The sequence below is a fragment of the Trichosurus vulpecula genome, chromosome 6 (genome assembly GCF_011100635.1).
Source record: "Trichosurus vulpecula isolate mTriVul1 chromosome 6, mTriVul1.pri, whole genome shotgun sequence".
Classification (NCBI taxonomy): Eukaryota; Metazoa; Chordata; class Mammalia; order Diprotodontia; family Phalangeridae; genus Trichosurus; species Trichosurus vulpecula.
Genome location: NC_050578.1, coordinates 162,713 through 217,194, shown reverse-complemented (window position 1 = coordinate 217,194; position 54,482 = coordinate 162,713). Strand labels below are relative to the sequence as shown.

At 48.6% G+C, this 54,482-nt stretch overlaps 1 protein-coding gene across 1 annotated transcript; it reads right to left on the bottom strand.

The window, feature by feature from the left end:
• Positions 1–5,249: 5,249 nt before the first annotated feature.
• On the bottom strand, positions 5,250–23,297 carry TRMT9B (tRNA methyltransferase 9B (putative)). The gene is made up of 3 exons (XM_036763252.1): positions 23,141–23,297; positions 15,421–15,594; positions 5,250–6,277 (listed from the first exon to the last, which is right to left on the bottom strand). Exons 1-3 carry the CDS (start codon positions 23,295–23,297, stop codon positions 5,250–5,252), a joined length of 1,359 nt encoding a protein of 452 aa, XP_036619147.1.
• Positions 23,298–54,482: the final 31,185 nt, after the last annotated feature.

Sequence of the window (54,482 nt, the reverse complement as noted above, 5' to 3'; positions counted from 1 at the left end):
AGAGACCACCTTTGAGCTAAGCCTTGAAGACACCTAGGGACTTTACAGTAAGTTAGAGGTGAGAAAGTGGTGCATTCCTGGCATGGGGGGCTGCCTGTGCAAAGGCAGGGAGAGAGGAGATGGAGTGTCATGTCTGAGGAATAGCAGGGAAGCCTGCTTAGAGGAGGGTAGCCTGGGGACAGAAGCTGAAGCCAGACTGAAAGGCAGGGATGGTGGGGGTGGGGATGGGACCCACAGGAGAGCTGGTGGAGGAAGAGAGACTGGGGTGGGGTTAAGCTCCCCTATTCTCCCACCTTCATAGAAGACCTGAGTTCTAGCCTTGGCTCACTGAGACCCTGACTCACTGAGACCTTGGACAAGTCCCTTCCTTTCTCTGGGCCTCAGTTTCCACTGCTGTAAAATGAGAGAATGTAGATTCAATTCCCTCTAAGAACCCTTTCAGCTTTGGTTTATAATTCTGTAATCTAGGATTATCTCCTCTACCCCACCTCACCTAAAATATACATGATGACTTATTCAACCACTCTACTACCCAGTCAGGTTGCAGATTCAAACCCGGGGTAGACCAGTTTCTGTTTCTGGATCTCTGCTTCCTCCTGAGGGAGTGGACTGGAATCAAATGCTCAAGGATTTCTGGGAGGGACCTGCAGGTCATCTAGCCCAACCTCTTCATTTTTCCAAAGAGGGCAACCGAGGTAGTAAGTCCTGCCCTCCACTAGCAATGTGTTAAATCATATTCAGCTGACAGTCCACTGGAACCTGCAGATCTCTTTTCAAGTGAATGCCCCACCCCATCTTATACTTGTGAAGGAAACATGGGGCACCCAAGTATAAGAATTTGTTTACCCCTAGTAAATTTCATGACATTAGATTTAGCCCAGAGCTCTGCATTCTGACCCTCCATCCAACATTTCATTTATTCCTCTTGGCATGTCAGGTGCGAGTGTGATAAATGTGTCATTTCCATCAGTTTGTAAGCCCTGATAAAGTCAGACTCCACAGGACCAAGGACCGTCCACTAGGGGTTGCCGTCAAAAGTCCCATCAAGCCCTGGGCAGCTGACTATTCTTTTGGTTCAGAAATCCAACCATTCCCATGTCCATCTAATTTTTCTCTTTCCAGCCCATTTCTCTCCATCTTTACCACAAAAATCACACGAGACTGTCAGACCCTTTGCTAAAATCTCATTAAATTATCTACAGTCTACATTGGTCTACCAATTTAGCAATTGACTATATCCCTCTAAGAAAAGGAAGCAGGTGAGTCTGGCTTGACCTGTTCTTGTTGAAGCCATGCTAGCTCTTAATGTCTGTGTCAACAGTTTGCTACAGCAGTCCAAAAAAGCTACTTTGAACTTTGGCTGCATTACCAGGGTTCACAGTCAGGGCCAGGGAGGTGGTAGCTTCTGATATACCCATCTCTGTTCAGACCATACATGCAATATCATGCTCAGGTCTGAGCATCCCCTTTGAGCTACAGAGAAGGTAGAGACCATGGGGATGGGAGCAGCCTGTATGGAGAGAATATAGAAGAACATGCCAGAGAAGGGTCAAATGGGAGAAATGGGCATATTTGGCCAGAAAACATAAAGATGGGCATGTGACAACCTCAGGGACTAGAAGGGCTGTCATGGAGAGGTGACTTTGTGCTTCATCTGGGCAGAATTAGGGACAGTGGATAGAAGGTGCAGAGTGGTCAGATTTCAGCTGGGTGGAAGGAGAAACTTCCCAGTAAGGAGAACTACAGCACAGCAGAAGGGCTGCTTCAGGTGGTGTGAGTGTGGTCTTCACACAAAGGCGGGATCACCACTCACTTTTGAAGGGATTCTTGTTCGGGTGGGGATTGGTCTTGGTGACCACTGAGGCCCCTTCCAGCTCTGACACCCTTTGAATGTAAACCGTTATTAGAAGCCATGCTTACCAAGCACAAATTTTCAGCTGGGTGTGATGATGGGCTTTCCTTGGGCTCCTTGCCCACTCAAGTTGCCTCATTACCTTAGGTAACAAGGGGTCTACACTTGTTTCCCAATCCCAGAGTTTCTTGTTTTTTGTTTACAAATCTAATACTACAGGGATCATTGTCACAGAGTCCCTTCGCTTCCAGACAGACATCACATACCATACTCGCATGATCCTTGATTGCATGCGTGTCCTATGATCAGAAATGGAAGACTCCAATGCTTTTCTTCATTATGCTCCCCCTACATCCCTGTAAGGACTGATGACTCATGAGCAAAGTTACTTTTAAAAATAATTTTAACAAGCAGCAGTCCAGAAAAGTATCTGAATGAATAAGCATTTATTAAGCACTTACTGTGTGCCAAGCACAGTGTGTACACTGGCTGTACAAATAAAAAAAGCAGGACAGACAGACCCTGCCCTCGAGGAGCTTTACAGTCTAACAGGGGAAGTCTACACATGGAGAATGGTAACACATGACATTTCCTCCATGACAAGCCTCATAAACTGGCTTCCAATGGTGGGATTCTGCCCTCAGAGGCCATGGGGAAAACAGGTTTTTCCAGGAGTTTGCTGGTATGTACATGAGCACACAAAAGAAGATTCAAGGAAGACCAAGGCACAATGGATGCAGCTCAGTACCTCTCATAGCTGAGGAGGAGAACATCTTGGGAAGAAAGGTGCTATGCTGAACTACCTCCAAGATCTAACACAACGTCCTTCAGAACCTTAACCCTGCCCCTGACCTTTCCAGTATCCTTACCCCTCACTCCCCATGTACTCTTCCATCTAGTGACACGGACCTCCTGGCTGTCACAAACATTTCATTCACAGACACATTCTGAACATTCTCTCTGGCTGGTTCCCAAGCCTGGAATGCTCTTCCTCCGCTCAGCTCTGACTACTGACCTCCCTGGCTTCCTGGAAATACCAACTAAAATCCCAGCTCCTGCAGATGGCCTTCCCCAGCCCTGCTCATTTCAGTTTCCCCTCTCTAATTATTTCTTATTTATCCTGTAGAAAGCTTATTTGTACATGGCTGTTCACGTGCTGTCTTCCCTATTAGACTGAGTACTTGAAAGCAGGGACTATTTTTTAGTCTTTCTTTGTATCCTCAACACTTAGCATAGTGCCTGGCACAGAGCAGGTGCTTAATAAGCACCATTGACTGACTGACTCACTGACCATCTGGACTTTGAATCCATATTCTTGCTTTTTTCGGTCTCTGGTTGACGTCCAGTCCCCTCGAGTTTCTCTGAAGAAAAATGTCTATCCCACAGTTTATTCAGGTGAATTTATTGGACAAAAATGAGATTGGACTCTGCCTTGCCATCCAGAATAGCACCAGCCCATTTGGTAAGGATACATCGTTGACTGTCAACATCAAGAAGGGAACCTTTCAGGTCACGTTGATTGCAAAGCCTATCTCTGCCTCCCTCCGTTAAACCCAGTTCCATCTTTATTTCAAGACACAGCTTAGATTTTACTTCAGAAAGATGAACAAACTTGTTGACAAGATTCCTTCCATCAAGCTAGAAAGAGGCAGACCTCTAACGTCTTCTCAACATAAGACAAATGGTGCCCCAAATGCCAAATTCTACAGAATCAAGTATCGATGGGACTCTAACCGTGGGAGTAAGTGACTGGATGAATGAATGAAAATGCATTTGTGAAGCACTATCTCTGTACCAAGCACTGGGGGTACACATACAACACAGAGATAGTGCCTGCCCTCAGCTTCCATTCTGAGAGGAGACAAGTCCCACAGGAGCAAAAAGTGGGGGTAAAGGGGGAGTGCCTTTGGCTTGGGCAGTTTTGCTTGCTAAGTTACAGGGATAGTGAGTCAACACAGGAATGATTTGAACAAGGTTCCAGAACTTAAGGGGGGTGTGGCATAGGATACGAGCCCAGCAGAGGCCACAGGGCTGGCAATAATGTGAGGCATGACCTCACCTCTCTGACATAGAGTGGAGCCTCCCAGTACAGACTCACCAAATAGGATGGCAGGAGCACCAGGAGGCACTCTGGAGCTGAGAGCAGGAATCGCCCTTTCTGTGGTCTCTACTCAGGGCCAAGGCAGCTGGCCAAAAGGGAGCTGCATGCCCAGTGCCCAGATCCTCTCTGTAAAGTGCCACCCAATGGCACTGGTAATCCACCAACCATAGGGGGACCCCAGCCTGATTCTCACCCTCCTGTGAGCTCAGGTCCTTCTGGATTCTCACTAAGAACAAGAGCAAGGACCAAGTGCCTCTTCAGCACATGGCGCAAGTGTCCCTGGGAGCAGAGAAGAAAAACAACAAAGCTGCCAAATCAACTCCCTGATAAAAGCCTAGCATGTAAAGAGGGGCAGCCACCAGGACCATAAAGGAGTCCCCCAACCCCAACGACTGCAGACATGAAAAAGGTGAGAACCGATCCCCCAAAGTGAACCCTGTGCAATTATGATGACCAAACCAGATCCCAGAGAAGAGATGAGAAAATGCGCTTTCCTCCATCCTTCTATGTGGAGGTGGGGGGCTATTGGTGTGATAGACTTTATATTTCCAGCCTCAGCTGATTAGGTGGTTGGGTTTTTGGACTTCTTTCTTTCCTCTTTCTTTTTTATTCTTTGCTACAAAGGATGGCTCACTGAGTGGTGGAGAAGGTAGAGAGAGATTTGGAAAAAAAAGTGTAGTTTAAAAAAAGATGCAGTTTAAAATCAAAAGTAAAACCAAAAGCATGAATGCTTCACAGATTCTTTAAATAAAATCCATCTGTAACAGCAGGCAGTGGCCCTAACTACCAAGGACTCCAGTCTCCAAGAGACTGGGACAGTCTGAGCCAGAGAACTGGGTCGGTCATCCTGCTCTCCCTCCTAGCTCCTGCCAGTGTCCCTGAAGACCTTGCTGGACAACACTCCTCTCCTGCCCTGCCCCCACACTGGACCCCCTTTCCCCCCTCCCCTGCCTCTTTCCATTCACCCTCACTCACCCCCAGGCAGGGCATTGCCTCTAGTCCCATGTCCATGGGGTGTCCTGGGGTGGCTCTGCCAGGGGATTTGTAAAAGGACCTCAGCTGGACCCGGGGAGAAATCCTGATTTTAAAGAAAGATGCGGATGGTACCCAAAGGAAGATGCTGGTTTCTAAATGGAATATCTGAGAACAGGAATGAGTCACTAAAGGAGCCCCCTCCCCTGGCCCCTGCTATGGCTCCTCCTTGGACTGCTGGCCTTCACGGGCATACTCAGTCACTGAAGCAAGCACCAGGCCTTCCTTCCTTTGCCTATGAGTTATTTCTCCAAGATGGCCTGGTCAGTGGCCCATCATCCCTGGCTTCTTCTCGGCAACAACACACCAGTTGCCGTGATCATTGATTGAACTCAGGACCTGGAGCTCCGGCACGTGCTGCTCTAGCAAGTGGCAGAGTTCCCCTTCTCGAAACACGTGGTAGTAACGGGTGAAGGCTTTGGAGCCCAGTGACTCTGCCTGGGATGCCCCAGTGGACATGGCGGCTGCCAGGCTGATGAAGGGAGGGGGGAGGGAGGTCCTTTTCCAGAGCTGACTGGTAGCCTGCTTCCCTGTCCCCTGAGGGCGGGCTGACCTGCAGCTTTGCCCCACTGTAGATTGCCTGAGAAAGCAGCCCCCTTGCTGCTGGTTCTGAGTGTCTTTGTGGGGCACTCTGAGTAGGGTCCTTGGCACACCTGGTGCTGATTGACACTCTGTGGTTTGTATGAGCCTATGATCAGTGGTGCCATCTTGTTCTTTTGACAATGGCTCCTGATCACCAAGGTCTAGATGATGGAGCTTCAAAGGCTGGACAGACACAGGGTGACAAGGGGCCCACTCCTCAGTGGCATGCTCATCCTTCTCCACCTGCTCTTTTAGAGTGCATTCATCCAAGGATCGGGAGAAAAACCAGGAGCGGAATGACCTCCCTAAAATGTTGTAGAAACCATTGTCCTCGTCCCTCACCTCCACCAACTTCCCACAGCAGCCAGGAGTTCCAGAACCATCCAGACTGTGGGACCTTTGGGACTCCTGCCTCTTCTGATGGCACATAGGGTAGCCACAGACAGAGCAGGCTGGGCGTTGTAGGGGCCTGATGGGGATGACTCTGGGTTGTCCACACACGTGTTTCTGTCCTGAGGGAGCTGGTTCTGCCAGGAGCTGGGAACACAGGGCAGGGTTCCAGGGAATGAACACATCCTGCTTGTCAAAGTGTCGGTGGTTCTTTTCCATGGCCCAGACATAGATCATGATTCGTCCTCCGGGGGCCAGCACCCGAGCCATTTCCTGCACGGCTCGGGTCCTCCTTTGTGCTGTTGAAAAGTGGTGGATGACTGTAAAGGAAGAGAGAAGAGCTCAGGGTAAAGGCAGCAGTCATGAGGGAGGCCAGCTGGCCTCTTCTCTGAAGGTCTCAAACCTCAAAAATACTGGAGCACTGCTTACATCCAACCTAGGGAATATGATCAGCACCATTAAAGGGAGTCTGAGAGACAAACTCGTCCAGGTCTAGCATAGAACACAGCTTCCTAAAAAGAAGCCCTACCCATTCCACCACGGACAGACTCTGTGTGGCCTTCACTGGGGCTTTTCCCCTCTCTGGGCTTCAGGCTCTGCCTCTAGAAAACAAGGAAGCTGAGAAAACACATGCTGTTTGGGGAAGAACTTTTAATTGTCTGAAAAATGCTGGAAAAACTGAAAGGAGGTTTGGCAGAAATTAGGCTTAGGCCACCATCTTCTACCACATAACATATACGGTCAAATAAATACATGGTTTAAATAGGAAAGAGAAAACAGGCATAGTTATGACTAGGGGGCAGGGCCTGGACCTGGTGGATTAGCAAACTCTCTCTACCAATGCAGGTTTGCAATTTCTAGTCTTGGAAAGTTGCCTCAAGCCCAAGGAGGTGAAGAGATCTGCCCAAGAGCACAGAGCCAAGAACTGAACTCTAATCTGTGGACAGCTCTAGGCCCCCACAATATGTTGTTTCCTATAATACACAGTAATACACACTTGCACTAAAAGTACAAAATACTTTGTGGAATTTAATGAGAGAGAAGTCACTTCTGAGACCAATAAGCTGGGAAAACTTCATGGATGAGCACATTTGAGTTGGGCTTTAAAAGGTCTAGGAATTCAGTAGGTGCATGGGTAAGGAGGAAAATCCAGGCATAGGGAACAGTGTGAGCACAGTCACAGAGGTGGGAAATTACAACACATATTCCTGCTTCAGAGCATTCTGGTTTGTGATTTAAAAACAACAAAATAGAGAATACCAATTATATGGAATTGGGGTGCTCTAACACAAACAAAATCAATACCACTAGGATATGAAGGAAGCTATCAATAGAGAAAAAAATCTGTGTATCAAATATTTCTAGTAAAAAAATTAATATACAAGACGCATAGTGAACTAACACAAACATATAAGATCAGGAGCCATTCCCCAATGGATAAATGGTTAAAGGTATGACCAGACAGTTCTCAAAGAACTAAAGACTACTAACGACCATATGAACTAGTGCTCCAAATTACTACTAATAAAAGAAATACAAATCAAAACAATTCAGTTTTCACTTCACAGTCTGCAAATCGGTAAAGATGACAGAAGATGGAAACAGTCAATGTTAGAAGGGTTACAGAAAAAGTTGGCACACTAATGCATTGTTAGTGGAGCTGTGAGTTGGTCCAATCATTCTGGAAAGCAAAAATTGGAATTCTGCAAAGAAAATAACTAAAATGTCCATATCCTTTAGTGTAGAGATTCCACTGTTATGCATATGCCCAAAGGAAATCATTGACAAAAAAAAGAAATGCTCTGGTACATAATAGCAATATTGTATGATCATAAGCTGTGAAAGACCTGGCTACTCTGATCAAGACAATGACCCAAGACAACCCCAAAGGACCCAGGATGGAAAATGCAAGCCACATCCAGAGAGAAAAGATGGATTCTGAGGGCAGATTGAAACATGCTTTTTCACTTTATTTTTCTTGGCTTTTTTTGCAACATGACTGATATGGAAATATGTTTTGTATGACTTCAGATGTATAATTGATACCTTACTGCTTGCCTTCTCAATGGGTTGGGAGAGGGGCTGGATGAAGGAAGAGAATTTGGAACTCAAAATTTTAAAGAGAATGTTTAAAAATGCTCTCTATACCCCAAAATATTTGCAGCAGCACTTTTGGGGGTAGCAAAGAATTGGGAACAAATAGATGGTTATCACTTGGGGAATGGCTAAATGAATTATGGTGCTTGAATGTAATGGGATATTGATGTGCTGTGAGAAATGGTGTGGGATGAATACAGAGAAGCCTTTGGACATCTCCACAAACTGATGTAAATTATGATAAGCAGAACCTGGAAAACAATATAGCCAGGGACTACAACAATGTGAACTGAAAGACCAAAAATGACAACAGAAACAGAATCCTGCTAAATTGTAATGATGGAGTGAAATGTGACATCTTCTCTTCTCTGCAGAGGTGGGGGGTAGTGGGTATGGAATACTATATTTAACATCAGATCTTTCTGATGTCTTTGTTAACTTTGCTAAACTGTTTTTTCTTCATTTTAAAAGATGGTTCTCTGGGAGAGTAAGCAGAGATACAGCAGAAAATGAAGGTGATATAAAAACCAAAGTATGTCAATAATTTAAACATGTGAAAGTCTGCTCAAAGCTCTAAGAATAAAAACACAAATCAAAGTAACTCTAGAGTTTCATCTCACACCCAGTAAATGGGTGATGACAAAACATGGGGACAGTCCATGCTGGAGGAGCTATAGGAAGATGCGACATTAATACCCTGCTGGTGGAGCTGCCTCTTGGTCCACTCATTCTGGAGAGCTATGAAGAATTAAAGTAAAAATGGTTTTAAAATGTTCAACGGTGATTAGCGGGGGGTGGAGCCAAGATTGCGGCTGGAAAGCAGGGACTAGTGTGAGCTCCCTGCCGAGTCCCTCCAAAAGCCTATAAAAAATGGCTCTGAACCAATTCTAGAACTGCATAACCCACAAAAGAGCAGAGGGAAGCAGGGCTCCAGCCCAGGACAGCCTGGATGGTCTCTGGGTGAGGTCTATCCCATATGGAGCTGGGAGTGGAGCAGAGCCCAGAGTGGGCAGTGTGGGCCAACCAGACCAGGAGCCAGGCAGAGAGTGCCCTAGTGCCCTGAATCAGTGAGCTGCAGCAGTTACCAGACTTCTCAACCCACAAACACCAAAGACAGCAGAGAAGGTTAGTGGGAAAAGCTATGGGAGTAGAAGGAGTTTGTGGTTTGGCTACTGCCCAGGGGACAGCAGAGGTGGAGCAGCTACAGAACTACAGCTGCAGTTGCTTCCGTCCCCAGGCCCACCTGGTGGGAGGAATTAAGTGGCAGATCAGAGCAGCAGTGAAGAGCCTACTGAAGATCCAAGTCCAGTCCGGGTTGAGGGTTCTTGGAGAAGGAGGAGTGCTGGTGTGGCAGAGCTGGCGCATCCCCCCAAGCTTGGAACATAGTTCTCTTAACTCTACAAGCAGTCATACCCCGCTGAAAAACTCAAGGGTCAAGTTAGTTGGCTGGGAACATGGCCAGGCAGTGAAAACGCACCCAGATTCAGTCTCAGACTTTGGAATCTTTCTTTGGTGACAAAGAAGACCAAAACATACAGCCAGAAGTCAACAAAGCCAGAGAGCCTACAACAAAAGCCTCCAAGAAAAACATGAACTGGTCCCAGGCCATGGAAGAGCTCAAAAAGGAGTTGGAAAAGCAAGTTAGAGAAGTAGAGGAAAAATTGGGAAGAGAAATGAGAAGGATATGAGAAAATCATGAAAAACAAGTCAATGACTTGCTAAAGGAGACCCAAAAAAATAGTGAAAAATACACTGAAGAAAACAACATCTTAAAAAATAGACTAAATCAAGTGGCAAAACAGCTCCAAAAAGCCAATGAGGAGAAGAATGCCTCGAACGGCAGAATTAGCCAAATGGAAAAGGAGGTCTAAAACACCACTGAAGAAAATACTACCTTAAAAATGAGATTGGTGCAAGTGGAAGCTAGTGACTTGATGATAAATCAAGATATTATAAAACAGAACCAAAGGAATGAAAAAGTGGAAGACAATGTGAAATATCTCATTGGAAAAACCACTGACCTGGAAAATAGATCCAGGAGAGAAAATTTAAAAATTATTGGACTACCTGAAAGCCATGATCAAGAAAAGAGCCTAGATATCATCTTTCAAGAAATTATCAAGGAGAACTGCCCTGATATTCTAGAGCCACAGGGCAAAATAAATAGAAATTGAAAGAATCCACTGATCGCCTCCTCAAATAGATCCCAAAAAGAAATCTCCTAGGAATACTGTCGCCAAATTTCAGAGGTCCCAGATCAAGGAGAAAATATTGCAAGCAGCTGGGAAGAAACAATTTGAGCATTGTGGAAACATAATCAGAATAACCCAAGATCTAGCAGCTTCTACCTTAAGAGATCGAAGGGCTTGGAATACAATATTCTGGAGGTCAATGGAGCTAGGATTAAAATCAAGAATCACCTACTCAGCAAAACTGAGTATCATACTCCAAGGCAAAATATGGACTTTCAATAAAATAGAGGACTTTCAAGCTTTCTCAGTGAAAAGACCAGAGCTGAATAGAAAACTTGACTTTCAAACACAAGAATCAAGAGAAGCATGAAAAGGTAATCAAGAAAAAGAACAAGAAAAAGAAATTGCAAGGGACTTAGTATAGTTCAACTGTTTTGTTTACATTCCTACATGGAAAGATGATGTGTATGATTCATGAGACCTCAGTATTAGGGTAGCTAAAGGGAATATGCATATATGTATGTTTATGTATATATATGAATATGTGAGTATATATGTGTATATATGTCTATATATATATATATATATATATATATATAGAGAGAGAGAGAGAGAGAGAGAGAGAGAGAGAGAGAGCAGACACAGGGTGAGTTGAAGATGAAGTGAAGATATCTAAAAGAAATAAAATCAAATTAAGGGATGAGAGAAGAATATATTGAAAGAGGGAGACAGGGAGAGATAGAATGGGGTGGATTATCTCGCATAAAGGTGGCAAGAAAAAGCAGTTTTGTAGGAAGAGAAGAGAAGGCAGGTGAGGGGGGAATGAGTGAATCTTGCTCTCATCATATTTGACCTGAGGAGGGAACACCATACATACTCAATTGGGTATCTTACCCCACAGGAAAAAGGAGGAAGAAGATTAAAAAAATGGGGGATGATAGAAGGGAGGGCAGATGGGGGTGGAGGTAATCAAAAACAAACACTTTAGAAAGGGGACAGGGTCAAGGGAGAAAATTCAATAAAGGGGGATAGGTTAGGAAGGAGCACAATATAGTGAGTCTTTCACAACATGAGTATTGTGGAAGGGTTATATATAATGATACGCATGTGGCCTATGTTGAATTGCTTGACTTCTTAGGAAGGGTGGGTGGGAAGGGAAGAGGGGAGAGAATTTGGAACTCAAAGTTTTAAAAACAGATGTTCAAAAACAAAAAAAAAGTTTTTGCATGCAACTAGAAAACAAGATACACAGGTAATGGGGCGTAGAAATTTATCTTGCCCTACAAGAAAGGAAGGGAAAAGGGGATGGGAGGGGAGTGGGGTGACAGAAGGGAGGGCTGACTGGGGAACAGGGCAACCAGAATATATGCCATCTTGGAGTGGGGGGGAGGCTAGAAATGGGGAGAAAATTTGTAATTCAAACTCTTGTGAAAATCAATGCTGAAAACTAAATATATTAAATTAAAAAAAATGTTCAACGGTGCAAGACCTATACGCCAAGAAGATCAGAGAGAAGGGTCCTATGACCTCATATTGCTTCAGAAACATACTTTTCTGTGATTGAAGAGAAATGAAAACAAATTACATGGCCATAACTGGAGAATGGGTCAAGAAACTGTGGCATATAAGAGCAATGGGATGAGAAATCATAAGAAATGATGAGTTAGAAGAATTCCAAAAAGCATAAGAAGGCAACATAAACTGAGAAAGGAAGATGGAACCCCAAGCCGGAAATCTGCCCAGTTAGAACAACCACAGAAAGGGAAAGACGAAGAACCATCAATTACAGACACCCTAACTGGGCCCCAGAGTGGAGGGGAGAACATTCACTTTGATCCCTTTTTTGTAGAGGTGGGGAGCCAGGGCTGTGAACCACAGCACACACTGTCAGACTCTGCTAATGTGAGGTTTGGTTTTTCTAGATTGATTTTTCCTCTTCTTTTCTTGTTTTCATGAGAGACTAGTTGGGTAGAAGAGGGGGAAGGATGTTTTCAGACATGAAACTGACATCAAGACCAAAGAAAGCAATAAAAATAAAATAAGGAAATTGGACCAGGTGATCGCTAAGGTTTGTTCAGGTCCAGAATTCTAATTCTTGTCCACTTAGGGGGTGGAGGATTAGGCAAAGTGAACTAATGACATCGGAATGACTATTTCTGTTACTTTCAAACACACAATAATACTGGGGGCCAAGCTAGCTAAGTAGGCTGGTAGGATTCCTTGGGAGAACTGCCTCAGTGAAGAGGTCAGAAAGGCTTGAAATGAATAATTATATCATTTAATTCACAACTAAAAGACCATTCATTGAAAGTCCATTCAACAACCAAAGGAAGAAACTAGAGCTGGGAGAAAACCTGTTCAGCTGGGGTGACTCAAGAAGACTCCATTGAGGAGGTGGCCTCTGGACCAAGGATCCTGAAAAATGCAGAACCACCACAGACTCTCAGGGTCCTTCCCTTCCTCCCAGGCTCAGCCCAGGTACCCCCAAAGCCATTTAGGCTGCCCTGATTCCCTCCCCTGTCCCCCCATGAAAATGATGAAAATGCTTCTTCTCTCCTTCAATTTTCCTACAGTCATTCATTATCATGCCTCATCTTCTGTAATACCGAGCTGTGCATACGTGGATAACCCTAAGAAGACTAAAAACTCCTGAGGGCAGAGACTGTTTGATTTCTACTTTGTATCCCCAACCCCTGGGGTGCAGTACATGCTTCATATCCCAAACAGCTCATCAGCCACCCCCCATCACTCATCCCAACACAACCCTAACCCCTACTCTGTTCTCTGGTTCTGGTGAGGGCATCACCACACTCTCAGTCACCCAGTTTCACTCTTCACCTCTCTCTCTTTCCCCTCCCCTCCCCTCCATCTCTCTTTCCCCTCCTTTCCAATCAGTTGCTAAGTCCTATCGATTCCACCTACCCTGATGTCCCTCATGTGCTCTCACTCTCTCTCTGCCTCCCTCTGCCACCCAGACGACACACAGCTGCCAAAATGATAACTTGGGAAGCACAGTTTTAAAAACAGCTCCAGGGACTCCCTCTCACCTCAAGGGGAAACACAAACTCCTCTGTTTAGCCTGCAAAGCCCTCATCTCCAGACTCCTGTCTCCCTCTCCAGCCTCATTACTCGGGTGTCTTTCATACAGTCTACATCTCCAGCAGCCTAGAAGATCTGATGTTTCCTGTCTCTGAGCATTTGAATAGCCTGTCCCGCATGCCAAGAATGCCCTCCCTCTCCACCTCCATGAATCCCTCCCTAGGCCCCTTCAGGTCTCCACCTTCCACTGTGATCTTAAGCCTCCTGGCCAGTGAAAACTGTGTCTTTCTATTGACTTTCTTTATCTATGTGTGTACATGTGTATTAGTGAAAGTGTGTGTGTACCAGAGTGTATTTATGTGTGTGCTTATTTTTACTTCTATGTGTCACTTCCTCGGGATAGAATGTAAGCCCCCTGAGGGAAGAGGCTGTTATTCTCAGTGTCTGGCACAGGGTCTAGCACATGTATATAGTGGGTGAGTAATTAATGCTTATTGAATGAATAAATGAATGCAATGTGTGTAGGTTATTGTTTATTATTTATTAATGTGGTTTGAACCTAACTTTATGTGACTAGAGATTGTCTGCATACAGCACTTCGCCCTGGCCTCCATAACTCTACAGGAATGCCAAAGATGGCTACAAGGATCCCCAAGACCTGGAGTATTTGGGTCCTGTCACCTAGGCCTTGTTCTGGGTCCACCCAGGACTGAACTGTGGGTTCCCTTGTGGTTTGGCTTGGCCCAGACTGCATTCACTGTTGACATTGTTCACATCCACCTCCGTCTACCTTGCTTTCAAACTGCCCTCTTGGCAAGGTTGCTCAAGGTGTATGTGTGACCTCTGTGCCTTGTCTAAACCCTATATTATGTCAGCCTTTTAGAGGCTCTATGCCAGGCAGCCACATCTCCCTGGGGGGAGGGACCTGCTCTCTTCTACCAAGCAAATTAATCAATTTCTTTCTAAACATTTCAGATTTGGGGATTTGTTCTTGCCAAAAGCAGAATGAACAGAGAGGGCACAGTGAGATGGGCACGGCTCATGCAAGCATCAGACAAAAGGCAGAATCCTGAGGATAAGGGTGAGCAGCATGGCTACTCTGACTGGAACATAGAACAGAAAAAAGGGAGGTGCTGGGGATCCAGGCTGGAAAGATGGGAGGGAGCCAGACTGTAGGGGAGGCTTGAATTATCAGGCTGATGAGGCTGTGTTTGATCCTGGAGGAAAGGGGGAGTTATGGACGTTTCGGGAGCAGGGGAGTCGCAGGCCATGGTAGGAAGATTATGTTGGTGGCTATGGGGAGGATGGATTGGTCGCAGGGCAGGGAAGCTGAGGAGGAGGTTACTATCCAGGTTTGAGATGGAGCGGGGCCTGCATGAGGAGCTCGCTGAGAAGGAATCATTAAGAGAAAGAACTTCGCTGGAGCTGGAGCTCTGCCAAGGCTTTGGGGACTGGAATGGCAGAGGGTGTGGTTGGGTAGAGAGATCCCCCTCCCTGGGGATCTGCAGACAAAAAAGCCCCATAGACAAGGACTTCTGGCTTCAGCTGGACTCGATGTCCCTCAAGGCCTTCCTCCTCTTTCGTTCTGGGGTCCTGAAGAGGAGTCAATGAGTTCAGCACTCCCTGCCTGACCTCTCTGGGTTTCAGTTTACCCCATTGTAAAAGGAGGCCCCTGAGATCCCTTCTGGCTCGAGATTCTGAGAAGGAAGGATGGAAGAGGAGAGAGAGGGAGGGAGGAAGTAAGAGGAGGTGCCCTCCCCAAGGAAAGTCAGGAACGGGTACTAACACAGCAGAAGGATCCCCAGATGTGGCATCGGGAGGACCTCTGCCTCTGACTACTTGGGGAACTTGGTCATTTCTCTCCATGAAACTGTGTTCTATCCTCTGCTGGGCTGGCTGCCCTCTGTCAATCTCATGCACATCTCCCTGGGGCTATTTTCAGTGTCTGCAGCTTCCCTCCTGAACCTCCAGGGCCACTTGGGGCCCGTCAGATATTTATCTTCCTTCTATTTTTAGGCACGAGGAATTCTTTCTGGGTGCCGGATGCTAAGTTAGCTCACTGACCTGGGGGGGGAGGGGGGAGGGGGTTCAGGATCCAGCAGGAGGAAGGGGGCCCGTCCCCCTTGCATCCTCACCGCCAATGGAGATGATGGCATCAAAGCTGTGGTCTCGGAAGGGCAGACGCAGGTTGTCACACACCAGGACCTCACATCCCTTGCTATGCGCGATGTCCACCAAGGGCCCACAGTAGTCACAGCCCAGCTTGTACACTTGGCTGTTGACTTGGAGATACTTTCCAGTCCCACAACCTGTGAAAGACAAGACCAGCTGAGAAGGGGGAAGGGGGAGAATAATCACTGAGGTTACACGGACACCCAGGCTGGGAGGAAATCAGGAGGCAGAAAGCTGATCCCAGGGGTCACTCCCTTCAAGGAATCAATAAGTCAGGGTACAAAATAATGTTTGGTGGCAATGCATAGGAGAGGTCTCAAAGGGACAGGGTGGCCTGGTGGAGAGAGCTGGGCTCAAGTCCAGTCTTGGACTCATCCTGGCTGGGGGCCCCAGGCAAGACACATTCTCCTTGGAGAGCTCCAGCAGCAGAGAAGGTGCCAATGTGTGCCAGCAGAAGGGCTTTCCTCACCTGGAAAAACAGTGAAGTCATAGGACCAGGCTATGGGGAGCATGAGAATAAGACAAGGGAGGCAGGGAAGGATGGTCATTGTAGAAACAGAGAAGTGTTAGGGAAGGGAGAGGGCAGGAGCCTTGAGGGCAGGAGGGGGTACAGGAGGGACAGGGGGGACTCTGGTCTAGCTGGAAGTGAAGGAGTTGTGTCAGTCAGTGAACAAGCATGGATTCAACACTGTGATCAATGCTGAGGATACAAAAAGTCCCCCTAACCACCACCAGCTCCAAATGTCCAGGGAGCCTGCCTTCAGGGAGCTGCCATTCCAAGGGATCAGACAACTTGGCACATATAGGGTATATACAGAGTAGGTGAACAGGCATCTCAAGGGGAGGGAAGACAGTGGGGGGGTACAGAAAAGGCTTCTGGCAGAAGATGGGCTTTGAGCTAAGACTTGAAGAAAGCCAGTGAGGTACCAGCAAGGGGGCAGAAGATCCAGGGTCCAGAGTCAAGAAGACGTGCCTTCAAACCCAGCCTTGGAAGCTTGTTAGTCATGTGACCATGTCAAGTCAGGCACCCCTGCCTCAGTTTCCTCATCTGTAAAGTGAAGATAATAACGGCATCTAGCTCTCTGGTTGTTGTGAGGATCAAATGCATTAATGCCCATAAAATGCTGCAAACCCTTAAATGCCATAGAAATGCTAGCTGTTGGTACTGTTGTTCAGTCGTTTCAGTCGTGCCCACTCTCCATGACCCCATCTGAGGTATTCTTGGCAGAGAGACTGGAGGGGTTTGCCATTTCCTTCTCGAGGCAAAAGGGGTTCAGTGATTTCCCCAGGGTCACACAGTTAGTAAGTGTCTAAGGCCAGATTTGAACTTGGGAAGAGGAGTCTGTCTTCCTGACTTCAGGCCTGGCACTCTGTACACTATGGTGCCCCCTAGTGGCCTATTATTATTATCATCATCATTAAAAGCTAGGGGATCCTGGAGACCCAGTTTCAATGATGTAACATGAGTAATTGGTGCTATACTCAGCCTGGTTTCCTGGTAGAAAAAGCATTTCACTTGGGGGTGGGGAAGAACTGGGTTCGAATTTCAACTCTTCCATTTAATAGCTGTGACCCCTGAACACTTTAGTCAGCCTCTCTAGACATGTGTCTGCTCCTCAGAGCTCAGGGGACCCTAGGCCTCACCAGGCAGCTGGAGAGGAGGAGGGTCTTGCACCTAAAAGTCTGGCCAGCCTTCTTCCCTTGCATGATGTGGCCACACACTCAGTGTGACCTGGAAGAGGCAAACAGCTCCCTTCACAGCAGAGGGGGGTTTTGTGAAATGCAGACCAGAAGCAGCCATGTCCCCATTATGATGATGGCTCAGTGCCCCTCTTCGAACCTCCTAAACTATGGTGGCCCAGAAGTGCCTCCCACATGTTTCAGGAAGTTCTCTGATGCTTCAGGGGGATAGGAAAGCCCCTGGGTTTTCCATGAACCCCAAATGGGAGGTTAGCCCTAGTCATAGGAGAGGCTGCTAACCATGGGGGAATTACAGAACCTCTGCCAACCACAGTGAATGGATGGATGGATGGACGGATGGATGGATGGATGGATGGATGGATGAGCATGGACAAGGGCTTCCTTGTACATGCAAAGCCCTGGCCCAGCTCCAAGTCCAGTTCCTAGGGCATTTTGGAGGCATTTCACAGAGGTTTGCCCACCCTCTCCAACACCCCCATCCCTTTTCTACATCTCAATCTCTGCATTGAGTTACAAATAGGTTGGCTGGTGACCAGATCCCTGGCCCCCAGCACAAGAAGCTTGGGTCAGCGCTCCCATGCTCCAGTAGGAGAGTTCAACTTTAAAAGCCAGGAAATAGTCAAATACAACGAGGAAAAAGCAGGAACAATGACCATAGATTCTTACTATGGGGGAAGAGAAGATCAAAACACAAATTCAGAAGAGGAAAACACTGTCAATATGCCCACATGTGAAACCTCGAAGATGAATAGGAACTGGTCTTAAGCTCAAAAAGTCTTCTTGGAAGAGATCAAGACAGATTTTAAAAGTCAAATAAGAGAGAAGAAAAATTGGGGAAAGAAATGAGAGGTATGCAAGTGTATTGGCAACCAAAAATGGGCTCCTTAGCACTTAGTCAACAAGTGCCCTTGACTAGTTTGGCTTTTTCCCCTGAACTGAATGCTGTTTGTATGTTGGACTGAAGTAAGCTTGTCGGCCCCTTCACCTTGCTTCCCTTGCTTAAGCTGATGGAAAGAACCTGTGCTTTCCCCGGCGTACCTTACACCCCCGCAGAAGCTGGATGGTTAAAAGCAGCTCCCGTTGGAGCCAGAGGCTGCTACAGCCACAGCCACAGCCACAGCCGCAGCCGCAGCCGCAGCCGCAGCCGCAGCCGCAGCCGCAGCCGCAGCCGCAGCTGCAGCCACAGCCACAGCCACAGCTGAAGCAGGAGCTGCCAGTAGCAGAGCTGACCTACGGGAAGAAGCTGAACAAAGACTTCAGGCCAGTGGGTAATCTTTTTACCATAGAGGAGGAAGCATGATTTTGCTTTACGCAATCATGCTTCTCTGTAGCCTCCTGGTTACTCTTTCAAGGCGTACTTATTGGGCCTGGAAGCTTTTGATCAATATATCAAAATGGGGTTGCTGGTTCATGGGTTGGTTACTGTGGAGCCTAAATATATGTTTTGATTCTTCTGCCTTCTACTTTGAGAGTTTCTTATATCCGGCGGTTCTGAACCTTTCAGACATGTTTATGATCCTCTTTGAGATTATAAACTCTGCCCTCCTAATACAGCAAGACAGAGTCAACAGCTTGGAAAAGGAAGGACAAAAATTGACTGCAGAAAACAAGTCCTTAAAAAATACAATTGGCCAAATTGGAAAAAAAAATAAACTGATGAAAACTTCTTAAAAAGTAGAACTGGCCAAATGGAATCTAACTTGAATGAATGAAGAAAATGAAGAATGAAGAAAACAATTCATTGAAAATTAGAATTGGGCAAATGGAAGCTAATGATTCTGAGAAATCAAGAATCAGTCAAAATAATGGAAAAAATAGAAGAAAAAAATAAAATACCTCATTGGAAAAAAGTGACCTGGGAAATAGATTCAGGAGAGATAATTTAAAAATTACTGGTCTACCTGAAAGCCATGATGGAAAAAAAGAGGCTGGACAGCATCTTTCAAGAAATCATCAAGGAAAACTTCCCTGGTGTCCTAGAACCAGAGGGTAAAATAGTCATTGAAAGAATCTACAGATCACCTCCTAAAAGAGATCCCAAATTAAAAACATTGAGGAATATTGTTGCCAAATTCCAAAATTACCAACTCAAAGAGAAAATACCATAAGCGGCCAAACATAATTTAAATATAGTGGAACAATCAGGATTACACAGGACCTTTCAGCTTCTACATTAAAACATCAGAGGGCTTGGAATATATTCTGTAAGGACGAAGGATCAAGAATAACTACCCAGCAATATTGAACATAGTGCTTCAGTGGAGGAGATGGACATTCAATGAAATAGGGGGCTTCCAAACTTTCCTGATGAAAAGACCAGAGCTCAAGAGAAAATTTGATGTTCAAATACAAGACTCAAGAGAGGCATAAGAAGGTAAATGGGAAAGAAAAAAAACAACAACAACATGATATTCAGTAAGGGTAAACTGTTTACATCCTTACAAGGGAAGATGAGACTTGTAACTCTTGAGAATTATATTTTTATTATGACATTTAGAAAAGGGTATACATAGCCAAAGGGTGTGGGTATAAGTTAACTTTGATGTAATGATCAAAAAAATGTAATTAAGTGGTGAAAAGGGATTGTATTGGGAGAATTACATCACACGAAGAAGGACAAAGACCTCTTGCAGTAGGGGGAAAGGACGGTAGAGAGATGAGGGAATAACATAATTAGGTATAGAAATCTAACTTACTCTATAGGAAGTAGAAGGGGAAAGGGGAAAGAAAAAGAAGAGGGTGGGTAGAAGGGAAGGCAGACCGTTGGAGGTGGTGGTTGAAAGCACAACCTTAGTGAAGAGGGAAAGGGAGAATTTTAGAAAAATTAGATATGGTTGACCTCCGGAGAAAATTGAATGGGGATAGAAAGGTGGTACATGGCACTTACACAAAAACACTAATAATGTATTAGGGCATAAAAACCCCACAATCCAATGCAGAAAGGCAAAATATTAAATGCATCCCTTTCAGATCATGATGCAATAAAAATTATGCATAATAAAGGGCTATGGAAAGATAGACTAAAAATTAATTGGAAACTAAACAATCTAAAGAATGAGTGGTCAATCGACAAATCGTGGAAACAATTGAAAACTTCATCCAAGAGAATGACAACAGTGAGACAACATATCAAAACTTGTGGGATGCAGTGAAAGCTGTTCTTAAGGGCAATCTGATATCTCTAAATGCTTACATGAGATCAATGAATTGGGCATCCAACTAAAAAAGCTAGAAAAAGAACAAATTAAAAATCACCAATTAAATACCAAATTAGAAATTGTGAAAACCAAAGGAGACATTAATAAAACTGAAATTAAGAAAATTACTGAACTAATAAATAAAACTAAGAACTGGTTTCATGAAAAAACCAATGAAATAAACCTTTAGTCAATTTGATTAAAAAAAAAGAAAACCATATTACCAGTATCAAAAAGGAAAAGGGTAATTAAAACAATAATTAAGACCTATTTTGCCCAACTGTATGCCAATAGATTTGGTAATCTTAGTGAAATGGATGGATATTTACAAAAATGCAAATTACCCAGATTAATAGAAGAGGAAATAAAGTTCTTAACCCCATTTCAGAGAAAGAAACTGAATAAGCCATCAACAAACTCCCTAAGAAAAAATCTCCAGGGCCAGATGTATTTACAAATGAATTCTATCAAACATTTAAAGAACAATTAATTCCAGTACTATATAGACTATTTGGGAAAATAGGTGAAGAATTCTTTTTTATGATACAAATAGATGGTGCTGATACCTAAACGAGGAAGTTAAAACATACCCTTTGATCCAGCAATACCGCTACTAGATCTATATCCCAAAGAGACCATTTTTAAAAAGGGAAAAGGATCCACATGCACATAATATTTATAGCAGCTCTTTTTTGTGGTGACCAAGAATTGGAAATTGAGGGGATGCCCATCCATTGGGGCATGACTGAACAAGTTGTGGTATATGCATGTAATGGAATATTGTTGTGCTATAAGAAAGGATGAGCAGGTGGACTTCAGAAAAATCTGCAAAGACTTATATGAACTGAGGCTGAGTGAAGTGAGCAGAATCAGGAGAACATTGTACACAGTAACACCTACATTGTTCAATGACTAACTTTGATAAATTTAGCTCTTCCCAGCAATGCAAGGACCTAAGACAACTCCAAGACTTTTGATGGAAAATGCCATCCACGTCCAGAGAAAGAACTATGGGGTCTGAATGCAGATGGAGTCAACTATTTGCACAACAACCCTGGTTCTATTATTGCTATTATCTCCATTTTACAGTTGAGGAAACTGAGGCAAACAGGATCAAGCAACCTGCCCAGAGCTCTGAGCCCTGTGGTGCCCGGCAAGGGCCTCAGGGTAGGCCTCCAGGGACTGCCCCCTCCATTTAACTGTCCCAGTGCTTCCTATCTATGCACTCCTAAGCCTCTCTTAAAGTGGAGATAACACCTAGCCTGTCTACTTTATTAAGAAATACCTACTGTGTGCCAGGCAGGGCACCAGTGTAGAATGGATCCAAAGACAAAATGAGCTCTTGCTCTCCTGGAGCTTACGCATCTACAAAGTGATTTTAATCTGTCCACAGAATTTGTTAAGCCCTTGTTATGTGCACAGCACCTCTGAGAGGAGTGAATGCTTAGTAACCCTGAGTGTGCTGGAGGGGGAGTGGAGCACTCCTACGATCTGCTTTCAGGTGACACTGGTTAGGCCTTCTTTCTGCCTCAGATGTATAAATAAGCATTTATAGAGCACCCACTGTGTGCCAAGTGTGGGCTAAGTATTGGATCCTCACAACAATTCTAGGAGGTCAGGTTTACTATTATCCCAATTTAACAGATGAGAAAGCTAAGGCAGACAGGGTTAAGACTTGGCCAGGATCACACTGCTAGTAAGTGTCTGAGGCAGAATTTGAACTCGGGTCTTCCTGACCCCAGGCCCAGTGTTCTACCCCTCTCTGTGTAGGGAAGCTCTTTGTAAGGAGGAAGGGGAGGCTGGTGCTGTCAGAATTCTCACCTATTCCATAGGCCCTTTTGGACTCGTGTTTGGCCAGATCCGGGAGGACACCATGCCAGGACTGGGGCTGAGGCACAGAAAAGCCTCTGGAGCAGGTTGTTAAATTCAAATAAATTTGTCAATGAAGGGCATGCAGCAAGGTGTCCCGTCAGCTGGAGCTCCTTCAGTGGACTGGGTGTTTCCTGAGGGCAAGGGCTGGGTTTGGGCTCATCTTTGGATGTCCAAGTCAAGGGCAAGTCCCTGCACAGGATAGATGCCTAATAAGCAGCTTAGTCCTTTCCTTGGGATGATGCCTGGTCCAAGCCCTCTGGACCTTCTGCAGGAAATAGGAAGCTTGATTTGGGCTGGAAGAACCCAGTACAAGGTGCTCTCAAGCGCTGACACCTCTGTTCCACGTCCTGAAAAAGACCCATTTCACAGGGCTGAGCTCCAAGCCTCCAGTCAAGAGTTGGCTGCTCAGGTTCTCAAAATGCCCAGTTCTGTTGTCAGGGTGAACCTTTTAGCCAGGGGAGTCCTTGGGACAGTGACATGCCAACAATAAAATTACAGGCATCCTATCAAGAAGGAACTAAAGCCAGATTTGGGAAAGGAAGGCCTGGGGTGGGGTCCAACCTGGCCTACTTGGCCTCAAAGGGCAGGACCGGGAGAAGGGGGGCCGAGCCAAGATTTCAGCTTCCCTTAGGAAAGGACTTCCCTACCTGGCCTACTTGGCCTCAAAGGGCAGGACCGGGAGAAGGGGGGCCGAGCCAAGATTTCAGCTTCCCTTAGGGAAGGACTTCCCTACCTAAGACCTCCTAAACTAAAGCAGTCTGCCTCCACCAGAGGCCTCCCCTTCCCTCGGGGTCTTCAGCAAAGACTGGCTGAGGACAGCCCAGGACAGACTTGGTGGATGGGCCAAGACAGGGAGTCCCACTCATGTCCAACTCCACCAGCCGTCGACCATCCCAGGGAGACATGCACTTACCTATGTCTGCAATGAGGCTGCCAGGTTTCTGCTCCAAGAGGAAGTGGCGGACTCGGGGCCAGACTTTGCCTTGCAGGTCCCTGAAGTAGGCGGCTGTGCTTTCGTAGACCTTGTGAACATGCTGTCTTTCCAGCTGGGCAGCAGCCTCGGGCTCCATCCTAGGGGAGAGGCGCAAGGCTTTATGGGCCGCTCTGAGAGAAGCCTCTGGGCTTCCCTGCAATGCCTCTAGACCCCATGGTTAAAGGCTCAGCGAGCTTGGCTACCTCACCAGGGCTACCAATCAGGGCTTGACTCAAGATGGTGAAAAAAAGGTCACTAATATGGATTAAATTGAAAAGTGGGCTGTGCGTACATTGCTTTTGGGACAGCCGGTTGTTAAACATTTACCAGTACACCCCTGCCTGGAATCCATCACATACCCTAAATAGGCATTTCCAAATGGGGAGTTATTCTTCCCAAGGGGCTTGGAGGGTGTGCACAGCTCATTCTGTCCTCTTAAATAAATGTCATCGATGGTAACTAGCTACAGAAATCATGGCAGGCCTGGCATCCAGAAGAGAATATACTAATCTTGCAGCCAGAATCCCGGGGTCAAGGCTGGACTTCTCCACTTCCCAAGCTGTGGGACCCAGGGCAAACCAACCACCTGCCTAGCAGCATGGCTTTGATGCTACTTAAGACAACAGGCTCCAGTAATGGGAACCAGCCTCCCTGCTGATGAGGGGTACAACTTATCATGTGGGTCCCAGGACAGCTGAGGCCTTTCACTAGAAGCAGGCACAGGAGGAGGGACGGGGAAGGGCCGTCTCTGGTTCCCAAGCCCAGCTGCCAGTGGGCTTCCTGCCCTCTCCAGCCCCCTAACTCGCTGCCCCTCCTGGGTCCACCCTTCTTGCTGCTGCCTGAGCTTCATCCTTACTCCCCAATCTTCACTGGTTCCCTAGTGCTTAAGAGAAGCACAGAGTCAGGGTTTCAGTGTTCTTCTGAGGTCATGTAGACCAACCTTCCCCCACCCAAAAGAGGACATGGGCCAAGCCCAGAAAAGGTGGGACAATGGACCAAAAGGCACATGGGGAATAAGCAGCTGGGCTGGGATTTGAACCCAGGGCCTCTGTAGCCAGAATGGACTTTGTTTTCTTTGAATGACTCAGCTCGCCTTGTTGAGCTTCCCTGGACGCTGGGGCTTGCTCTTCCGGGGCAGGACCAGAGCTTCCTGTGTGATGAGTCGTGGCGCTGGCTGAGGGGAGGTGTGTTAACGTGGTCTACGCTGGGGGAGGGGCCAAGTCAAGAACCAATCGGCCCTGGTCGTTCAGGCGGCGCTTGATGATGTCAAAAACTCTATAAGAGGGGAGAGGACAGCTTGAAGATCCTCCTTTCCTTTTCCGGTTGGAGCCAGAGACACCTACAGCCGAAGCTGAGCTGCTGGTAGCAGAGCTGACTAGAGGCTAGTGGGTAATCTTCTTACCGTAGAGGGGAAGCATGTATACGATTTTGCCTTATACCATCTCGCTTCTCTGTGGCCTCCTGGTTACCCTTATAAGGTGGACTTATTGGGCCTGAAAGCTTTTGATGAAAATATCAAAATGGGGACGCTGGTTTGTGGGCTTGTTATTGTGGAGTGTAAATACATGATTTAGTTCTCCTGCCTTCTGCCTAGAGAATTCCTTATATCCTGTGGTTCCAGACCTTTTAGGCACATATGAGATTCTCTTTGAAATCATAAATTCTGCCTTCCTAATATATTTGGCGACGAGGTGGATGGGATTGCTAGATATAAGATCTCTGTTCAGAAGCAGAAGAACTTCAGAGGAAGAGATGAATATCCCAGGGTGGGAGGATCCATTTTATTCCTCCTTAGCAAAGGAATTGGCTAAAAAAGCCGGACCCTGTGAAAACTGGGAACCAAGGCTACAGAGAGGAGATCCTAAGGATTTGGAAAGGTGTTTACAAGAGGTTGGGATTCAGTCAGGGGCATCACTATCTAGGCAAAGCTGGATAGTGTTATCAGCCTACCGGCTAGTATATGAAAGATTGAGATTAAGTGAAAGAGATGGGGGCACTACTACCCCACAGCAAGAAGGGGAATCTCAGATAGCAGGAGAACAAATTGCTGCTCAAGAACCCACTGACTCAGATGAGAACTTTTCTATTAATGTGGCTAGGAGCAACAGGAGGCCAAATAAGCCAAGAGTGCATCCCAACTCAGCCCAGACCAAGCCTGACTGCCTGCTTTGTCCTTGCCATGGTGGCAGGGGAAGCGAGTGGGGGGAAAATGAGACAGTGTTAGGGGCTGAGACAGAAAACGCTACTAGGGTTCAGGATATCCCTCGCAAAGAGAATGGGAGATGGTTAAATACTCAGACAAGCGTTCGTCCCGTAGAGAGGAGGAGGACAGAAACCAGAGGTGGCAATTTAGTTACGAGGGAATTTCAGGAAGATTTCTCACCACAAGAGGTCACAGATATTTTGAGTAGATTCAGCCAAAGAGTAGGAGAACCATTAATATCTTGGATGGTAAGGCTCAGTGATCAAGGGGCCGGTGGAATATTAGTAGATAAGAGGGACTGTATGAGATTCATAGGTATCAGCCACGATCCTCTAGTTCAGCAAGCTTTTAGGGAACATCATCAGCGAGGAGATGATGCTAGCAGGACTACTCTGTTGGCATTAGCTGCTGCGGGATGCAATAAGAGATATACTAATGATTCTATGTGGCCCACTGAGCACAGACCCTGGTATTCACTTACAGATTGTATCATGAGACTAAAGGAGGAGGTAATGAAGACTGCTATTATGACAGGAACTACAGACAAATATTACAATGATCCCATAGGAATCCCTCATAGGAATTTAATAATTAGGACAGCTCCCCCTGCTTATAAACAACTAATTTTGAATCTGTTACTTGGGGAAGTAGGGACCCATCTTACAGAGGTGATAAATAAGATTTTACAGTTACATGACTTAGGAGACTGGGGAAGGGATAGATCTCGAGAGAGAAGGGTGAATAGCCAGCAAACTTGGCGCCAAAATGGAGTGACAAGAAAAGAAATGTTCACTGCTCTATTGAGAGCAGGGGTAGGTTTCGAAATGATAGATGGCATTCCAACCAATGAACTGTACGGGATACACCGAGATAAAGGACTCGATAACAGGAGAGATAGGGAAATAAGAACTGCTCCTGCAAATGCTACAGATGGTGAACCTTCATACCCAAGTGAATCACATGCTACGGAATACTAGGAAACAGGCCAGGCCCCAGCTCAAATTAAGGAAATACGTAAGCTGGATTGCAGACCTCACATTAACTTGACCATATATGGGAAAAATGGGTCAAGTACAGTAACTAGGGCATTAATAGACACTGGGGCCGAGGCCACCCTTATCTATGGGAATCCAGACAAATTCAGCCATGGAACTCCTATTACCATCACAGGACTAGGAGGGACTGAAATATCAGCCAGACAAGTTAAATTGATGATGAAAATTGGACAGTTGCCCAAGAAAGAATATAGTGTGGTTATTGTGCCTATTCCTGAATACATCATTGGAATAGACATTTTGAAGGGTATGACCTTAAATTTACCTGAAGGGAAATACCAATTTGCTGTGAGGAAAATAGGCATTAATGCAGTCTTAGTGGGGAAAATCAAGATGGATCCAATCACTTTGCCCAAACCTTCTGAAGTAATTACTTTGAGGCAATATCGTGTGCCAGGTGGGCAAGATGAAATTGCCAACGCTATAAGAGAATGTGTTGAGGCAGGAGTGTTAGTCCCTACAACTACTCAATGGAACAACCCTGTCTGGCCAGTCTGAAAGTCAGATGGGACATGGAGGATGACAGTAGATTATAGACAGCTGAACAAAGTGACTCCTCCCTTGTATGCTGCTGTTCCAGACACAGTTACTTTAATAGAGAGAATACAAAAACATGAAGGGATTTGGTATGCAGTTATGGATTTGGCCAATGCCTTCTTTACGATCCCAATAGACCCCAAGCAATGGAACCAGTTTGCTTTTACTTGGCAAGGCTGACAGTATACATTTACATGCCTGCCACAAGGATATATTCATAGCCCAACTATTTGCCACAGGATTGTAGCTGAGCATTTGGATGAATTAAAGCTACCTGGTGTACAGCTTACACATTACATAGATGACATCATGATACAGGGAAAGAATATAAAAGAAGTGGAGGAGAGTTTAGCATTATTAATTGACCATATGAAAAGCAAAGGATGGGAAATCAACCCCGCAAAGGTTCAGGGGCCAGCTCAAACTGTAAAATTCTTGGGCATACAGTGGAATAGAGGACTGTGAGAAATTCTCCCACAAGCTCGACAAAAATTCAAGATTTTCCCACCCCTACTAATAAGAAAGAGGCCGAAAAGTTCATAGGGCTATTTGGTTATTGGAGACACCACATCCCACATTTGGGACAGATTTTAAAACCCTTGTATAAAGTCACCTGAAAGAAATATGAATTCGACTGGGGCCTTGAACAAAGTAGAGCTTTTGAGGAAGCAAAGGCTGCTATACAATTAGCTCTGGACTTATGGCCTATGCAAAATGGGCCAGTGGAGTTACAAGTGACTGTACAAGATGACTATGCAAATTGGAGTCTGTGGCAAAAACAACAGAGCCGAAGTGTACCTTTAGGCTGTTGGTCAAGGAAACTGCCCTCATCTGGAGTGCAGTATACACCTTTTGAGAAGCAGCTGTTAGCTGCATATAGGGCTTTAGTAGAAACTGAGCAACTATCCCTGGGTCATGAAGTGATATTAAGGCCTGGAATTCCAATTATGACTTGGGTAATCAGTACCCCAGCTTCTCACAGAATTGGACATGCACAAGAGGCGAGCATAATCAAATGGAAGTGGTATATTCAGAATAGGTCCAGAGCAGGCAAAAGTGGAGTTTCTGCTTTACATGAATCGGTGGCGAACATTGGCACTGAGAGAAATGAAAAACCCATTGAATCTAAGCAACAGATGGTGCCATCCTTAGTGAAATGGAATAATGGGTATGATGGACTAAGTGTAGAACAGAAGAAACACGCTTGGTTTACTGACGGGACAGCAAAATATGTAGGACAGAAGAGACATTGGAAAGCAGTAGCCTATAACCCCTGTACTAGGCGAACTCTGGAAAGTTCTGGGATAGGGGGAAGTAGCCAATATGTTGAACTGATGGCAGTACATCAGGCCATCAGAATGGAGAAGGGAGGACAGTGTCATATATTTACTGATTCATGGGCGGTAGCTAATGGATTAGCTACTTGGATGCCTATATGGAGGAATCAGAATTGGGAGATTCATGGCAAACAAGTTTGGGGTAAAGAGTTATGGGAAAATATATGGGACATGTCTTTGGTTACGGATTTGTCAGTTTTTCATGTTGATGCTCACGCGACCCTGACCACACCAGAGCATGAGTACAATGCACACGCGGATCGACTAGCAAAGATTGCTACTGAATGTATTGTCCCTACTCCAACTCCAACTGATGACTCAGCCTTAGCAAGATGGGTCCACCAGACCTCCGGCCATTTAGGGGTCCAGGCCACCCACCGATGGGCACAGGATCGGGGTATCAGTATCTCTCATGCATTGTTAAAACAAATAACAGAGGGGTGTTGTATATGTCAATTAGAAAAAGAACAAACTCTTCCTAGGATAGTAACTGGAGAAATAGCAAGGGGAAAAGTTCCAGCCCAAATTTGGCAGATAGATTATATTGGCCCACTACCCCAGGATAAAGGATGTAAATATGTATGTACGTGTGTTGACACCTATTCAGGTGTACTAGTGGCTTGTCCTTATAAGGACGCAACTCAGAAAAACACCTGTAAAACCCTAGATATTGTAAGTTTATACTATGGAACCCCAATGCAGATTCAAAGTGACAATGGGTCACATTTCAAGGGCAAAGAAGTGAAAAGATATTGTGTGTTGAACAATATAGAATGGATATATCATATTCCATATTACCCACAAGCATCTGGGCTGATTGAAAGAATGAATGGATTGTTGAAAGAACAGCTGAGAAAATTAAGCTCTAATAATTCATATCGACATTGGAAGGATAATTTGTCTATTGTTTTACGTAATTTGAATAATAGGCCCTTAGGGGGGAGTACACCTCTAGCCAGCATGATGACCCCAAATTTGCAGATGAGAGAACAGCAAACACGTGAGATCCAAAATATTGAATTTTGGACTGTGAGGGAAGATGTCCCCCTACCATGTCCAGGAACACCTGGTTCGGCAGGATATGATTTACATTGTAGAGAGAATTTTAGGTTGAATAGGAAAGAGATAAGAAAAACCCCTACTGGAGCATGTATGAGAATCCCCAAGAATCATTTTTGACAGATATTACCTAAACCAGGATTAGCAGCTCAAGGAGTACATGTATTGGCTGGAGTGATAGATTCGAATTATCAAAAAGAAATTGTTGTGACACTCCAGAATTTGGGTGAAAAACCTGTACAATTTGGTAGGAATGATAGGATAGTTCAAGTGATTATTATCCCCTGTGAAAAAATACCCTTTGTGAAAACTGACCCTCCTCCCAAAATAACTACTAGAGGGGCAAAAGGGGCTTGCTCCATTGATAGAATAAAGTTGGGAGCTAAGGTATGGGTAAAACGGAAGCCAGATGATATTCCAAAGGCTGCAGAAGTCATAGCCCATGGGAAGAACAACACTGTAACAGTTGTCTATTCAGGGGAAGATAATTACCAAATCGTGCCCCTGAACCATATATTTTACCATGAATAGGGCTATAATATTAGATTCACGGACCCCACAGGTATGGCTGATGCTGGTAATTGACACAAGCCACTCAGAGGGAAGGTGACTTTGTGTGATTAATGGATGAAAGCCTGTACATCTGGGGAAAGTCTGGGAGGACAATCCTAGTCTATCTAGGATGGGATCCTCCTGGTTTCCCTTGTACATCTGGGGAAAGTCTGGGAGGACAATCCTAGTCTATCTAGGATGGGATCCTCCTGGTTTCCCTTGTACATCTGGGGAAAGGCTGGGAGGACAATCCTGGTCTCCATCTAGGGTGGGATCTTCTTGGCTTAGTTTCCTCATTGTGTTCCGTTTAAAAAGAAACATTTCCCATATGAGTTTGGCTCTGATATTGGATCTCTGCATAACTGAAATTTCAACTAAACTGGAGATGATTTTATTTGTAGCATAATAGCCCATACTTGCCTACTCTTTTTATTCTCTGTTTTAGTTAACCTTGTCGCTAGTTCTGTCTCCTGCAGGTTTAAGCACCCTGCAGTTTCCAGTGACTGCCTAAGCATGTAGCGTTCTTGGAATTCCTGCCAGCTCGATAAAGAACTGAACTCTGGAATTGGACTCTTTGGGGCAGGGACACCTCTACATCCAATTTCAGCAAGAAGAAGCTATGGAAAATGAGACCTTCACCCCTTACCTCAAGATTTTGAGCCCCAATTGTTTGAGGGGGGGATGATGATAGTGTTCTGTGTACTTATTTTGTGTTCTCCTTGCTATATTGTTTTATTGTTATGATATTATTGATCCTATGTAATGGATACGAAGATGGAGGGGTGGCTATTCGAATTATTAATAATTATTTTGGGATGATTGATTGAAGAGATTATCTGCCTGGGATCTAGGGGTGGATCACATTTGAATCGTAAAGCAATATTTGGGAATGTCACTGAATGATATGTTTTGCTTTATTGTGAATGATATGTTTTAGTTTCCTGCATAATTGGGTCACAATGTTCTAGGATATATAATTTAATTTGAATTATGATTGGATTGTGCATCCTAGAACATTGTGAGGGGTGGAGTGTAGCCAGAATGGACTTTGTTTTCTTTGAATGACTCAGCTCGCCTCGTTGAGCTTCCCTGGACGCTGGGGCTTGCTCTTCCGGGGCAGGACCAGAGCTTCCTGTGTGATGAGTCGTGGCGCTGGCTGAGGGGAGGTGTGTTAATGTGGTCTACGCTGGGGGAGGGGCCAAGTCAAGAACCAATCGGCCCTGGTCATTCAGGCGGCGCTTGATGATGTCAAAAACTCTATAAGAGGGGAGAGGACAGCTTGAAGATCCTCCTTTCCTTTTCCGGTTGGAGCCAGAGACACCTACAGCCGAAGCTGAGCTGCCGGTAGCAGAGCTGACTAGAGGCTAGTGGGTAATCTTCTTACCGTAGAGGGGAAGCATGTATACGATTTTGCCTTATACCATCTCGCTTCTCTGTGGCCTCCTGGTTACCCTTATCAGGCGGACTTATTGGGCCTGGAAGCTTTTGATGAAAATATCAAAATGGGGACGCTGGTTTGTGGGCTTGTTATTGTGGAGTGTAAATACATGCTTTAGTTCTCCTGCCTTCTGCCTAGAGAATTCCTTATATCCTGCGGTTCCAGACCTTTTAGGCACATATGAGATTCTCTTTGAAATCATAAATTCTGCCTTCCTAATATAGCCTCTTACTCCACATCTCTCCCCTTTCTCATTGCACACTGCATACCAAGCCAAGTGTAGATACTAGAATCTTTCCAGGATCCTACCCAATGGCTCATGCCCATGCACAGGTCATGCCCATGACCCAAGCACAGGGAGCCCTCTCTGGTCCCCCAAGCCCCATGCCCTTCCTGTACCCTGGTCACCTACCTTCTGGGCTTTATGCCCAAGGCCCTTCCAATGCCTTGTGCCAGTCCAGGATCCTGGTCACACCCTTCTAACCTCTGTGCCAGCCCTGCTCTGTCCATTAACCTCCTGGATACTCCTCTCCTCTACTGCAGGAGCTCAGTGTTGGGCTCATGGTGTTCCTCCTCCCCACTTTAGGGGAACTTCAACAACCATATGGATGGTGCCTCAGCCAACCTCCTCCTAAGAGCTCCTCCTTTACCCCACCTCAGCACAGGAGGCTTTGCTGGCTTACTTGAATTAATTATAGAACGTCCCACATGAAATGTTCATAATTAGTTTTAGAGTTTTGTTTGGAGTCTTCGTAACGATAAGCAGAAGCATATATTTTATAATGCCAATGTACATTTCACTTGGGAGTTTGGGCGAGGGGCAAAAGTGATCGTTGTCATTATCGTAAGTACTTAATGAGTAAATCTAAAAGATTATTATGAGTAGTATATTAGACCACCCTGAGGGGTTCACGATACATTTTTTTCATTTTCGTTGAAAGGGATTCATGGGACAAAACAGCTGGGAACCACTCACCACTCTGCCATTTTTGGGCTTGATTAACCCTAGCCCTTAATGTGTGCTCCCTTGGATTCAATCTTCAATTCTCAAAATTCAGTTCTTAAATCCATGGATCTAGCCCTAGTGTCTTCCTGACCCACAGTCACACATCACCAACTGCCTCATGGACATCCCAAGTCTGATGTCCCACAGCCACCTCAGACTCGACACATGCAGAAGAGATCTCTGCATTTCTTGTTAAATCTTCACTTCTCCCCTACTACAGTCAAGGGTACCACCCCTTCCAGAGACACTCCCACTAGGGCCTCAAAGGTATACTCAAATCCTCATTACCTCTCACCACTTTGCCCATCCAACATGGTGCCAAGGCCTGTCAATTTCACTTCTACAACATCTCTCCAACATGGTCCCTTCTCTCCTTGGATGGGGGGGGGCAGTCTGCCTGCCTCAAGTCTCTCCCCACTCCAGTCTATTCTCCATTCACCCACCAAAGTGATTTTTCTAAAGCACAGGTCAGACCTCCCCTACTCAAGAAAACCCAGCAGCTCCCTATGGCCTCCAGAGGCAAACACAAAATGCTCTGTGTTCAAAGCCCTTCACAAGCTGGCCCTCATACAAGTTACTTCTCCTGACTCCTCCTCTGTCAGTGCCTGTGATACTTCCCTCTTCACCTTTGCCTCGGCCTCCTCCAAAGCTCAGCTCAAGTGCTACCTTCTGCAGGAGGCTTTCCCTCCTCCCCCCACAGCTCCCTGTGCTTGCCTTCTGGGATGAACATGATTTTTCCCTCTAGAATGAAAAATCCCTGAAGGCAGGCACCAGGTTTGGAACTTTATGTTGGCCCCAATTACAGCAGCACCCTGCCTGTAAGAAGAACTTCATTAACGCCTGCTGTCTGCCTGAGTCAACTGAAAAAAACTTGAAGTGTGGGCTGGGGTTGGGTTCTAAAGGACTTTAAATGCCAAATAGTTTATAGATGAATCTAGTGGTAATAGCGAGCCATAGCAGTTCACTGAGTGGGTAAATGGCACAGCAAGATCATTCTGGCAGCTGAACAGACGACGGTTCATGGGAGAGAGAGAAGGGGCAGGGATGCCCTTGTAATAGTCCAGAGGGGAGGTAACAAAGGCCTGAACGTCTGTAGTGGCAGAGTGAGTGGAGAGGAGGGGATGTGGGATATGGGATGTGGGAGAGAAGACCTGGTCACGAGGACCATGGACAGTAGCATCCAAGGAAAGCATGCCCTCCCAAAGCAATCTGGAAGGAGTCCATGCTGCCAGACCAGAAGGGCCCAGAGGCACTGTAGGAGTGAGAAGACACCTCCCCCTCCCTGTCTGGCAGGGGTAGGGGGTCCTGATGTTGCAGAGAATGTTAGATGGGGGGGGGGATGATTTGGCAGCTCAGCAGCCTCAAATACTTCCTAACTGTGGGATGCCTGCTAAGTCCCTTCACCTTCTGCCTCAGTTTCCTTCTCTGTAAAACAAGGAATTATCACCTGCCTCCCAGAGTTGGGAGGATAAAATGGAGTACTATTCGCAAAGCAGTTTGCAAGCCTTACACTGCCATGTAAATCCTAGGTATTATCATTGTGGTGTGATCTCTTTTTTCTTATTCCTTTTTCCCTTAAAAAAATTCTTTGCATCAGAAGTCCTCAATAAGAGGGGAGAAAGAGGGGCACAGAGGGAAATCTAGGAGACAGAAAACAAAATGTCAACAAACACCTGATTTTAAAAAAAGTTTGGCTTTGAAAGGGAGAAAAAATGGAGGCAAGTACCTTGGGAAGCTAATGGGCCCTTGTGCAGGGTGTTTAAGGACCACGTACCTTGGGCATGTCTGTGGGCATCAAGAAGGGGCCAGTCACTTCTCTAGTTCATCAGTCCTACACACCCCCATGGCCAAAGTGACTGCCTTTAAGTTCAGACCTGACTGCACGGCTTCCTTCTTCAAACAATTCTGTGGGTTCCCCACCACCTCTGAGAGCAAATAGAAAGTCCTCTCTTTGACTTTTAAAACCCTCATTGGACAACACTCCCTGCAGGCTAAAGAAAACCTGCCTCTTCTCTCTTCCTCATACACAACGCCATTTCTCATCACCATGCTTTTTCATGGGCTGTACCACCTACCTGGAATGCACTTCTTCCTTATGTGCACCACATAGAGTCTCTCCTTTCATGTAAGATGCAGCTCAGGGACCATATTCTGCAAGAAGTCTTTCCTGACTCAATGAACTTCCAGGGCCTTTGCTCCCAAACTATCTTGAATTTGACTTCTTTGTACAGACTTGCCATTATTCACCACCAACATACATTTATTAAGCACTCACTATGTGCCAGGCACTGTGATCAGCTCTGGGGACACAAAAAGGGCAAAAGACAGCCCCTACCCTCAAAGAGCTTACAATCTAATGGGGGAGGGGGGCAACAAGCAAACAAAGGTGTACAAACAAGCTATAGACAGGATAAATAGAAAATAATGACCAGAAGGAAGGCCCTGGAACAAAGAAGGATTAGGAAAAGGCTTCCAGTGGTAGGTGGGATTTTAGTTGGGACTTAAAGGAAGCCAGGAAGGTCAGTGGTCAGAGCACAAGAGGGAGAGCACCCCAGGCCTGGGGGACAGCCAGAGAGAAGGCTTGGAGCTGGGATGGAGCTTCTAGTCAGTGGAACAGCCAGGAGGCTGATGTCACCAGATCAAAGTGCACATATTAGGGAATCAGGTGTAAGAAGTATGTGAAGGGAGGAGGAGGCAGGTTAGGAAGGGCTCTGAATGCCAAACAGAGCATTTTGTGTGTGATCATAGAGGCAGCAGGGAGCCACTGGAGTTTGAGTACATGGAATGACATGATCAGACCTGGCCTTAGGAAGGTCACTTTGGTACCTGGATGAAGGATGGACTGGAGGGAGCAGAGACCTAAGGTCAGCAGACCTCAGAAGTCACTGCAGCCATCTAGGTGTGAGGTGATGAGGGTCTGCCCCAGAGTGGGGGCAGCAGCAGAGGAGACAAGGGGGCATGTTTGAGAGATGCTACAGAGGGTAAGTCAACTGGCCTTGGCAACAGCTTGGATATGGGGGTGGGGGACAGGGGTGAGAGAGAATGAAGAGTCCAGGGTGACTCCTAGGGAGTGAGCCGGTGGGACTGGGAGGAGAGGGTTATCCTTTACAGTGATAGGGAAAGTAAGGGGGGGATGGTTTAGGGGGAAAGATAATGAGTCCCATTTTAGACATCATGAATTTAACAAGCTTAGTGGACATCCAGTTCAAAATGTCTGAAAGGCAGCTGGAGATAAGAGACTGGAGATGAGAGATATTGGGGCAGGAAAGGTAGGTGTAAGAATCATCACCATGGAGATGGTCACTAAATTGATGGAGATTCCCCAAGTGAAGCAGCCTAGAGGGAGAAGAGGAGAGGGACCAGGACAGAGCCCTGAGGGACCCCTATGTTTAGAGGGTGTGACCTGGAGGAAGATCCAGCCAAGGAGACAGAGAAGGAGCAGTCAGAGAGGTGGGAGCAGAACCAAGAGAGAGAGGATGTCCTGAGAACCTCAAGAGGATCAAAGAGAGAGGGGTGTCCTGAACCTCGAGAGGATCAAGGAGGAGAGAGGGGTATCCTGAGAACCTCGAGAGGATCAAGGAGAGAGGGGTGTCCTGAACTTCGACAGGATTGAGGAGGAGAGAGGAGTGTCCCAAAGATGCCAAGACAGTTGAGGAGAGAGGGGTGTCCTGAACCTCGAGAGGATCGAGGAGGAGAGAGGGGTGTCCTGAGAACCTCGAGAGATGAGCTGCCTTGAGAACATGCTGTGACCAGGCACCAAGCTGTGCTTTGCCTGCCCTCTGTGCCAGCTGCTGTTGGGACTCTTTGGCCACCATTTGGCCAATTCATGACTTTTAAGGCTCAGAAGACAATCCACTGACTCTGCAGCTCTCCAAGGCAGGTCATTTCAGGTGACCTCTGACCATTCACACCAATTCCCCCATTCTAGGGTTCTTTGGAGTTACTGGACCTAGTAGGGTCCCTGACAACCATGCATCCTGTGATGCTCAGGCCATTGACCAGGGCAGAGAGCCAACTCAGTCCTGGGGGTCTGTGGTCTGCTATTCAGGCCAGGCCCAAACTTGCACTAGCCAGTCCTGCAGTCCTTGTGGGGGGGAGGGGGCGGGGCAGGCAGATTTCCAAGCCAGCTAATGCCAGGAGCTCATTCTGCTTCATTGATGAGCTGTGACAGATCTCTCGCCCACATCCCAACAGCTTGCATCTCACCCTAACGAGTCACCACACACACATATATCCGGCTTCAGCTGCCCACGCTCCACAAGCATCCAAAGCAGCTGAAGGGAGCATTTTCTATCCAGAGCTCAGGGAGGCTCAAACAGTCAACAGTGTCCACATGGACTCAGTCAGTCAGCATGTATTAAGCACCTACTACGTGCTGGGGAGACAAAGGCAATTGGCCCACAGAATGATGGTGCACATACACACACACACGTCACTGAGTCCCACTGGCCAGTGAACAGAGGACCCCTGGGCCCCAAAGACATTCCTCTACCTTTATACCCATTAAAGAGACATCTCCAGCTTCAAAGTCCTGTGGCTCTCCACAGCTTTTGAGATTGTCCCATCAAAGGAGGAGCCCTGAGCACAGAGAGAGGCAAGGGTCCCCCAGGGCTATGGCCATCAGTCTGGCATGCTCAGTACACTGGCTTTGGAGGCACGGTCACAGCTTTCCCTCTAAGTCACAGAGATGGGCAGGGAAGCCGCTGTGCCCCCTTCCTCCATTCTTGGAGAAATAGCCCCAGATTACTTCCATGGCCCAGCCCAGCAGTCCTGGAGGATAAGAGCTTAAGAGGACAGGGGAAAAAGGAGAGAAGCACCCCTCTGATCACCACTTTCAACCCTGGAGGATTCTCCTTCCTTCCCAAAGTGAAGCTCTTTGAGAGCTGCCTCAGAGAGGGCCCAGAGAGCATGGCGACCACAGTTGTACCCAAGTTTCATCGACCTTCACCAAGTTTGTTCCTTCCCTCCTCCATGGAAATTCTGAAATGTCATTGTGTGCTTCAGATGTTCCAAGTGCCTGCAGGGCACACCTACTCTCCAGGGTGTCCTCAGGGCTTCAGCAGAGCCTGATTTGTAGAGGGCCAGCATGAACATTCCAGCTTGAGGATCAAAGCACACCAGAGGAGGAATTTTATCCTTTCTCCTCTGTCTACATTGACGAAATATGTGTGTGCTAATATACATAAATAGGTTTATTGCTTCATAGAACCACGATCATCCAGAAGGAAGAGTGTGACCTTTCAGTGGCATGTTCCACAAGGACCCTGACCCTCAGACTCCTGCTCTACAGAGAGATCAATGGGAGGCAGAGACCAGAGCATCCTTCAGATGTGGCATCAGGGCCACAGACATGGGAGGTGATGAAGAGAGATAGTGAAGGCCCGTGAATGTTCATAAGGGTTGGGCCTACAACAAAAGGAAGGAGCCCCACCCCCACCCCCCCTTGCCCAGAGTCAGCCAGGACTGCTGAAGGTGGTCCCTTCCCCATTCAGGCCAGTCAGTGCTGACACGATCATGGTCACTGGGCACTTGCTAAGAGCCAAAGGGCTAGAGGGCAGGCCCAGGATGAAACACCCATGATAAACGAGAAGCCACTGTTCTGAGTAATGGGGAGCCACCATACATGTTCTGATCTACAAGCTTTCCTTGCCACCCTTGCACAGAGAGAGGAGAGAGCCCTGATTTTTAGGCAATTAAACAGGGTAAGCAGCTTCCTGAGGCTGGCACTAAGCCTGGTGCTGAAAGCTCACAAACAAACTGAGACCCAAGTCTCAAGTCTGTGGGTGAAGGCAGGGTGCAGGGTGCCACTCTTGGACAGACCACCAGAGGGCAGCACAAGCCACTCAAACCAAGCCCAAGGCCCTTGTCATTAACAAAAGAGGAAACTTTGTCCGGGAGAGGATGCCACTGGCTGGAATCACACAGGGTGCAAGAGATCCAAGGGAGACGGGAGGCAAGACTTCTGACTAAACCCTGGGCTCCTGCGGATCTCTGGAGGGAGACACATCCAGGGCTCTGCAAACCTCCAGGGGTCTCCAGGATCCCACTGCTGCGGCCCCAACTGGAGGAGCTGAGCTCCCTGAGCAGGACCCTGGCTCTCCAGGCTGCCAGAGCTAAGGCTGCTCCCTGCCCCATCAGGTGCCTAGGAGAGGGCAGGCAGGAATGACGAGGAAGTGCAGGTGAGGCGATTCAGCACTTTCAAGGCCCCAGCTGGGCTGGGGATCCGGACAACAGAAGACCCTGCTGTCCAGGAGCCAACGTTCGTAAAGAGAGACATCCGTGTGCACACAGGCAAAGCCTGGCCTCTCCTCAGCAAGAGTGGAGAAATCCTGCAGGGCGGGGAAGGGCACACCTGCCAGCCCAGGGAACAGCAGCATTCTGGGACAGCCAAGGGATGGCTGGATCTGCTCAGAGCTCAGGCTGGTCTCTCTGCTAGCTGGGAAGTAGGTATGCCTGTGTGCAGGAAGACAAGACAAGACTCCCCATGAAGGTGGTGCTGACTTTAAGGAGGGTCAGAGAAGAGCCCAGCCTCCTGCCTTCCCCACATTGACCAGCCAAGATCCAAAAGGGGCAACAAATCTCAAAGAAACAATAGGAAGCTCTGCCATCCAGCTCAGGAGGGCACAAAGCCAACCCAAAGCCAACAGGCACAGGAAGAAGGGCTGCCAAAGGGAAGCCAGCCAGTGACCTGGCCAGGGAAGCTGGAGCCCAGAATTGGGATAGAAGATGCCTGGGGGGCCCGCAAGCCCAGAGTAGGCGGAATACAGGCATGTTGGGGAGGTGGAAGCCAACGGCAGCAATCCCAGAAATCAGAAGCGAGAAGACACAGAGCATCCTGTCCAAAAGCACCAGAGAGGGGATTCTGGCCCAGGTGCAAAGGCTGGAGACGGGAGTAAAGAGAACATGATGAAGAAATCTCCTGGCATAAGCACTGGCCAAGACATAAACACTCATATAGCTACAAGCAATTTCATTGTGTCTCTCCATGAGTCCATTAGCAGAGCTTCCAACGTCCTCCCAACCGCCACCTAAAAAGTCTTGGGCATTTCCTTGAGCAGAGATCTTCAGGCTACCCAAATATGGTGTCTGGGAGTTGTGGAGGCAGGCCGGGTGCAGGCCTCGGCCAACCAGCTGCTGGTCCTTAAGACACCATCATCCAATAACACAAGAAATGACACAAAGTTATCTACCCAGAACAGGCTGCGATTTGCTTGAGGGAACGGTCCTTAGTGGCAGGGAGCACATTCACGTGGGTCTCTCCTTGAAGAAAGGCCATAGTTTTTTCTCTGCTCTCCATTAGGAGGTGGGAGGAGCAGAGCCTGGCATTTCTGGTCTGGGTCTTCCCGAAGTCCTTTGGATAGCATTCTTATCTCTTGGTGCTTTCTTTCTCCTTCAGCATTGCCCATGATAGACGTGGATGGCCAGGAACAGCCCTATAGTTATTAAAATGGTGGAGGCCCCCAGAAGACCTTGAGACATCATTGGTGCAGGGCCCCAGAGGTTCAGCACTGACCTCCCTGTCTGGTCACTGAGTAAATCAGACCCTCAGGAGAGCTTTGGACTGGCTAGGAGGTTTGGCTGGTGGACCATGAGGGGCAGACTGGAGGCACGGGAACTCTACTCAGCTGAATTGACTCCTGGCATCCCTGATGATGCCTGTCCTTGCTAAACAGAGAGACAGCGGAAAGTGCCCCGGGCCTAGTTAGGAAGACCTATGATATTTGACTGCTGCCTCAGTTTCCTCACCTGTACAATGTGGATCACACCAGCACCCGCCTCTCAGGGCTGTTGTGAGTATCCAAGGAGAACCAAGGTAAACAAAGCGCTGTTGTTAGCACTACTACAAAGCAGCCACCAAGAGAACCCGATGGGGACAAGGCCCTAACAGTGGAGAGGGTCACCTTGGGAGGCAGGTCTGCAAGCCAAGGAAAGGTGAGCATGGGGTGGCTCTAGGCCTGTGCTGAGGCGCACAGAAGCTGGCCTGGGCAGCCACTGGGTTCCTTTCTCCAGCTCTGGCCTCCCGTGAGCCTCACAAGCAGCTGCTGACCAGGCCACACTTGTGCCTATGGGTCCCATCTGGCTGGGGTTGCTGCAGAGTTACTGAATTAGGAGGTGGAGGAAGCCCCCAGGCAGGCCCAGACTGTCAGCCTCATGGAGAGATGGCAGCTGGGAAGCTCAGGACATGTGCATCTTGGGGATTCTGAGCTGAAATTTGGAGAGAGGACGCCAGTGTCAGCGTGCCCTGGTGTGGATGCCCCTCGCCCCCACCCTCCAGGGGACAGTGGTTGAGGGGCTAGTGCTGCCACATCCTCCTCTTCCACTGGCCCAGCTCTGGGGGTCTCTGGGCAGCTTCCCCACATGATGAGGATGCCCACTGTGCACCCTGCCGTTTGTTTTAATCGCTACTGTTGGATTAAGGAATGAAGATTACAGCCCACTAGGTAGCGATTGGGCAGCCAGCTGGTGCCTGGAGTCAGGAAGCCTCATTTTCCTAAATTCATGCTTACTATTTATGTGACCCCGGGCAAGTCACTTCACCCTGTTTGCCTCAGTTTCCTCATCTATAAAATGAGCTGGAGAAGGAAATGATAAACCACTCCATTATCTCTGCTAAGAAAATCCGAGAAGGGGTCATGGAGAGTTGGACATGACTGAACAAAAGAATCTAGATAAAGCTCTTCCACACAACACTGCCTTTGCCCATCTCTGGTCTTTTCCCTGGCCATTGCCCGGGCCTGGAATGCTCATCCTCCTCACCTCTTACAAGATCTTCCTTCAGGACACAGCACAGGCACCATGTCCTCCATGAAGCCCTCCCTCATCCCACCAGCTGCTCGCTCCCTCCCTCCCCACCCCCTTAAAAAAGAAGGGGAGGAGCGGTCTTTGCCCTCCAGAGCTTCTGTTCTCATAGTGGGAAGGGGAGGGAATAATGATAATTGTGGTGAGAATAAATGAATGATACCCAACATTCTTGAAGCCAATTAAGGATTACAAAGTACTTCCCAAGCACTGGCTCATTTGAGCCTCACAAGAACCCTGAAAGGTAGACGCTGCTTCTCAAGTGGAGAAACTGAGGCAAGCAGCCAGATTAAGCAACTTGCCCAGGGTCACAGAGCTAATTAGCATCCAAGGCAGTATGTGCACTCAGGTCTTCCTGACTCCGGGTCCAGTGCCCTATCCACTGCACCACCCAGCTGCCAACAGCTGAAGGACAAATTTAAGATCTGACCAGGAGTTCCTTGAGTTAGGTAGTATGGGAAGAAGAGGGGCAGGAGGGTAGGAGTCAGATTAGGAAGGGCCTCCAAGAGAAGGCCAATGATGGCAGCAGTTCACACTGGTGTAGCTGGTGAAGGCACAGGGAGTCATGGCAGACTCTCAAGCAGGTTGGAGGCCTGGGCCAAACTGTCCTTTGGGAAGCTTCTCCTGGCAGCTGTGTGCGGAACAGATTGGAGAGCAGAGAGCCAGCCTCAGAGAACTGAGGTGCCCTTGGTCCTCCACTGTCATGATTCAGGCCCCTGAAGGCTGGAGGGGCCCCTGGGGCAGGGCCCGAACAAGGAAGCTCCCAGCTCAGTGCATCTGGAATCTCTGGGGGATGCCAACCCATCCCCCCCATCTGTGCACATGATCCTTAAGAAATTCAGTGACTGAAAAAGTGCCTCCCCAGGGCCAGGATCTAGGGATGGTCCTGCCTGACCCTGGCTGGCTGCTGCCCCTGGACCCAGGCACAGAGTCCATCTAAACCCAAGCCCCCAGGCTCAGCCTTTTCTGCACAATGGGGCTGTCCTGAGCTGGAGGCCCCTGCTCTGTGCCACAAGAAAGCCTTAGATGGAGAAGACTATCTATGGGAAGGACCCAGGAAGAGTGGTCCCAGATTCCACTGGAAGGAACAGAGCAAGGCTGAATGCCCTACCATGTCTTGGGTCATCGGGTCATTGAAGAACAATTCGATTACCCATGAGGATGAAGGCAGAAACAGCACAAGGCCTTGGTGTTTCCCCAAGTAAGAAAATCCTAGTAGCTGAGACTGAGTCGAGTCTGGCCTGAGGGAGTGACATCCCTAAGGTACATCATATGTTACATGTCCATGCATGTGTGCATGTGTGTGTACGTACCTGGGATTGATCAAGGACTCCCACCCCAAAGCCACTCACCTCAGTCACTGAGAGGCAGGTGTCGAAGTGCTGCAGGCACTGCAGACTACCGGCTGGTCCTGGGTGTTGTCACACTATGGAATCTGTCTGGGAAGCCTGACCAGATGGTCTCAGGAGCCCAAGGCCTTCCCACAATGCAGCATTTGTGACACAGGGAGTCTGAAATGAAAACAAATGGAAAATATCCCTTTGTCCAGGTGCACAGCCCAAGTGTCCACAGCTCAGACTGGATGCAGTCAAACTCAGTTCCCCAAAGCCCCCCAGTAAGGGGCACCAGAGGTATCCTCACCAGCAGCCCCTCTGCACCATCATGACAGAGGTAGAGAGCAGAGCTAAGTGCCAAATCCCACTTCCCCACAAGGGAACAGAATGGAGTCAGAAAACTATAGGCCGGTGAACTTGACTTCCCTTTCCATGAGAATTCTAGAGCATCATGGCAGCCAGAAAGGAGGCAGGAATGGAGGGTCTCAGGCATGGGACGCTTTTCTCCCACTACTTCCATCCCTGTCCCATGATGCTGTGTTCTATCTCAGGTCAGGTGCTTGAGGCAGGGTGCTGAGGAGCTGAAGAGCATTGAGGAGGGAGAGCAGGGTGATAGCCCTGCTTCAGGACCATGCCATCCTAGGATCTAGTCTGGACAAAAGAGGACTCGGGAGGAAAGGGGGAAAAGTCTTGGTTGTCTGCTATGTGCCAGGCGTTTCGCTAAGTGCCTCACAGTGACCCTGGGAGGCAGGTGTTTTTATGATTCTCCTTTTACAGATGGGGAAACTGAGGCAAACGGGTGAAGTGACTTGTCAAGGGCCACACAGGCAGGTTTTGAACTTGGGTCTTCCTGACTCCAGGTCCAATCCTCTATCCTGGACAAGGCATCAGACCTAGATTATAGACCATGGACTTAGAGCAGGAAAGGGCCACAGAAGACCCTGAGTCAGACCTCTTATTTCGCAAATGAGCAAACTGAGAGATGCTACCCAGGGTAACACTGCTCTAAGTGTCTGGAGGCAGGATTTGAAACCAGATCTTGCTGATTCCAAGTGTGCCCATTTGGCCAACCAGGGACCAGACCCTGCTATTCCTACCTCCCAGCATTTCCTGCATCTGCAACCTTCTCACTACTCATCAGCCACCGGGGACCCAGGCCCTCATCACCCCTAGCCTGGGCCAACAGTAATAAGATCATGATAACCGTGAGACCCACAAGAGCCAGCATCGATAAAATATCATATTCTGCAGTTTCCCAGACAACATCTGCCCTGGGGGGTTGGGGCTGTCATCAGCCCATTTTCCAGATTTTCCAGAACAAGCACAAGTCTCCTAAGTGGCCTTCCTGCCTCCAGCCTCTCCCCTCAGCAATCAGTGCTCCACAGCTGCCAGAGGGGCTTCTCTAAGCCACAGGTCTGACAGGAGCGATGCCCTCCTCCCTCAATTCCAGGGGTTCCCTACAGCCTCTGGTTGGCATTTCAAGCCCTTCCTACTTTTCCAGGTTTATAAATTTCTCCACTTGCTCATATCCCAGTCCGGCCATACTGGTCTTCCTGCTGTTTATCCCAAGTGACACTTGATCTCCTGCCTCTGTGCCTTTGCCCTTTTCTGTCCCCCATGCCAGGAACGCTCTCCCTCCTTCTACAGAAAGACTTACCTGATATGTTCTCTCCCCTTCAGCTGCTAGTGCCTTGCTCCTCCCCTGCTCCAATTACTAATATGTATTAGCATAACAGAGAAAATCAAGAGTAGGCCTCAAAGCTAGCCAGACCTTTGAAACATCCTGGCTGGGTGACGGTGGCCAAGGTCCTGGACCTTTCTGCTCTGGCAACCCACTAAGACAGAACTCGCCTGCATCGGTGGAGGGTTCCCCCTCTGGGAGCTCTCGACGGCATTCCAATGAATCCACAGCTAAAGTCCCTGTCACAGCCCCTATAGCTACGTATATGGCATCTCCCCTGTTAGAATGGAATCACATTTCCTTTTGGTCTCTGTATCTCCAGGACCTAGTAGAGGGCTTGGCCCACAAAAGGTGCTTCACGAATGCCCTTTGGTGGACTAATTGACCTGAGACATCAGTCCCGGTCCATCCTCTCTTCACTGTGCCCACAAGGCTCCAGGGTACCTCTGTCCTGCCTCAGCCAAGCCCAAAGGCCCCAGGACTCTTTCACAATCAGTGAGCCGTCATTCCCCAACTGTCCCTCAGGCACTGCTTAGTAAATAGAGTGAAGGAGCTGGTGACAAGGCCCTCTGTCCCACCCCTCCCCCATTCAGGTCCTTCATTTGGGGGCTCAGTGCACAGAACACTGGGCCTGGAGTCCAGGAAGACTCATCTTCCTGAGTTTAAATCTCCCCTCAGACACCTATTAGCTGTGTGACCCTGGACAAGTCACTTAACCTTGTTTGCCTGTTTCCTCATCTGTGTTCATCCGTTATTCTCTGCTGGGCAACATCTCCCCAAACTTTCTCCAGGAGAGGCGCAGGGACCTAGGGATCCCGGGTACATACCTCTCTCTGGGCCTTGGTCTGCTGCTCCCTGGCCTCTGAGGTCCTTCCTAGCTCCAGCCCTAGGACTTCCGAGGATGGGGATATGGAGCTCCCTGCCACCCCCTCACCCCAAGCCGGGCTATCCCTGCCTGGCTCCCCGCACCTCCTGCCCCCAAGGCTACGGTGGGGCAGGTGAAAGGTTTCGCACACAACCCTGAGAGACCTGGAGATCAGGAATGAGGGCCGGCTGCGGACTTACCTTGAGCTGCCCGCTGCCTCCGGGCCCTGGCTGTGACCGTGACCATGGACTGGGCGGGTCCTGCAGAGATTCCACGAGCAGGAGGGAGGAGGGCAGGCGGGGTTTCCAGGCCCGGATTCGGGGGGCCGGTGAGGACGAGGACGGATGGCTGGGCCAGGAGGAGCGCAGGGACGGATGGACAGGCGGCTGGCTGGAGGGAGAGAGGCGGGGCCAGCTCCACGCAAGGGGGGAAGGGGGAAGGGGTGGGGGGGGTGGAGTGTCTTCTCGGGGATGGAGGGGTGTGGGTGTGGGTGTGTGTGTCTGTCTGTGTGTGTGTGTGTGTGTGTGTGTGTGCGCGCGTGTGTGTGTGTGTGCGCGCGTGTGTGTGTGTGTGTGCCGCGCGCGCGCGCTGGGGAGGCTCCCCCACCCCCACCCGCCCAGTGTTTGTCCAGCAGCTCCCAACCTGGTCCCTACCTGCCAACGAGCAGGGGCTGCAGCAGAGGCGATGGCCCCGCCCGGTGCAGCCCAGCCCCTCCCTTCTTCCTTCCATCTTCCTCCTCCTCCTCCCCCTCCTCCCATTCTCCTTCTCCTTCCTCCTCCTCCTTCTCTCCCCCCTTTTCCTCTTTCCCCTCCCTTTCGAAATGTGACCTTCGGACATTCCCATCTTCTCTCTGGGGCTCTGTTTTCTCCCCTGTAAAATAGGTGGGTTGGCCCATTTGCTCTCCCAGGGCTCCTGCTGGACCCTAAGGAACTTAGTGACTCGGAAAGATTCCTAATATCAAGAAACCGGAACTGAGCCTATCCACGGGGCACTAGGGATCAGGTTGTTTAAGATGAAGGAAATCAAGGCCTGATGAAAATGAAAGAGAACTAGGGGAAGACATGTAAAGTGAAGCCCAGTAAAGAAAGCTGGCCCCAAACAACACACACTGGAGATGCAGCATCACCAATAAAATGAGGACTGGGTGCCTCAGGGCAAGCCTCGGAGCTGGGGACCCAAAGGAAAGCAGAGCCCATTCCCTGCCTTGGGGAGCTCAGGCCAACGGGCACACAACAGGGCCTACTATCCTGATGGACTGACAAGCTGGAGGTGGGCCAAAGGGAGGCAGTACGGAGCCCTCGAAGAAACACAAAGTATTTCGTGCACCGGTTCTCATTGTTGTGTCACCACAGCCCCAGGAAATCTGCAGTACTGTTACTAATGCAATTCAAAGGGGTGAAATCAGCCATTCAGGGTCATGCACAGGCCTGGAACAAAGGCCTTCTAGACTCCATGTCTGTTAGGTAACAAGGCCACCTCACAAAATTACAAACCCCTCTCGGTTTGTGCGTGTGTGCAGAAAAGTAGAATGTTCAGAAAGGAAAAGGAAACAACATTTCTATCCCTATCATATTAAAGTTATTATGTGCATGTGCTTAGAATAGTGGACTGGAATCAGAAAGATGTGAATTCAAATCCTCCCTCAGACACCTCCAGCCTTGGAGGTAACCTCATGAGTTCCTGAGTGGAAGTTCCTGGGCCCCTCAGTCAGAAAGATGCCCCAGGAACAGGCACTTCCTTCCCTATACAGCCCTCTCAGAGGAGCTGATCCCTGCCTGACAGGAGGTTGGGGCCGAGCCAAGACATGTTTTGCCGGAGGAAGCTGATTTCAACCAAGAGATTCACCTCAGAGTTCAGAATGGGGAAGGTGAAATGTCTTCTGGGCAGGTCCCCAGAATGTTTCCTCTAAGCACTGAGAGAAGGTAGCAGGAGTCCCAGGCAACTCTACCCTGTTTTAGGTCACCTGCCAAGACCTCTGAGTCTTCTGTGTTCTGAGCATTATTCTCATGTGGAGGAAATAAATCATCGTCCTTTTTCTGATCCCCATTGTACAATGAATCAGCCTTTGACTCCCTTTTGGGGACTTTCTGGATTCAAACCAAGAGCATGGAGTGATTTTCCCCAGGGCTTTGTTGAGAACGGCATAAAGACCCAAAGATAAGCCAGAGAGCCCAGCCCCTCTCTGTAGAAGACAGCATCCCCCAGGAATGAAGCAAGGACCTGTCTGAGCTCAAAGTTGAGGGACCCCTTCCCGGGAGAGGGCATCCCCAAGCCCCTGAAGCTAGCAATGAATCTTTTGTTCCAGCCTGAAAAGACCAAAGGCAGAGATGAGCTGCGAAGGAGTCAGGGAAGGACCTAGTTCAGCCTTGCCTCAGGCTGGCCTCTTATTGGTTTGTTAGGCTACCTTTCCCATTAGCCAAATTAGGCTTCCTTGCTCCTTTGCTCAAGAAGCTTCAGCTGCTTCCTATGTCCTTGAGGATAAAGTATAAACACCTCCCCTCTGTATGGCTTTCAGAGACCTTCACTTGAGGCTTTCCCTCTTTCCAGGCTGATTGTGCATCAGGGCTTCAGCCAAACTGAAGGGCCTGCAGCTCCAGGGAGGGTCCTCCCATGGCCTGCCTCAGTGCCTCTGCCCAGGCTATGGCCCACACCTGGAATGGAAGCCCAAAGGCCCTTCGAGGTGCAGCTCGGGAGGCACCCCTTCCATTAGTTTGCTCTCCCTGCCCCCAGTACTTGGTATGTCCTTCTCTGTGATAGTTGTAACCTCCCTGTAGAGGGGAAGCTGCTGAGGGCAGGGACCACTTCAGTTTTATCTGTTCCTCCATGGTCCAGCCCTGCATCTGGTACAGAACAGGCACCCAATTGATGTTGAGTACACAAGCAACTTTGGGTCACTGTGCTCTGAACAATCAAGTCAGAGGTATCTGCCCAGCCACAAGAGCACAAACAAGAGTGCTGTGCTGAAGCCTGCTCACACGAGCTCAAAGGCACCCAGAGAGCTGATTGTTAAATTTTTAGGGTGATCATTTACACCTCAGAATGGACAAAACTGTAACTTGGGCTTGATTTATTGTTTTATGGATTATCTAGGCTTAAGTGACAGAGAAAATGTTAGTAATGTAAATTGAACTTAAAAGTGTGTGTGGCTACTTTTTTGAGAGCTAATTGTTAACAATTAATTTAATTAAGTGAATTGCCATTCAATGCTCCTGATGAACTCAAGCCAAAAAGACCACTAAGTAGCCGACACCAACGTACATGCCAACAGCCTACGTAGAGGATGAGACAAGGCTGCCTTCTTTCCCTGTCCTGGCCAGTCTCCTCCAGACACAATCCAGTTGGTCAACATCCTCCCTAGAATATGGTAACCAGCAGGCAATGCCACTGCCTGATGTGGTCTAAGCAGGGCAGAAGGCAGAAGCAGCATCCTGTCGCTCCTCTGGGGCAGAGGGCAGCTCAGGAGAGACAGGAAGGAATCTGCAGCCTCAGAACCTTCCTTTGCTGGGAGCCTGCCAGCCAGTCTGCCAACCCCACCATGCCACCTCAAGTTTGCACATCCTTAAAGTGATGGCCTCGCTGGGATTGGAGGCCTTCCAGGACCTCTTGGCTCCAGAGCTAAGACCTCAGTGCAGGTGGAGATTGGGCTTCCTTTCTTGGCCACTGTCACACTGTGAGCCCCTGCTGGGATGGATGAGACCTCTTCACAGAGACAGGAGTGCAGAGGAGAGGGCACTGGACTTGGCATCAAGACCACATGGATTCAAAACTCACTTCCAATGCTCACCAGTGGCATGACCCTGGACAAGTCATTTAAACATTCTGTGCCTCAGTTTCCTCATCTTTAAAATAAAGGGACTCGTCTAGATGGCCTACAAGGTGTCCCTTACAGTTCTGTTTTTGTGACTGCTAGCTAGCCATGCCTCCCCTCCTCCTGACCCTGCTGGCCTAGGCTTGGACAAACCAGGGTCACTGCCATGTGGGGAAGAGACACTGGAGTGGAAGATCCCAAGTTTGTGTGTGTGTGTGCGTGCTTTTGTGAGCAACAGAGAGTGTGTGTGTGTAGAACGTAATATAATATTCATGCTTGGTTCCTCTGACCAAGGTTTCTATTAAGTTAATAAAATAGATTAAATTAAGACAATTGAAATGATTTGAATATGTGACCCAATCATTCATTTCTAAATCTAATTACGAAGCAAACATGGCTGTACCAAGAACCTGATTCATTCCCTTTCTCTTCCAGAAGTTTGGGATTGGGACCCTGGGCCCTTAAGGGCCAAGAGAGCAGGGATTTGACTAACAAGCAGAACTCCATGAACAAAAGCAGTGCATTTACAATTTAAACAGAAGACCCAGAGTGGCTATTGCAGGGAAAGCACTGTAGGAGACCAATAAGAGAGACGATCAAGAGAGGAAGAGAAGGAGGAGGAAGAGAAAGGAAAGGTGGGGAAAGTCACAAGCTCACGGCCCGGAAGGGAGTTTAGATGCCAGCTAGCCTCATCCCCTCATTTTACAGGTGAGGAAACTGAGATCCCACAGAGAGAAAGTCACTTGCCCAGAGTCACCTAGGCAGTGTCTGAGGAGGAATTTGAACTCAGGTCTTCCTCACTCCAGGCCCAGGGCTCTCTGTATAGCACCACTGGTACCCTGACTGAAGAAGAGACCCTGGGTGGTCCTCCAGTGTAGGAGTAGATCAGAGTAGGTGGCCTGTTTGCCTAAAGCTCCTCTGTCTGCCCCCATTTATCCTGTCTGTCCAGACTTTTGTCTCCCCTCATTAAAATGTGGGCTCCTGTTTGTATCCCCAACTCTTCACCTAGTACCCGGCACACAGAAAGCACCTACATCAAGTTAATAAGCATCTAAAGTGCTTACTGTGTGCCAGGCACTATGCTGAGCACTGAGGATACAAAGGAAGGCAAAAGTCCCAGTCCTGAGAAGCTCGTAGGGAGACAACACTCGAACAGCTCTGTTGTTGTTTGTCCTTGTTTTTGGAGACCAAGGACATCACTGAATGAGCTCTCGACTTGCCTGTGAATTAGATATGAGTGAGGCAGATCTACACAGTCACCAGCCTCCCTCTCTCTTCTACAGCCATTGAAGTCCAGAGGCAGGGCAGACATCAGGAGGACTGGCGATGGCCCAGGATGCAGTGGGTGATCTTGGCGTCTTCCATGTCTAACCAAGCTCCGAGCTCTATAACGCCCGCATCAGCCATCTTCACGGCCATTGGAACAGACTGTTCTCACCTGCTCCTTCTGCTGGGGGTCACCTTCACATGCTTGGGATAGACATCCCCTAACTCACCAATAGGTCTGAGGTCTATTGGTTAACCTCAGCCTGGTTTAGCCCATCTGCCAAAACAATTTACCAGGGTGCGGCCACTGCCCATGCCATCACTTCTTGGAGTCACATGTGAGGGATGGGCAAAGGTGGACACCGAAGGTGGGTGATAAGCCCTGAAAAGGGGCTGACAGCCCTCCCTCCAGAGGTACTGGTCCTCCCTGAACACCCCATACACCCCAAACTCATCCTGGACAAACCCGTCAAACAAATATTTCTATGTATGCTACAGGATAAACTGGAAACGATCACCAGAGAGAAGACACTAGCCTTAAGAGGCAGGTGTAAGAAGGTGTAATTTTAGCTAAAGAAGCCAGGAGGCAGAGATGGGACAAGGGGTAGGGTGTTCCAGGCAGGGATGGGGGGAACAGCCATCAAGGCCCAGAGATGGAGGGTCTTGTTGGAGGGACAGGAGGCCAATGTCACTGGATTGAACAGTATTGGGGGAGGACACATAAGACAACTGGAAGAGGGGGAAGTTATGAAGGGCTTTGATTAATCAATGGTTTTGACTGATACATGGAAAGAAATAGTCAAGCATGGCATGGGTTTCCTAATGTGATGTGCATCTGGAAAGGAGGGTGTGAAGGCCCCTCTGGTGGGCCCAGGAATCCATCGAAGGGTCTGATCCTGGCTCAAGGGGCCACCCTGACCCCGGTATTACCCTTGCTGCCGCAGTGGTCACAGGTAGCAGCAGAAACACTGTGGGAGTGGGTGATGCAGGAATGAGTTGGTGCCTGGCTGGGGACGACCCTCATGCTACCCCCTGCCATCACTGGCTCCCTCTTCTTGGAATGGCCCTGGGGCCCATGCCAGGCTTTCTACACGGCTGCAGGAACCAGTCTTGTTGGGCTGCTCCCCCCTCCCCAAGGAAACAGCCCTGGGAAGATGCAGGTAACAGTAATGGCTAATTTATACAACACCTACCATGTGCCACACACTGTGCTAAGCACTTTTCCAGTATCATCTCATTTGATCTTCACAACAACCTGGGAGGCAAACAGAAAGTGACTTGCCCAGGATCACACAGCTAGTCTGAGGATGGATTTGAACTCTGATCTCCCTAACTGCAGGAGCCCCACTCTAGCCACTATACCTTTTATCAGGTAAAATGCTGTTAGCCCAGGCTGCAGGGTTACTGTGTGATGCCCTCCCTAGGGTCCCCAGGCACGGTTTACCCTGAATTTGGAGGGAAAGCAGGAAAGGGCAGAAGATGATTGTCAGGCCTGTGGAGCCCAGGCCTCCCACATTCCCTGCCCACCCAGCTTAGGCAAAGAAGGTCTCTTTACCTTACAGAGTTCCTGGCTTTATAGGGGCCAGCTCTGTTTGTGGTAGGGCAGAAATGAGACACCACAAGAAGGGTTACTTGACTGAGGGTCAAGTCAGGGGCCCAGGGAACATCCTAGACAGGTCCCCAGCTGTGGGCCGGCACATGCTGATGCATTCTACTGACTCCATTTGTGTTCATATGTTTTCACTCCTATCTGACTCTTGGTGACCCCCTCTGGGGTTTTCTTGGCAGAGATACCGGAGTGGTTTGACATTTCCTTCTCCAGCTCATGTGACAGATGAGGAAACTGAGGCAGACAGGATGAAGTGACTTTGCCAGCATCACCCAGCTAGGAAGTGTCTGAGGCCACATCTGAACTCAGGTCTTTCTGATTCCAGGCCCAGAACTCTATCCACCCGACCACCTAGCTGCCTAGTGACTCCATTTACAGGATAATTAAATCTCTTTCTACAGGTGAGAAGCAAGGAAGAGTCCTTCAGCTTCCTTTCCAGCATGTGTGTGAGCACACACTGAAAAACAAAGAGGAAACCCCAAAACCTAGCGTGCAAATAACCACGGTTGTGGAGGAGTAAAGAGAAGTGCGGCGTAGACGGAAAAACTGGAGCCGGCTGCAAGGAAGCCCAAATCCAGATGGTCCGCCCGGTGCCCGAACGCCAGCAGCGGCTGAATCCTGACACGGACCAGCCCCTACACCTTGTCGCCGTCCTCGGGTCACGTCCAGGACATCCACTCCCGAGGCGCCTCTTCACCAGGCCCCTGACCACTGGCTCTCCGACCTCTGCCTGAAGGCGTCCGATGGCGGTGATCCGGTCCTACTTTTGGAGAACAGTCCCCGGCCGAGCCCCGCGGGGGCGCTCCTTCCACCGCCCCCTGCCAAGGTCACCCGCGCTGGGCGGCCTCTCGTGTCGGACTCAGGGTCGCTTTCCGCAGCCCTCCTCCAGATGGGGTCCAATCAGACGGGCGTGGGGTGGGCCGGACGCAGCACCCTAAGGTCACCCAGTAACCCACGCCCGCCTCCCCGCGCGTGTCCCTGGGGGCCGTCGAGGCACGCCCGCCCCATCACGGATGACAGCTCCCCAGACTCGGGCTCCGGCCTGAGGTCCGCTTGGGGAGGCACCAGGCGCGGTCTTCCAGGCCGAGCCCCCTCCGCGTCCCGGCCCAGGGGCATCGCCCTTGGTTCTCCGGCCTCGGCCCCTTCCCCGAACCTCTCCCCGCGTTATCCCGGATGCGTTCTTGGGGTCATCGCACGTATCCCCCCACCCCCGGCCTGGGGGCTCCTTCCCGTTTTTGCCTTTCTTTGAACCCCCAGGACCGCGGAAGGTGGTGGAGGGGGAGGGAAACTTGCCTGGCTAAAGTCACGTGGCTTCAATTCTCGCTGAGAGACTCGAGCCCGGAAGCCTGGCTTTGGGCACGTGATCCCCTCTTCATTCATCATCTTGCCCGGTGGGGTGGCGTGACTGACAGGAGTGCAGCCAATCAGAGATTGGTCCGGAAAGATGGGGGGGGTGCCCAACCGTAACCCACCCCGGCGGACTCCTAGCTCCCCCTTTGTTATAGACAGCCAGGCAATCACAGGTTCCGGCCCGAATCATGCGATATCTCTCTCGGTCTGTCTCTGTCTCTCTCTCCCTCTCTCTCTCCGCCTCCCTCTCTCTCTCTCCCCTCCCTCCCTCTCTCCCCTTCCCTCTCTCTCTCCCTCCTCTCCTCCATCCAGGACGGTGAGCCAATAAGCATTCGGATAGCTATCACGTGGCCTCTAAATTACCCAATCCGGAGCAGGGACAGGAGGGGGGGGCGGGCCGAGATGACAGACAGTGAATCAAAATTCTCTTAAAGCGGGATATGGAGTTTCGGACTTGAGGTGGGGCTCGGATACATCCCTCCTCCCTCCTCCGCCCTCTGTTCTGGGCGCTCCTCCCCCAGGGTCCCGCTCGCTGTGGAGATGATGCTGCGCGCGCATCGGCGGACTGTGATGGCGGATCACAGGGACATCTAGTCCCAATTAACGGGCTAACATCACGCAGGCGCAGCTACCGTCCTAGTCTCGCCCCGCCCCCTTTGTGGTTTCCGCCTTCCCTGGGGAGGAATTTAGAGCACTTGCGCATAGAAGAGCAACCCGTGGCCACCCAGGATCCTGTGGCCGAGGCCCAGAGGATTTGAACCCAGGTCTTCCTGACGGCTGTGTGGCCTCCCAGTGGCCGCGGGCGCAAATGGGGCCAGTGATGATGATTGACATAAGATAAAAATACAAACATAACCCAGAGCCCCGTGGCCCCTGTATGTGTCTGTGGGGGGGATCCTATCACGTGTTATTGGTGAAAAGCAAACCAACTAAAAGTGTCTTAGGTGGCGTCTATTCCTGCTCCTCCCTCAGAGAGACCGTGGATCAGTCGGTGCCCTCGGGGAAGGCTCGCCCTATCCAGAGACACTGTGTCCAAGAAGTGCCTCCACAGCACCCTGAAGGCTATTGGAAGCCCCGAGGGCATCACGCAGAGTCAGACATTTCCACATCTGGGCACCATCCACTTCCCAGCCAATCTACCTCTGTTGAAGACTGACTGGTCTTTTTGCAAACTGGGTTCACCAAGGTCACCCAAGTCTGATGGCGATGGCGAACTGCGTGGCTGTGTCTCTCTAGAGAGTTTAAGACTAAAATGAGCGTGAAACAACTCGGATGTTTGTGAGCTGTGAGAACGCTGGAAGATGCGGATGAAGGTGGCTCCTTCAATGGCCGGGAATTTGACCGATTCCTACAAAATTCTACCGTTTGTTATTTTTACAATAG

What these genes read in the sequence shown, in the direction of transcription:
- TRMT9B (XM_036763252.1), bottom strand. Translation starts at nt 23,297, where the DNA reads ATGGAGCCCGAGGCTGCTGCCCAGCTGGAAAGACAGCATGTTCACAAG. An exon ending in CAGCCTCATTGCAGACATAG is followed by an intron (nt 15,595 to 23,140) that starts GTAAGTGCATGT and finishes TGTCTTTCACAG; the next exon opens with GTTGTGGGACTGGAAAGTAT. An exon ending in TGCCATCATCTCCATTGGCG is followed by an intron (nt 6,278 to 15,420) that starts GTGAGGATGCAA and finishes CTTCCTTTACAG; the next exon opens with TCATCCACCACTTTTCAACA.